A 68,845-nucleotide genomic window follows, 5' to 3' on the forward strand; every position below is an offset into this window, starting at 1 on the left:
CCACACGGTTGCTACGGCGAACTCGCACCTTAGTACCATCGGATTCAAGGCTTGTCTCGAGGTAAGTTCACCAAAGAAGAAGATCTCTTTGGTGTCAAAGAACCCGGCGACTCCGCCGCACCGGGGAAGGTGGAAGTGATTTTGTAAGGGCTTCTCCGCCTAGCTGTGGGTGCTAAAGGAGAGTCACGTTTGTAGTGCAATACTTGGAGGGTGCCTCTAAGGAGTTGATGTAGGTCAAGGTTTGACCGAACCACTATAAATCTGGTGTGTTCTTTTCTTATTATCGCTTCCGCATTTATTTTCTTCCGCACTTTTTTGTGGTGATTATAGTTGGAGTTTTATCTTTGGTTTTAAAGTTTTCCAATTCACCTCTCTCTTTTAATTAGCTTTGGGCCAGTTCTATAGGGCCTAACATCCCTAACGAACTTTCAGCAACTTTCATTTAAATATTTAACACTAGTTAGTTTCATGGGCAACTTTCATTTAAATATAGTGTTATATTTGGAAGCTCATACACTCGTTCTATCCGCTTGTATGCAAGTTGTGAATTCGGTGGAGTGGCATTGTGTTTCAGTGTCCTGTAGTTCTTACTACTAATTCCCTACTTTTGCTTATAAGTGAATCGTAGCATAGTCAGCTTATTGCCACGATATACCTCTTTATTCTGATGTAAACTCCCTTTTCTCATTCACCGGGAGGTCGGATCTACGAATCAACTGACCCTTATTTTGATTGGATAAACATATCTAAACTAGATGAGGTCATTTTGTGATAGATGATGTATCACAAGTTAATTGAAGAAAACTAAGGCTTGGTTAGTGCATTGCCACACTGCTTTGTCTCCAATTCATCACAAGGTGGGGCATTTAATGGACAGACTTAATTCCAAACCTCCACTTAAATGGTGCATCATAGTTTTTGGAGGCCCCAACAATTTTGAAGAAATAGTAGAATAAAACATGTTTTCTTCTTTAAGTGTTCATTCTTTTACTAATTGCCGGAAGCCTTTAGCATCATTCCTACCACTGTCGGAGTATTTCTTTGATGATGTATAAATTGGTTTCCTCCATACAATGGGTCACCTTCATATCTGACTATTAAACTCTTTGAAGTCATTAAATAGGGGCCTTTTAATTATACCCAATTAATAAAGCTCTCAGCCTCGACGAAGTGAATGTACTTCTATGCTTGTAGCTTCTCAATCATCGCTAATATAGATGTCTACATGGGAGACACTATTATACGCATTTATCATTGGTTGTCAACTATTTGCTATTGACTGTGGGAATATTCATATACTCATCTTTGTACTCATATTTGATTGTCAAAGAATCAGTATAGCAACTTGACTTTTGGATGGTTATTGACTGCAAGGAGGATCTAACATCTGTTGCATATTAGTCTTTATCATTCGTAGATGGATTAATGCATGCAACATATCTCCTATGGTTGTTTATAAATGTTGTGTGTATTTGTATCCACAGAGGGTTCGATGTACTTATGGTATACCCGCTGTTGTTATCCACAAATGCATCATATCATCCATCCTTGCTCATAGGGAATGATTGTGTTAACTACAATCTTTTATATGTACTTGTAGAAGAGCCATTATACTTGCATCATATCCACATTCATCATTCACAGATGATTTTTATGTACTTGTTGGTGGTAGCAAGTTGTATATAATATGTTGGTGTTGATTGCATAATAGGTGCCTCCATTTTAATCTACAAGAGGACTATTATTTGCATAATAGGTCGTCTTTTCATCAATTTTTAGTATTGCCATCTCAATCTACTGGTTAACTGTTGTTTGTATTAAGGCTCTCATTAATGCAAGTAGGAAACACATGTATTCTTTAGTCGATTGATGTTTCTTACAAGTACACTATATTTGACTACATAGGAACTATTGTATGAGTTTATTGTATATGCATCATATCCATCTTCACCATTCACAAGTGATTTGATGTATTTTGTTACAGTGATGGACATTCTACTATCAATTTCCAGTGTCTCCTTTTTCAATCAATAGGCACTATTTCTTGTGTCTCAAGTCTTTCATTGTTATATATAGAAGACATTTATACCCTTTATAGTGGAATGATATTATTTGGACTTGATTGGATATTATTATTCATATGCATTGAAAGTTTTATTGCATTCGTATCTTAGCCTTCATTAATGTAGGTGGGAGATACTCGTGCATTCTGTAGTTGACTATTATTGCTTGTAAGTACAGTACACTTGACCTTATAGGAATTGTTATGGGAGTTCGTTGCATTCATCATGTATAAGCCAGCATCATTCATTGTGTGCTTATGTATTCAAGTATTGATGAACGGTCTTTATTTATGATTGTCTAGATGTTGTGAATTGAGTATTGCTTCTTATTTGTATGCATTGAGGTCTTGTTCGTTATGAGTCCCCTACTTGTTTTCTTGTATTTATTTGAATGTATTAAATTGTTATTTGACATTTGTATTTGGATCTTGATTGTGTATTTAAGGACTTGGGGTTCAATTTCATGTAGTTTAGTTCAATTCCTATTTCCTCTTGTTAGTACAAGTCCTCTACATAATTTGTTCAAGTATAGGTCCTCTGTATTGTTGCTCAATTGGAGTCTTTTTGTTATCTAAGTTATGTATATTTTAGTATGAATTTTAGTAGCATCCCGACATATCCCCCATTTGGGAGAAATATAGGGAGTCTGTCATAGTCATCAATCCCACCATGCTAAGAAAAATGTGTATGGGACTCCAGAGGTACCTCCTAAAAAAAGCACTGTGGTTTCCTCACAGACACTAAGATGCATCAGGGTTCTTAAAGTTGTCCATGCCATGCTAAGAAAAGCGTGTATGGGGCCTACCTACCTCATCGCATGTGTCACACCGAGTTTCCTCCACTAAGCTAAGAAAATGTATATATGTAGTCGACCGGCTCATCACACACAACGAAGACGAGATTTTCGGTTCAAGAGCTGCTTACCTATCTCGTTGTATGGGTCGCACTAAGTTCCCTCCTGCCACACTAAAAAATCGTATATGGTTGACCAGCTCGTCATGTACATCAAGGACAATATTTTAGGTTCAAGAGCCGCTTATTTTCCTAATCGCATCGGGTTTCCACCTACAGGCTAAGAAAAGCATGTATAGGTGGTGATTAGAGCATCACGCACACTGATGTAAGATAAGAGTTCTCTTTTAAAGTTAATTATAATTAAAATGATTATTTAAAATTAATTATCACTAATAATAATTAATTATTATTATTATAGTTAAATATAATTAATTATAAATATTTTAAATAGAGAATTTGAGCCGAATTAAGGAGGATTAGAGCAGGATTTAGGCGGAATTTGAATAAGATTTATGCTAAATCCTTCCAGACGGGATTTGATCGCATTGTAAATCTAATGGCGGAATAAATCCTCTGTTTCCCTCTATTTATTGTAAATCCCAGATTTACTATCTCTATAGTTCAGTTGATTTGCAGGATCTGGCCAAGAAGCACGCGATGGAGAGAAAGTTGCCTTCACGCGAGCGAGCTTCCGTTGCTTCCAATCAAAATGTCGTAATTTTCGATCCGACAGGGATGGGAACGTTATTGAGCGAAGCTGAAGAAGCGCATGAAAGGAGGAAAGTTTCCTTGACGGCGAGTGAACTCCGTTTGTTGCTTCCGATCAAAGTGTCATAACTTCCGATCCAATCGAAAGGGAACGTCGTTGAGAGAGCCGGAGAAGCACATGAAAGGAGGAAAGTTACCTTCACTGTGAGCGAACTCCGTTTGTTGCTTTCGATCAAAGTGTCATAACTTTTGATCTGACTGGAAGAGGAAGTCGTCGAAGGAACAAAGTCGATCAGGGATGGAGCGAAGAAGTGTGCGGGAGGGAGAAGGAAAAGAGTGGAAGAATGGCTGAAAGCCTCATTTCTTTTGCCTTTTAACGATGTCAGGCGAGTCATGCTGAGAGGATGACCTAAATGGCGTCGAGACGTGCCATAAGGGGAACGTCCGGTCGGAGTAAATTTCCCGTCCAAAAATTAGGTATTTGTTCCGTACAAATTAGGTATTTGTTCCGTACAACTAGGTATTATTTGATAATAATGAAGAATACCGTTCTCTGAAGACCAATACCGAGTTATACCGAGCTGTACAAAGAAATACCGAGTTGTACCGAGTTTTTCCCAGAAAAACTCGGTACAACTTTGGTATAACTCGGTATTTGCTCGGTAAAGCCCGGTATAATCAAATGATGGTATTCTTCTTTATTGTTTGATATTGCTCGGTATTTGCTCGGTACAACTCGTTTTTTGGCGGAAATTTGCCTCCGACCGTACGTTCCTCTACGTCCTTGCACCGAACGTAATAAAAGTTCGTTAAGGGGTGTACGACGTGCGAAGGTGACATCGTCGTGCATGGGGGTTTGTGGCTAGATGTTCGAATAGGTACAATTTTTTTTTTTTTTTTGGTATTCAGATACAAGTCAACAAAAGGCCTTAAAATATGTTTATTTTCTTATTAGACTTTAGGAAACTCATATTAACAATTATAATAAGAGAAATTTTGGTCTCATACACATTCAATATGGAATATTATAAAAAATAATAAGAGGTAGCCGTATGAAAAAAAAAATATTTAGATCAATTAAGATAAATTCATACACATAATATTTATATAAGACTTGAACATAATACCTTTTAGTTGATAGTCAACAGTCTCAACCAACTGACCAAATTTAGCTATGTGTCATATGAAATATAGAATCACAGCATAAGATAATTATCAAAATGATTCAAAATAATTCTAAAAATATTTTCAAACCTCCCTTTCATTGGGTTAAGCCAATTACTTTACTTCAAGGTAGATATTTCTAATATGTCATGCCATGTCATCTATAGTTATTTTAGACATAACTATTTGAAGTCTTATTATCAGTGGAAGACAAAGCAAAACCTTGGATGGATTATTTGATAAACATCTTCCTTTATTGTTTATTTTTGGGCATAAATATACATAAAAAATACTTTGAAAGATCAATCTTATCCTTATAAAATAAAATAAAATAATTTTAACATGCTAATTATCAAGACCAAAAGCCTTCATCATCTGTTTTTGGCTTGATATATATTTTATGTAATCCCTCTTCTTTGTGTAGAATTATTTTAATTAAAAATAGATATTGATTGTTCTTGCAAGCGATGCATAGGAAGAGATCAATCGCGAATGCAAGTTCCCATGAATAGTTGTAAGAGACAATGATTGTAGATAACGTGTTAAGCATATGATGGGAGTATTTGCAAAATTGCAAATACTCACGAGCTGTTGCAACACCCTTGCACTCGATAATCATTTAGCAATAGTCAAATACACTGGTCCTCTTTAGGCAGAAGTAGATGATGTATAGAAAATGCAAATACCTGTGAGTAATGGTAGAAGACCCGTTGTACACATAACATGTCATCTACAAGAAGGATGCAAGGAGCCTATAACAAGTCCTAAGATACTTATATAGCATGCAATAAGGTAGTAGAAATAGATGTACTTGTTTCCTATAGGCAGGGGGGTTCAACATGCGATAAACTGAAAGACATGACATTTTTGAATAGTTCTAAGAGAATACAGCTCTCATGCAATTAATATTATTCAGTCATAGACAAACACACTAGCTCTCTACCAGTAAAAGCAGAGGATACATAGCAAATACAAATTTTCAAAGACCCATTGTACACCAAATGTGTTGTCCACAAGCAATAATGCAATGTGATTGTATCAAATGCAAATTCCCACAAATTGTTGTAGGAAATTTGTTGTGCATACGACAGGTTATATGTGAGCGAGTACAAAAAAATTGTAGCGAATACAGTTACCTACGAACAATATCAGGAAATTTGTTAGTATTGAAATAAGCTACCTGCAGGAAGTAACAAGTAGTGAACAATATTTTACCTATACAAAACAACAAACAACTCAATCTATAAGTTGCTACATCATACCACCAGATCCAAAATATCCATGCAATCAGACAAAAAGTGTTTACAGATATCCCAAAATGCCTCCACACTTACACTACAATAAGTATGCACAAAAACATGAATAAATGTATATGCAATCAAACACCCGCATGGGCCCCGACGAACAAATTATGGGTACACAAGTGACATCTAGAGATGTTGCATGGGTCAATAAATGAACCCAAGTTCAAGCCGAATCCTTCTATATGGATAGATAAGAACCGATATGGCTCGAATTATTAAACATAAATATGGTCAAGGTATCAACAATAATATCTATTTTATACATTCATATTAGCCCTTCAAGATCTATAACAAAAAAAAAATTCATCAACAAAAATATAAAACCTGTGAACCCGATCCTCTGTCAACAAGTTGATAGAGTTTATAAGGTTTAGTTAATGAAATTCTTAAATACTTGTTCATCCCGATAACAATCGATTTCAACGGGAGAGGTCAACTTTAAATATTTTAAAAATATAACCCAAATTCTCATAAATTTCAAAAATGTCAATCTCAAAATATTTAAAATTGAAATAAATTCATCAAACAGGTAAAGCAAAATCCATCCACACTATACATTAGTTTGTTGAGGTGGACATTGAAATTACTTTAGCTCACAAATGGCTAGTGTTTGGTCGAGAATATCACTAAGATTCATTCTCAATTAATCTCTTAACAGTAAAGACGTGGCACGTGTCCTCTAACCGATGCTTTTATCGCCAAATAGCACCGCAGGTAAATGATTATCATCGGGGCCCTGTAAACCTGGTGGTTTGCTGTCAAATGGCACCACTAAATTACAATTATGGCCAAAGCCCAAAAGCTCCCCAATGCTATCAAACCCAATATGCATTCCCAAAATTCCCTCCAAAACTTAATATGTTAAAACTCAAAAACAACGAGGCCGAGGGGCAAATTTTCAGAGCCCAGATCAAGTATACCACATGTTGAACAGATGAAAATTTAAAGAACATAAGGAAAAGATATCAAATAATTTCAAATCCAAATCAGCAATTTCGTAAATTCTATGCCATCTCTACGAACTACTAACCCATCTGTTAAACTTGCGAGCCAGATCATACATAAAAGGAGTGCAGTAAGATCAGGTTCAAATCACAGAAGAGAAAGCCCCAAACATAAGATCAGCTTTGATAACTACTCTTTGAAGCATTTTTGTTTTAAATCTTTGGTCTCTGAGAACTTCATCATCAGTGCTACCTCAATATTTCCTGAATTTCGAGCACCTGGTTTCTTTGCTCAGGGGGCAGGAGGTTAATTTGTTCGGGTGTGAGCATCAACACTTGCTGAAGTACAGCCTTCTCCATCTCAGGTGATAACTGGACAACACCAAAAAAAAACACAGGTAATCAAATTTGAAGAAGTAGATCAAAATAGAACTAAAATTTGACAATCGCTCAAGATTGAACTGATTTTTAACTCGGATTGAACCAAACGAGTTAAGCGGTGAGCCAAATTTTGGGCTCGATTTGATCATTGAGCTGATTTCAAGACTTGGCAAGAATTCGATCTAGTCGGCTTGAGATAGGCATCAAATATAAAAAATATGTTTTTTTTTAAATTTAATACGTATGTGTTTAAAAGTATATAAGCATTATAAATATAATGGCATGCATATTAAATAATTTTAAAAATTATAAAAATAAATAAATTAATAATTTTTAGCCGACTCAATTGAAATTCAAGGCAACTTGTACTCAGGTTGGTTCAAGCCTAGTAGGCTCAAAATCAAATCAATTTGATGCACAAGCCAGTTTTGAGCCAACTTGTATGGGTTCAAGCTAATTTCCAGCTAACATGGGAATGAGAGAAGGTTACCAGTGGCAAACGAGGTGGCTGACCAACGGGGCCGGTGGCTATCTGGCCAAGGGATGGTGGTGATGGGCCTGCCAATGGGCCAGCATTGGGTTTTTCTGTTAAGCCTGGTATCCAAGGTCCTCTTTCAGCATGCATGAAGGTTCCTGCGGGGTTTCTGTAGTCTGAACTCATTAGTGACCCACCCTGTATGCAATTAAGAGTGCCACAATTTCAACTATAACATTTAAAAAAAAAAACATAGTAGGATCATAGGAATTACTTCCCATTACAAGAATATAGACTTTTAATCTTCAAAAGGAATAATTAAAGAAATTAAAAAAAAAACTAATCAATAGCTCCTTCACATTAGAAAAGCATGGCTTCTGATTCAGATGCATAAGACCGTAGCTTTAGCAGACAATAGCTCAGATATGTCATAAAAACAATTTTAAGGCCCTTTTTTTTTAAACAATTTTAAGACCCTTGAATCTAAGAAAAGGTGAAAATAAAGTGAGAAGAAAATGTTAAAATCTAAACACCCATAAAAAAAATGTTAAAAGCTATTAAAATAAAAGGTTGAAAAGCATTAAAAAGTTGTTTTAAGAAGAAGTAAGAAAGCCATCTCAAAAGAACCCCTAAAATCACTGCATGGATGCGGTGGGTGTCAATCTAGATAATTAAGGCAATCTGATTCTATAGTAATTCTTGTTCTTAGCATGCTTCAGTTTGTTGCCTTATTAATAGTCTACATTAGGGGTGTAAACGAGTCCAGTATTGGTACTATCGAGCTCGGGTCGTCAGTCAGAAAGCCGGCTCGAACTCGAGCTTTGAGCTCAAGTCGAGCTCAAAAGGCGAGCTAGAACTCGAGCTTGTCCCACTATATACGAGCCCGATTCCTGCAGTTTGCACTAGCGTGCCCAAGTTCCACCTTAGGTCCAAATTCAGATCGTCTTCCGCAGGCCCTCCTCGAGCCCATAAACGATATCACGTCTCAGTGTCCGCCAGTCTGCCTCAACCCTCGAGCCAGCATGTCCAGCAGGATTTAAAAAAAAATTATTCATTTCTAATAATTTTCAAATTTTGATAAATAAAATAAAAATTATTAATATTGATTCGAGCCGACTCGCGAGCCGAGCCTCACCAAGCTCGAGCTTGTTTAATAAAGCTCGGCTTGCGAGCCCATAAACGAGTCGAGCTCAAACCGGCTTAGCTCACTTACACCCCTAATCTCCATTATCAAATCTTCAGTTAGTTGCCAGAGATGCAACTCAAAGAGAAACAAAAAAAATATATAGAAAAGGGTCTGCGATGTGACCATACTGCTATTATCATTTTTACCAGCGAAATAAAGGAATGGCAGCCTTACTATTTTTCAAGAAAATAAAGTCACTGGAATTATTCCTATGTTTGTGTCCTGAGAATATATACGAGGGTAGTGAAATTGGCATACAGCAGAATATAAGGAAAATACAATTGGGAGAGATGCTTCTTCTTAAATTTTAAAAACTAAATAAAAGCTTGAAGTGAATTAAAACTTGAAAAAGATAAAGTCGTCATATGCATTTCAAGAACATTGTAAATGACGTTGACAACCAGAAAGACTATACAGTAGTCCGTAATTTGTTGAATGTGTCTTTGAATAAATACCAATCATCACTAGCCTCATTACCCAAACTATTTCGATAAAAAATAGGATTATTTGGATGAGCTATGTGATACGCCTTAGGTTTCACAAATTAGAGTTTGCCCTAATTTTCCTTCAAGATGAAATTTCTCCTCCAAATCCAATAAAAAATTCAACACAAGAGGGATGAGAGGAAGAACAAGAACATTTGCATTCAAAATCCAAGAGAAACAAGATACAATTTGTCCACTTCGAGAAGGACAAGGTCTCCCACTACAAACCCTAGAAAAACAAGAGAAAGAAACTAAGAGGCTAAGAGAAAACTTCAATCTTGCATAACCCTAGAAATCTCCCCCCATTCCTTACTTATAGCAAGCCAAAAGACCAACAAAACCCACTAGTGGGCTGCCCAAAATGAACCGCCCAGCTCAGGGCAAACCCGAGCCAAACCGGTCCAGGATTGGACCGGTTCCGCTCAGCCCAGGCGCTCCGTCGCGTCCCGTGCTCCCCTTCGGCTGGCCGACTCGCGCGACATCCCCCCCCCCTCCGCTGCTTTCGCTGCGCCCGCGGGTCCCGTCCCTTCCTCTGCTGGCGGAAGGCGGATCGCATCACTATGCAAGCAGAAAACTCTTCAACCTCTACTTTTGGAATCCTATAACTTCCCACGCAAGATAAACTTAGAAAGCGCAAGTACCCCCTACCCTACTCATTCAACTTTTCCTTGTTGGAGTTGAGCCTCTTTAGTTAAGTTTTGGTTTACCGCTGCTTTCGCTGCGCCCGCGGGTCCCGTCCCTCCCTCTGCTGGCGGAAGGCGGATCGCATCACTATGCAAGCAGAAAACTCTTCAACCTCTACTTTTGGAATCCTATGACTTCCCACGCAAGATAAACTTAGAAAGCGCAAGTACCCCCTACCCTACTCATTCAACTTTTCCTTGTTGGAGTTGAGCCTCTTTAGTTAAGTTTTGGTTTACAGGACTCTTGCAGATAGTGTGATCCAACGCAAGATTTGCAACTGTTGTGCGGGATTCTTGTAGCTTTCGATCTAAAGTGAGACTTGTGTGACTGTTGTGTGAGATTCTTGCCACCTTTTCACGGTCAAATATTATGATGCCAACTATGGAGGTCAATCCTTCTTTTACCTTTTTGTTTACTATATGGTAAACTTTATTATCATCATGAAATAAATGACTTCCTTAAATCAAGCACTACACATTCTCTCTCCTCTTTTTCGCTTGTGCTTTGGCGAAACATCTTTCCCCTTTTTCCGCTACAGTGCTTCCTCGAGTTTTTAGGGTTTCCATTCCAATCTTCTTGTTTGGCCCAACTTTTCTGCCATCCTAGGGCCTTTTGGCCTTAGGCCCTTCTCATGTGCTGCCATGGCTTCAACATCTAACCCATGGGGTTCTCTTCCGGCGATCTCCAATCGCCAAAATCAGGTTTCTTGGCTTTGTCGGATGGTAAGAAACCTTCTTTCTCTAGATCTTTTAAGGATGTAGTGGCTGGTTTGTCTGATTCTAAGAATGTTGATCTTGCTTTCAAAAAATTATCTATTAAAGGTTTTCTTGCGATTTTGTTTTCCAATGAGGGTGTTGTTCGGCTTGCTGCTCCTTTCCAGTTTACTCTTGTCAGTAAATTTGTTGTGTGTCGTCCGAACTTGGATATTATTCGCAATTTTTTTCATAATCTGAAATTATAGGGTAATTTTTCTATGGGTTTGTTGGATTTAGGCATGTTTCTATACAACTTTCAAACAATCTTGACTATAGTCGTATTTTTTCACAAATATCTTATTATATTAGTAACTGTTAGATGAGGTTGCTGAATTAGACGCCTTATTTCAATATTAAGAAAGAATCTCCTATAGTTCCGACATGGCTCTCTTTTTCTAACCTTTAGCTTCATTTTTTTAACCAGCATGTTCTTCATGCCCTTGGTTCTATTTTTGGTAGACCTTTGCAAACAGAACAAGTATCAACCAACAACCTCTAGATCGAGACCTTCAGTTGCTAGGATCCTCGTTGAAATAGACATAGCCAAAAAGCATCCTAAAGAAGTTTGGCTAAGTTCTGAAAGTCTTGGCTATTTACAAAAGGTGGAGTTTGAGAATATCCCTAACTTTTGTAACCATTGTAGAATTCACGGTCACTCATTCACTGAATGTTGTTGCTCATCCTCAATTGAAAAATAAGCAGAGTGATCCAAAGAATGTTAATCCCAAAGAGATTGGAGTGGAGAAAGTCTGTGAGCCTTCACAGGTTCAGTTCATTACGAAAGAGCATTTAGGTGATGGCAAGGATAATGATTTGGATTTGGAATCAGCTCAGGGGGTCGAGGATTGTTTGGAGCAAATTTGTCACAAACCTATTCAAGTGCAACATCAGATAGATGTGGCCGAAAATTTAGAACCTTAAGACTCTTCTAATGAGACTCCTATTAATAATCTCAATTCGGATCTTTATGATGCTCGGTCGGATAAAGATAAGAAGGAAGATAATAGTAGCCACGAGATATGTAATGATGAATGCAATGATATCAACAATATTAGGGGGGAGGATGTTGAAGAAGGAGAGGTTTTGCCGTTAAATAAGGAGCCTTCTAATAGCAATGATATTAGAGATATTAAATACGAAACCATTTTATCTAAAGCCATCACCGGATTCAAATGAGGGAAAGGATCATTTGAATCAAGGTTTTGTTAAATTTACTACAAAAAATGTAAAAATATCAAGGAAATTCTGGCATCTACTCCTCGGTTTGCCAGATCTTCAAATTTTTCAAAGACTTCTAATGTTTAATTCCCTTATTTGGAATATAAGTGGGGTTAGTGGTTCTGTCTCAAGAGATGGAGTGAGGAATCTGTGTAGAGTTCGTAAGATTTCTATTTTGATTTTAATTGAAACCTTTAATTTATGTTAACAAACTCGATTCTACTCATAGGTTTCTTGGTTTCAACAAGACTTTTGCTAATTGCACTATTAAATTTAGCTTTTTTGATATAGTACTATTAAGATTGACATCATCTAGGATTTTGCTCAGATTTTCCAAAATAGAATTGAATTTCAACAACTTATTTGTTATGGGTCTTATGTGTATGCTTCTTGTAGTAGACAAGGTAGGATCTCTCTTTGGGACAACCTTCATAATTTTTCTATGGCTATTGATAAACCTTAGCTGATTGGTGGGGATTTTAATATAATTTCCAAAGCTAATGAAAGGATTGAGGGTTGTTTGCCTAATGATTTGGCCCCGGATGATTTTAATAGTTTGATATTATAATGTAATTTGCATGATATTGATTTTTCTGGTAATGCTTTGACTTGGAATAGAGGTATTATACGACAAAGATTGGATAGAATTCTTTTTCAGATGAATGGCTTACTAAGTTTCCGTTATCTCATATTGACCATCTGAGTAAAGCCTTATCGGATCATTCTCCTTTATTGCTGAGCATCAACTTAGCTATCCCTCGAATGAAGTCTTATTTTTGTTTCAAAACATGTGGTTGTTGGATGATGATTTTTTCAATGTTTTAGATACTAATTGTTTTGCTCCTTTAAATCCTGATGATAATATTAGAGGAATGCATAGACTTTTTATGAAACTCAAAAGATTCAAACAAAAGCTTAAATGGTGGAAAAAGGTTTGTTTTTAAAATATTTTCGCTAATATTTTGGATGCTGAGATTAAAGTTAATTCTTTAGAAAGGTTCTATATGCTTGATGATTCTTTTGTGAACCTTGTTCAGCTTAATGAAGCTAAAAAGGATCTTTTTAAATTACAAGAAAATGAAGAAGCTGTTTGAAAACAACAAGCTACTTCTAAATTCTTGATTGAAGGTGACAGAAACACTAAATTTTTCACAGTATTGCTAATCACAAAAAGGTTTCTAGCCATATTCATAAAATTACTCATCCTAATGGCATGGTTTTAAATTCTCCTGATATGATTTATGCTTTTGGTGTTGAATATTTTATTAATATTTTTAACAAGGATTTTATTCCTCAATAAGATATTGATAGTTCTCTCATACCCCAGCTGATTGATGAGAATGATAATACTGTCTTAACTGCCAGCCCTTCGAAGGAGGAGATTTGGGACACTATTAATAAAATGAACTCTGATTCTATTGTGGGTCCTGATGGTTTCACTATCAAAATTTTTCAAAAAGTTTGAACATTATTAAAAATGATTTGGAGGCTGTTTTAGATTTTTTTATGAGTAACCCTTATCCCAAGTATTTTTCTAATATTGCTGCTATTGTTCTGGTACCTAAAAGAGAAGGTATTAATTACTGGGATGACTTCAGGCCTATTAGCATATGCTCTTTTTTTAATAAACTGATTTCTAAAATCATTATGGGGAGATTGACTTTGAGGCTTCCTAAAATTATTTCCCTTGGGCAAACTAATTTTGTTAAAGGTCATTCTATTTTCGATAACATTCTTTTGGCTCAAAAATTGGTGCATGATATTCACAAGTCCGTTTATGGTGGTAATATGGTTATTAAGATTGATATTACCAAAGCATATGACAATCTAAATTGGAACTTTCTTTATACTATTCTTGCCCAGTTCAGTTTTAATGAGTTTATTAATCTGGTGAAGAATAGTATTAATAATTTTAATTTTTCTGTTATCATTAATGGGATTAGTCATGGTTTCTTTACTTCTACTCAGGTTGTTAGACAATGAGACCCCTTGTCTCCTGCCCTTTTTATAAATGTTATGGAATATCTTTCCAGAGGTCTGGAGAAGCTTTATATTTTACATCCTTTTCTTAATTTTTGTATCTATAGGGGTTTTCCATACTCTTATCTTAGTTTTGTTAATGATTTCATTACTTTTACTATTTGTTCCATTAAAATGTTGAGTATTCTCTTCAAGTTCCTCTACCAGTTCCAACAATTTAGTGGTTTACAGATTAACAATAACAAAAGTGGCTTTATTACACGTAAGTCCATTTGTTCTCAATGTATTAATAAAATTCATGAAAAATCTTGGTATATCTCACATGTCTTTGCCGATCACTTATTTGGGTACCCCTCTCTACAAGGGTAAGAGAAAATCTCACCTTTTTTATGGGACCATCATGGTTATGCAAAAAAAAAAAAAACTTAAAACTTGGGCTTTCAATTTCTTATCCTTTGGTGGGAGACTTATTTTAATTAAAAGTGTTCTTTCTGTTTTGCCTATTTTTTTATTACATACTTTAAATCCCATTATTTTTGTTTGTAATAGAATTGAGAAGTTAATCAACAAGTTTTGTTGGGGGGGGATTAAAAATGGCAAATCTGCCATTCTCCGAGCTTCTTAGAAGAAGTGTTGTTGTGATTTTGATGAAGGTGAGCTAGGCTGTAAGAATTTGTCTGATGTGACTAAAGATTTTTCCAATAAGCTTTGGTTCAAATTTAGATCTAGTAAAAGCTTATGGGCTAATTTCTTATATAACAAATATTGTGGCAATAATCATCCTCTTTTATGTGTTCCTAAAAAGGGGATTCTTCCATATGGAAAAGGCTTTGTAGCATTAATTGGGAGATGGAGAAATTCTTTCAGTGGGGGTATTGGTGGTGGTGATGTTTTTTTTTTTTTTTGCAAGATCAGTGGATTGGCAATTATTCCAATGATAATATATTAAATACTAGATCTATTTCCCCTTTGTTAATTAAAAGCTTTATTTATGATGGGAAGTGGAATGTCGAGATGTTGAAGGATGTTGTTCCTGATAATATTCTTAACAATATTGTTAATAATCCTCTGCAGGTTGACACGGATGATTGTATCCTTTTTTGCAAAGGCTCATGATGTAATTTTGCTTTTAAAAAAGCTCAGCATTTAATTAAAGATGATAGATAGGCTAACCCTCTTTTTTCGGCTATTTGACATAATTTGATTTTCATTTCTAGCTTATTCTATTCTAACTTGGAGAGTGATTCACAACTTTATTTCTGTTGACAGCATTCTTATTAAAAGAGGTTTTAATGTTGTTTCAAAATGTCAATGTTGTTATCATGTGGAAACTCTTAAACATGTTTTGGTTAATGGGCCTATTGCTATTAAAGTTTGGCTTCATTTTGAAGAGCTTTTTAACTTGAACATTTCTCATGATTACAAATAAATTATTGATATTATTAAAGTTTGGTTTGTTAAGTCTAAAGGTCATATTAGAAATATTCTCCCCAATATTATCATTTGGTACCTTTGGAAAAGTAGAAATGATGTCAAACATGATGGGATAACTATGAATGCGAAGCATATCATCTTTAATATTAAAGAGAAAATCATGTATCTCCATGTTGCTAAGCTCATTAAACATGAGAATTTTAAAGGTTGATTTTTTGTTGTTGTTCATTTTGGTATTCAGAATATTAATTTTGCCAATAGGAGAAGGGAAAGGGTTATCTATTGGTATAAACCTTCTCTTGGTTGGTTCAAGCTTAATATGGATGGGTCCTTTCATGGGAATGTGGCTGGTTGTAGGGGTATTGTGAGAGATCATCTTGGTACAGTGATTAAGGGTTTTACTGGTCTTGTTTATGTTTCCACTGCCTTTATGGCTGAGCTTTATGCACTTAATTATGGCATCAATATGTGTATTAAATTAGGTCTTAATAATATTTGTATTGAGGTTGATGTTATGCTTATTATACACTACATCAATAGCTCTCATTTATTTAATGCTGATAAATTCTATCTGATCAGAAATATTAAACAAGGCTTATCTTATCTAAATTACAATATTTCACTCATCTTGCGTGAAGGTAATATGTGTGCTGATGCTCGTGCTAAAATTGGTTTCACTTCTCTCCAATTCAGCGAATTTCAAGAGGCTCATATCCCTAAAACTATTAAAGGATTGGTGGTCTTGGATAGTACTGGTTTACCTTATCTCAGGACTCATTAATGTGGGGTAGCTCTTTGCAACTGCTTTGGTGGTTTTTGAACTTGGTGGCCATTTGTTTAGTGGCTTGCATGGTTTCTTCTTCCTCGTATAGGGGATTTGGTGAGGGGTCATTTTCATGGCGTGTACTCTATGGCTGTTGTTGTTGGTTTCCTCTTTTTCTCATGACCTGCTTGTTTTCTCATAGGTTATGTTTATTTTGATATCATTATCCTATAATTTCTATACTGACAACTCTATTCTGATGCCTATGCTATATGGTATGCCTCTCGGTTTTTATCCCTTGCAGCTATTCTATTTGCATACCACTAAATTAAGTTGTCAGTCCGTCGTGTTTAGTATTCTGGATGGTATAGTTACAAGCCCTGTTAATGGTTGCTCTTCCGTTTTCCGGTGCAACTCTTTTAAGCAAATTATTGTTGAACTTATAATTGGGATGTTGATTCTTCTTTCCGGCGACAATTTTGAGCTAAAAGTTTATTCAGTGCCTCTTATTTTTTGGGTGCTGGCTGCTAACCGTGCTAGTCAAATTTTTTGCTTTTTCATTGTAATTTTGCTTAGAATGGACCACTGGCTCATAGGTTTTTTTTGGACTTTTTTTGTAGCTCTTTTGAGCAGTAGGGGGGCAAGAGGTCTCTTTAAAGACCCTGTATCTATTTTTGAATATTAACAAGTAGGCCAGTGAGTGGGTTTTAACCCCAAAAAAAAAAAGTGACTTCCTTCATATATGACCAGTTTTTATCAGAGAGATTCATGCCCTCGCAAATCCCACTGAATGGCTCTAAACCCTCAATGATACCATTTGATCACCTATCATCTTCTTTTTAGATATTTGCCTGGCATTTATCCTTCATATCTATTCTCAGGACAAAAAAAAAGAAACACTAAAAAATCCTCTTCATAAAGAGGCTATGAATGCCAAGACGAGTGCTATACTAAGACACCATACGTGGGATTACTTGTTGGCGGGTCTTCGCATTCAAATTTAATCATGATGGATCCATCCATCAATACAAAGCTTGGCTGGTTGCCAAGTATTTACCTAGGTCAATGAGGTAGCCTATATTGCCAACTTCACTCCAGTTTTAAGACTTTACTCCATCAGAACTCTCCTCAATGTGGCCATCAATCAAGATTAGTTAGACTTTGCTACAAATAGATATGATTTCCTATACAGAAGAATGGGGTATGGTTAGGTATATAACTTCTACAAGGATTGTTAGTTGAAATGGAGAATTGTCTATCACATGATAAGAAGAAATCGCAAAGACTTGTGTGTAAATTTAAAAAAATCATAACTAGATCAGCAATAATGCATGTATTTGTGTGTTAAAAAGTAATTAGCATCGTAATTGAGCATGGCATGAATGATAATATTAAAATGAATATGTAACAAAACTATGAAGAATAAATTAAGGAATGATTATATTAGAGGGGCAATTAGAGTGAAAACAATTAGCAAAAATAAATTAAGAATAGACTTGCGTGATTTGATCATGTACAACCAAGGAATATAAAATACATCTTTAGATGAGTAAATAAAATTAGTGTCAAGAAATTAGGAAGTAAACAAAATTAGTGTCAAGAAATTAGGAAGGAGAAGAGGCGAACATAAAATTTGGATAAAAGTTGATCAAAATAATTTCTGAAGAATGGATTTAGCACCTTAGATGGTACTTAGCATGAATAAATGAAAATTGAGAATTTAGAAGGCCAACAATAAATAGTAAGGATACGATGAATTATGATGACAAAAACATTAAATTTCAATAGGAATACTGGTACATTCAAATTTCAGGAAAATGAGTGCTAGTACATGATGTAAATCTTGCTTTTTTTGTTTTCAAAATCCTCACAAACTACATCCCACTTCACAAGAGTCAAGACCATCCAAAATTCCAGATCCATTTCACATGTCATACCCTTATGGTGTTTATGATTCCTAGCACTTGCTATGGAAGGTATACCTCAATATATGAAATAAGAAACTCCAGTGGCCTGTTGATGATAAAGCAAAGATACCTTAAGATAATCATAAAACCCAAAGTATAATAAACAACCTAATTAAGTTATGCTGGCTAAAAAAAAAAAAGAAAGGATTTAAAAAAAGCATGAATCAGTTCTTATAATTTCATGTCAGAAGCTGTAGACCAATATAGAAGATGAGAAAGAATTTTAGTACTATGGCGCATGCCCAATTAAGCATTGAGAAAAGTTACAGTACCTGATAAAACTGCTGAGGTGGTGGCAGATTTGGTAGTGGCGGTTGCCCTTGTGGGAAAGAAGTCGGAGGTAAGCTACCGGACTGAATTTCAGAAGAAAATTATTAATCCGCCTGAATTCATAAATTCTTCAGCATAGAGCTAATTAAACACTTGAAAGACACCAACAAGTCACTGTTGGCTAACTTACATGAAACAAAGGTGGAGACAAAAGATGCTGAGGTGCGCTTGATGGTGGAAAACCAAGGCCGTGTGGCATCTGTGAGGGTAACTGATGTGAGAAAGGTTGCATAGGAGGCCTAGGCTGCTGTGGAAGGGGTGGTTGAAGTGGCTGGTGAAACATTCCAGGAGTCTGTAAAGATGGCTGTGGTTGGCTAGATACCATGGGCACGTGGGATTGAAGCATTGGGAAATGAGAATGAGGATGAGGGGGGTGGGAAAGGTTACGAATCTGAGAAGAATGGGGAGGCAGGCCATGAGGACCACTGAAAAACCCCTTAGCTTGCTGTGCTAAATGTGCAGGACTTGAAATCATTTGCTGAGACTGATAATTCCCTGGTGGTGGAACAGAAGCAGGAGGGATGGAAATGGATGGGTATTGGGGTTGTTGCTGCTTGGCTGGGACTGAAGGTTGTGAATTTTTTTGAACCTGTAATCCAGGTTGAGCTGACAATGGTTGACCAGTCTGAATAATTGTCTTGTGTCCTGCCTGTACTGATTGGGGCAAGATTTGCTGCTGAACATTAGGCATCTACAAAAAAATTCAGAATTAATCTTTTTCTATAAGAAAAACTAAAATAATAGCCAGGCGAAATAAAGTAACGGAATTACCACTTGTGGAGGTTGCACCATTCCAAGCATAATTTGCGCCTAAAAGATGAAGAAGCAATAGATTAGTTAATTTTTCATTTGCAATTAATTACTAGAATTGATCTAGAATCTTTGAAGTATTAAATTACAAATTCCATTTGAAGAAAAGGCTACAAATGAACTTTTAGAAGAGAAAAAAGTTGCCGCAAATATATTGACAAAAATTGTTGAACATGAAGAATTTAAAATTTATAAAAAAAAAAAAAAACACGAGTGGAAAACAATCAAGGGACATTAATTTTTGACATGAGACTAAATCTATGGTTGCCATAATAGCAATAGATTTGTTGGAAAAATAAAAGCTTTGGAATAAAGTAATTAAGGTATTTGTGGTCATGTGTGAACCCAAATCTATATTAAGTTCATGTGAGAACTCCAATCTATATTACAATATTCTGACAGTATACCATGTAAGTTTTATGATAAATCCACACTAACGACAGTGTTGATTCCAAATAGTTATTTTTATCATATCTAAGCTATCACCTATGCTGACTATTTAGAGAAGGAATTTGTACTTTTTTTTTATTATCATAATTCCTAATTATTGAGGATATTTTATTTTCAATATTGTTTGCTTATCTTACTTGTATCTAGGCCCAAATATCCTTATAATAAGATGACAATTATGTTGAGCCGTAGTCTTTCATAATTCTCTCCCTCAAACATGATATTAAAGAGATAAGATCGTCCAAATTTTCTCTTATCACAGTGCTCAGTTTAGCTTGCATTGCTGCCTACCACACACACCAACCTTCATAACACCTATTGCAATATTGTGAGTGTCCTCTCTGTAACACCCAAGGTTGTGAAAATTGGACCGGACAACGAACCGGAAGGAGAGGTTCACGGTTCAACTGATCGAACTGGGGTCGAACCAGATGACGTAATAAATAATAATATTATTAAAAATTAAAAATTTTAATATAATATAATATAAGTATATGAGCATTTAATAATATGTATAAAATTTTAAAATATATAATAAAATTTTATACATATGAATATCATTTAAGAATAATATATTTATTTTAAGAATAATATTTAATACAATATATAAATCTATAATATTAAATTTATTATCATAATATAATATAAATAATTAAATATATGAGCATATTAAGTAATATTTAAATTTAAATATATATATATATATATATAAAAAATTATAAATATAAATATCATTTAAGAATAATATAATTATATATATTATAAGAATAATATTTAATATTAATATAGTAATTTATAATAATAACATTTTATATTATAATTCTATAGTATATATATATATATATATATATAGTAAATTATTAATGCATATTGCCCAAATTTGTAGCCCAACTAAGCCCAAATTTGAAGTCCAACTAGCTCAAATAAGCCCAAATTCACATTCTAAATTATTCATGCAACTTTTTTAATCTCACGCCATAGGAGGAGTTTGAGAATGTTGCTTTGAACCCTTTATAAAGTGTGAAGTACACTCTTTTTGCTAAACAAATTATGTTAGGTATTTAAAATAACTTGCATATAATATGGTGAAATTAATCATCATATTTAATAAAAGTATTTTAAAAAGTTAAAAGAATTTAATAAACTAAATATAATTATTTAAAATTTAATATAAAACAAAATTAATTTTTTTTAAAAACTGGCCTGTTCTTTCCAACCCGGATCGGTTCAGCGGTTCACCGGTTGAACCGTCAATTCAATCCGATTTGATCATGTCTGATGCAGAGCCGGTTCTGTACGCTAGATCGGATCGGCCATCAGACCGGTTCACGGTTGAACCGGTTGAACCAACCGGTCCGGTTGGGTTTTCAAACAGTGGTAACACCACTGTCTGAAATTCAAATAATTGATGTAATTTAAAATGAAAATTGGGTTTAATCTTGATTGAGTTGGTAATTATAAATTTTATAATGCTTCATGTACCCAAAATAAGCTAAGAATTGAAAGGGGGAAGAAAAACCATAATTAGCCATAATCTATGAGGCAAGGACAAGGACACGGGACAACGGCTTTTTTGAAAATATAGGACATGGGTACAACACGGACTGTATCATATTTTTTATATAGGTGTATAGAACTAATGTAATATCATATTAGAAATGACAAATAATAATAACTGAATTGCATGATAACTTGTCTAGCTTATAATATAAAATGTTTAGTACAAAATGTCTAGTTACAACCACGAAACTATAAGCAAATAACCATTTATTACAAATCAAGCATTCAAGCTTCAACACTAGGATTAAGCTTCAGAGGTTTGTTTTGGCCTTCAATATCATCATCATTGAATATCATTGGCTTCCAACTCTGATTCATCAAAAGAAAGATTTGTAATAGTTCATTGGAATATATAATAAAAGTTTATTCTTCTTTGTATCTATTTACTTCTCTAGTTCGCTAGTTCTCTCCAATAACCTTTAATCTAAATCAAAAAGAATGTATCTATTTACTTCTATACTTCTCTAGTTCTCTAGTTTTTCTCCCATAATAAGTTCATTGGATATCATATTAATTAATCTTTATTCTATTAATTTTAAATCTTTTATATTCTAAATATTTCTATATCATTCTAGCTTTTCAACCTATTTAACAAATCCCATCAACTAGAATTACAATAAGGCATGCACATAAAAGTCTTCCAGACATACTCAAAATTCCTCTTTATTCCATATCACTAAAAATTGCAAACGCAGGTCAGGCATAAAGGTTTTTAATAATCATTACTACCTCTAAAAAAAAATAATGATTCATTCTCTAATAATCATGCCTTTTAAAAATCGAAGTGCAAATGTGATGTTTTATTTGATTTAATAAATATAAAAAAATTCAAAAAAAAAAATTTAAATTTTATAATTTAATATAATTTTATCATAAAAAATAGGATACGCGTGTCCAATACATGTCACAGTCGTGTCGAGTTAAATTTAAACATTATTTTAATCGGACACGTGTCTGTGACACGTGTCTGTCGTGTCCGACACATGTCTCTGCCATGTCCGACACGTGTTCAAGCCGTGTCGAGCACGTGTCCATGTCCGACACTGCATTCTCTCTTCAAGAGGTGTGTCGGTGCATCATAGGCCAAAATAGCCTTGGGGCACTACGAAATTGGGAAGGGTGGCGACGCAATATTGAGCTATTTGTTTGAGAGTGAGATTTGAGGTAGCATTGCCGCAATGGGTAGTGGAATAGTGGCACTAGGTAGCGTCACCGAAGTGCTCAACTTCATTTAAGAAGGTCTGGGAGGATCTGAAATATATGATTGCGTGCAACGGCACTCGGAAAGTGAGCACCACGATGCCAAGTAAATATATATATATATATATATATATAATTTGTAAATCTATTTCTCCACCCCTTACCCAGCCAATTGTCGAAGAAGAGAGGAAGGGAGAAAATGGGACAAAGAGTGAATTTGGAGGCCAAAGCTCAGGTAATGTCCGTTGGGCCAATTAAGAATTTTTTAGAGCACGAGGCAGACTTTTGAGCTCATATATATAATTTCAATTCCAACAATTCTATAAAAATATCTAAATTAAAATGTATTCTATTTCTCCACCCCTTACCCAGCCAATTGTCGAAGAAGAGAGGAAGGGAGAAAATGGGACAAAGAGTGAATTTGGAGGCCAAAGCTCAGGTAATGTCCGTTGGGCCAATTAAGAATTTTTTAGAGCACGAGGCAGACTTTTGAGCTCATATATATAATTTCAATTCCAACAATTCTATAAAAATATCTAAATTAAAATATATTTTTTCTCAGGTTTTATGACGTTTTCACCGTATAACTTTAGTATATTATTGAATGCTTTATTATGAATATTTTTGCTATAAAAAGTCCAATTTGTACTAGTTGGATTTTTTATCTGAATTCTGTGTGTATTGAAACAATAAGGCAATTTTAGCTTTCATAATAGTTTCATAAATAACTTAAAATGTTGTTCAAAATATTCCTTTGATATTTTAATTGGAATAGAAAAAATCTAGTGGGTATGCTTTTATATAAACAATATGAATTTCTATAGGCAATTTCCAGTATTCCACGCATCATTATAATTACCTATTGAAGTTATAATTACTTACTATTGCATTCAAATTACATGACACATGACATGACATTGGAGGAGCTCTAAATTCTAAAATATGATAAGTGCACTTTATAAAAAGATAGAAAGACCCTATATGTTATAATCGGTTCAGTTTGGTTTAGTACAAAAATGATTTTTAAGATGGATAAAACTAACCATATGACTGGTTCAAGGTTGAATGGGGCAAACTGACACAACCTAGCTGATTTCCAAAACTATGTTCTTTAGTTATAATGATAAGAAATCTCATCCTATTGACCTTAGTTTTCCATGATAAACTCCATTGATCTAGGACCCATTTAAACTTCAACAAAAAATTTATTATCTTAATTATAGGATTAATAGATAATAAACAACTTATTCAAACCTATTACTCTTTTGAAGTTTAGTATACCTACCCTTTTGGCCTTAATGGCTTCAACTCCTTGCATTAGTGAACTCAAATCCTCATACAAGTCTCTAAATATCCTTAACATGGACCGCAAAGTTTTAAGCTATTTCCTAGGGCTAATTCGCTACCATCAGGGAAAATTAAATAATTCCTAAAACCTCCTTTCCTTGGGTTAGAACTAAGCTAGCTATAGGATAGGACAATTCCATTTGGATTTGTATTAATGATCAACTGAACTCTTCTTATCTTACCCTAGCTCAATCAAACTAAAATTGGTTAAGTAATAGGCTTTCCAAACCTATTGAGCTCAACTAAATTACTTCGAACAAATGTTTAACCACTCTTTAGTCCAATTAGGGTGGTCAATTGAAACTATAACTTCATGAACCTCCAATTAGCCAACTAAATTGATTGATCGGGATCTAATCTTTAAGAATCTTAGCTAACCTTCAAATATGTTTTTCCTTGCTTAAACTAAATGGTTGGTCCATTTGAAACCAAGCTCAAAAGACTAAACTTAAACTAGGCATGGAATAACTTACCTTGTTTGCTGACTTCTAATGATACAATTGACATACCCTGTGCTATCGATAAATCACTCTTAGGAGTATACTAGCCTAGGCCATTTTCCCTATTTGGTCACTTGAACACAAGTTCAAGTAAAGACCAAATCTTTGGAATTAAACTCCATGCTCACTTTAAATTCAAAATAAGTGAATTAGACATATGCTCCAAATTGACTCGCCAACCCCTTGGACCCAAACCCTAACTAGATGAGATCAACCTAGTCTATTTGACCATTGAATTAAATAGGCTACACGAGAGTTAACATTGAAATAATTGGCCTTTCATGTCACATCAAATCTCATGCCTTGACCAATCTCATTAAGGCATTCCCTAGACTAGACCATAACTAACCCGACCTATTTCAGTTGACCAAGTCAACCAATGTGGCCAAATTGGGTCAACTTGAGCTTCATTGAGCTCATTTAGCTCAACCAATCATCCTTATAGTCATGTTGCATGGAAAATTTTCTTTATCTATGTCAAAAATAAAGGCTACACTTAATAAAAAAGAAATTTGAAGAAATGTAGAATCTAATCATAATAGTGCAACTAAATGGCTAATTGTGCAACATAGATCAATAAAGAGGGAGCCACATTCAAAAAACCAAAGTCCAAGTCAAAGGCAAAAAAAAAAATTTAGCATAAGGAAGACCATTTTAAGAAGTAATGCCAGTGAGAAAGAACAACAACCAAGAAATGGTATGCGAATGAGGAGATAATGCAAATGTGAAGGATGACAATTATAAGTTTGATGCCCTAAGAATTACATATTTTAATCCAAACAATGATTGGACCTTGATTATGGATACTTCTACCATATGTGCCCAAATAGGAGTTGGGTCGAGTCACTTAGTGAGAAAAAAGGTAGTATAGTATATCTTGGAAACAATAAGGCTTGTAAGTTTTAAGGTGGAGTCATTCGACTCAAACTCTATGATGGCATGGAGAGATTGCTAAAGAATTATTGAACTTAGAGGAAATATGATTTCTCTTGGTGAATTAGATTGTGGTGGATATAATTTCAAATATGATGGTAGAGCCCAAAAGGTTTGCAACGGCTCTTTGACCATCATGAAGAGCAAGTGTATGAATGGAGGTCTGCAGTGCAAGGTAAAATGGTGATTAGATGATATATTAACATGTCATTTAATCTTGTTAATGAAACAAAGTTGTGGCATCAATGATTAGGAAGTGTAAGCCAAATGGGGCTTGAAGAATTGTACAAGCAATGTTTCTTTGACAATATGAAGCCTTTAGAATTAGATTTTTGTGAATATTATGTGGTGAGAAAATCCAATAAGTTGAAGTTTTTCACTTCAGAACATAAATGTAAAGAAATAGATTATGAGACTTAAGATATTTGGATCCCACAATAAGTGAGTTGCATGGTGGAATAAAGTACTTTCTATCTTTTATTGATGATAATTCAAGAAAATTGTGGGTAGATTTCTTGAAAAAAATTGACTCCTTTAAAAAATTCAAAGAATGGATGACTCTAGTTGCAACTCAAATGAAAATAAAAGTTAAGAAGTTGAGAATTAACAACGGCCTTGAATTTTGCTCAAATCAATTCAAGAAGTATGGAAAAGAACAAAGAGTGGCATGGCATCTCATAGTGTGGTAGACTTCGTAGCAAAATGGTTTAGAAGAATATTACATCAGGACTTTTCTTGAAAGGATGGCATGCATATTCAATAATGCAAGTCTACTGAAGACATTATGTGTAATAGTAGTCAGCACAACCACCTATTTAATTAATAGGTGTCCTTCATCAACTATAGAGTTCAAGATCCCAAAAGAATGCTGGAGTGGCCAACCAGGGGACTACAACAGGCTTAAGATTTTTGGTTGTACTGCTTATGCTCATATGAGGCTGAACAAATTAGAATGAGGGGGCCTTCCAATGTATTTTTATTGGATATCCTAACCATATAATTAATTTGTGGCGTTTGAAAGTAGGTCAAACTAAATGTTTGATAAGTTGGGATATTTTTAATAAATAATAAACTGCATATTTAGTTTCAAGAACTTTGGCTCAAAGCAAGAACGATGATGCAAATTATAAGTTGGAAATTGAGATGCAGTAGTAAAAAAATCATGACATTCTTAAAGGAAATTATTAATAACTAATAGAGTCTGGATCTAAAGAGCCTAGGCAAGAAACTACAAAACAACTGCAAAAAATGGCATTTGGCTTGGCAGTGGATAAATCTAAGCATAAGGTTCAACTACCACAAAGGTATGGGCAAGTAGATAACATTTCTTATGCATTTGTAACTAATGTTCTATCAAATGATGAACCTAATTTCTATTAAAAAACCATATAAGGTGCAGAAGGAACTAAATGCTAGCAAGCTATGAATGAAGAGATTATATCTCTTAAGAAGATCAATACTTAGAGTTAGTAGAAAAGCCAAGAAATAAGAAGATTGCCAACTACAAATTATTGTTCAAAGAGAATGATGGAATCCATGGAGCATAATAGCCAAGATTCAGCTAGGCTTGTAGTAAGGAAGTCTACACAAGAAGAGTGTAAGCTATGCCAACATTTTCTATTTACTGACAAGGCATGCTTCCATGAGTGTTTTTCTTGCTATGGTCATACATCTTGGCATGCGTCCTAAGCAAATAGATCATAAAACCACATTCTTGCATGAGGAAATGAAGGAAACTATTTACATGAATCAGCCTTAAAAATTTGTTACAATTGGAACTACAAATCAAGTATATTTGTCAAATGATCCTTATATATATATATATATTTTTTTTAATTTTTTTTTTTTTTTAAGCACTATATACCTTTTGTTTAATATTGATGATATGCTACTTGCAAATGCTAGCTAAGAAGAAATCACAAACTTCAAGGCTTTGCTTACGATGGAGTTTAAGATGAATCATCTTGGTCTCACCTAGAAGATTCTTATAATGAAGATCATCATAGAGGATGAAAGGCAAGAATTGTTCTAGTTTCCAGGCTCATTCTTAAAAAAAATGTGAACAAGTATAGGATGTTATCTTCTAAACTAGTTTCTATACCCATATTCCCTATCAAAATGTTGTGGTAGTACCAAGTATGCTTTATAATGTTACAATATATATAGCCTTGAACCACAAAAGCAATTCATTAATTAAAGAGAAAATCATCCATCGGGATATAAAATACAGTTTTATCATGTGTCAACACCCCCTTCCTCTCTCTCCACACCATATGAGAATTCTAAGGCCCTCTTTCTTTCTCTTCACGAATATTACCCAATTCTCAAAAAAGAAGAAGATTATCTGCAACAACCATCACTAAATTGACTTTAAAAATAATCTTCTACATCAATTGTTATCACTACCAAATTTCATAAAACTAATTCTAGCTAAATCATAGCCATAGATATCCATTCCATCTCTTAACACATTCTATACCACCTCAAAATTCCCAAAAAGAAAGGGAAAAAAAATAAAAACCATACATTAGTATTAACCCTAACCCTAATCCTAAATTTAAGCCATATGAATTCCTTTATAAACTAGCATGGCATTGTTTAAAAAAAAGTTTATCTTGTGAAAAATACAAAGATAATGCTTAGGAGTTATACGGGGCATATTCAAACTCATTCAAGGAAGTGCAAACTCTCCTAATTTAATTTGGATTTATGTACCTAAAATGATCAAAAGCTTCATCAATCTCATAAATATCAGAAATATCAAAAGTATCATGCATATGATTAAATATCGTCTAACAAAAACACATATAATGATAGCTCTTATTTCATCAATATAATAATATTTCATATGGGCACAAAAATATAATGAGTCATATTACAATCATGATTATAATTCCCCAACATCAGCAATACAAAAGAAATAAAAAATCAACTTTTAGAAATAACAATTTTTGTACATATGATCAGAATCAATCATCCTAATTTACATGATCAGAATCAATCATCCTAATTTAATCAATCACGCTGTAAATCTCATGAGTTGACTTGCAAAGAATTAAGAGGTGAAAATTTATTTGCATAGATGTTATCATCATTTGTACAAATCATTTAAAAACTTTGTATATATTGTCTCATCCATCCAAGGTCATATCAATATGAAGAGTGATAATATCATACACAAATTTCATAAATTCTAAAGGTTCAAAAATACGTATTAATTCCAAAAGCTCAAGCACTATCTGATGCGGACATCGGTACGAAAATTTGGCGCATCTATCACAGGAGGCGTCGTAAATTGCCGGGTATCATTTAAACCTTTAATTATGATTTATTTTTCTGAATTTTAGTTCTAAATTAATGTATTTCTTGTTTTACCCTTAGGATAGTTTATTTGAGTGTTGTGGCTCAAGGGGCAATTTTGTAATTTCGATTTTTCTCATATTGTGGCCTATAAATAAGGGCCTTAAGCTATTGTATGATGATGGTTAATGGATATGAAAATTTTGTATTCCACACTTGTGTTCTTTTCTTGAAAGAGGACGAGAGTGAGATTTCTATGAGAGAAATCGAGAGTTGTCACCAGCCGCAGGATGGGTCCGGGCTCGTGATTTGAAGTCCCTTGGAGAAGGGCAAACGAATCACCCGTCAGTCTTCGGAAGAGTCCAAGGCTCGCGGTTTCTATCATTTTTATTTTCTATCTTTCGTTTCTATCTTTGTTTTTCTTTGGTTCATTCTTGTTGCGTCATCCTCTACCTACGTCCCCCATCGTCGTCTCCTTTTCCATCATAAGGCGCCGGCCACCTCACCTGAAAATCTTCTAACCGCTGGCCTCCCTCCATGGGATTTGAAATTTGAAATTTCAAATCTCCCCATGAGACATAATTGACTTTCCTAAATTAAATCCTTAAATTTAGGCAATCTCCTTAATTGTAATCCAATCTCAATTTGAAATTCAAATTAAAAGTTTAATTGATTGCCTTGCTTTATGAAACTTCCCTCATATTTGAAACCTGAGAATTCCGATCAGATTTTATTAAATCTGCTTTAATTTGTGGGCCCCATTTTATTCATTACCAACCCCCTTTCTCTCTCCTTATGGCCGGCCACCTCACCCCCATTGTCTCTCTCTCTAATTGCCACTCATCACCCCTTAATTACTTCCCAAATACCTCCCCTCTCAACGTCAGTTCAGCTTTTATTCCAAATTTGAAAATCTGAGAGAGGAAATGAAGATTTCCCTCCCATTCTTCACGTAGCGGCTTAGGATTTTAATTTCATTTCTTAATTTACCTCTCAGCTCACCACTTCCCCAGCTGTTTCGAATTTCATTAATTCCTACAGGAATTAATTGGAAAATCTCCACCGTTTATCAATCCCGTGAGCTGTCTCCCGTCACCACCCCTCCCCCCTTGCCTACCTGCTTGAGAAGACCTCTCTAGGCCAGAGCTTGTGAAGGAAATCACACTCAGCCTTCTACTCCTATTCACGGCTAAACTCCTATTATCCCTTCCAACCAATCCTCCCTACCTTGAGAGCTCATTTTCTTCTCAAATTTTGAGAAGAAAACCTGAACTATTTCAGGTTTCCTGAGAGTTATTCTCAGAATTTTGAAAGCATCATCAAGTGAATTCCAGATTTCATTGATTCTCTTTGGGGAGAATTGGGATTTGAACATACTGCTGGCTGAATTTCTCCTAAGATTAAATTCTCCTACCCCGTTCTACATCAGTATCTCACCTTGATTTAGAGTTGATCTATTAGAATGACTATTGGGATGAACAAGATTCCGCAAATGAACTTGATGATAATGATAAAAGCCTAAATCTTTCATCAGGCCCAAGCCTAATATTAATGTACAGGTTTCAAATTTCTTGCAAGATTTTCTCCAAATTTATAATTGTTTCACAAGTTCCAAATTTATTGTATTCTTCTCCAAAAGAAATATAGGACGAGTTCAAGTTACCACCATTACAATTAACATGTGAATATGAGATCCTCTTTCATGTCCTGATCATGCACTTGTTTGTTGCAGATCAACTATGAAGCCTCTAAATTATACCTTCTATATTCAATCTACATATGCTAACGGCATGAAAAATGTTCATGAACCAATTCAACCACCTCATAAAAACTAGACTTCTAAGAAAGGTTCTCTACATGAATTATCCATATTTGATATTTAATTTTTAAGATAAAATAAGTTTAAGAAAATTAAGTATGTGGATCTTCTAAAAAGTTCATTGGACCATAATTGATCTGGTTGCTTTCTCTTATACCACATTTTGGATGACAATATGCAGGACTATGCATTAAAAGTTTGTATGGGGTAGACATAGATATCCATCCTTTTAGATCACCAAATACGCCTAAGTGAATGGTTTTGTGCTCGAATATGACATAAGTGATCAAGAGAGAAACATACATAAACTGATGAGTTGATTGTTTCCACCAAGACATGTCAAGCATAAAAAGAAGGCATGTCCTTATTATATGTCATAAGGAGACAATTTAAATAATTGCTCAACAACACAAGTTGTAATCACATCTTAGGCAAGCTGCCCAACAATTAGCTAAAGCTCGACCCTCAATACGAAGTCACTTAATTTTCTCTTTAGGACTCACATATTTGCTCACTTATTGAGACAATTCTCCCAAATAACTTATCAACTCACCAAAGTATCTTTCAAATAGAGGTTCTTGCAAGATGAACTCACTAAGGGTACTTGCTTTTAATACGAAATTAACCTATGATTACCCTTACTCAAAATTCACTTCAGAAAAAAATTGTCTATTACATAACTAGCCAAAGTTCAATCAATTTATTTCTTATGATAATGTACTATGGAGCTAATTTCGTATTGTCAACTTTGATCCTCATATATAAATAAGGGTGGTCACTTTTAGAATTATCATTAGTTTTAGTTAGAAGATTAAATTTTAAGAATTATATAGATTTGTTATTAAATAAGTTTGGTTATAAATATAATCCTATTTCTACAAAAGAAAAGAGGTAATGTAATTTATTTAGTTATTTAATTAATTGTATTTGAATCAAGATTCCATGTCTTTTGTTCTCTCTCGCCTTTTTTTGCTCTTTCTCTTACAACTATTTTCTCTCCTTTCTAAAAACTCCTTATCCCCACTCTCCCATTATGGCCCCCTCTATCACTCTTCCAACAAATCCCTACCTCAATGGAATATATATCCTTGAGGCCATCTTTCACTCTCTACCTTGAGAGCTCATTTTCTTCTCAAATTTTGAGAAGAAAACCTGAACTATTTCAAGTTTCCTGAGAGTTATTCTCAGAATTTTGAAAGCATCATCAAGTGAATTCCAGATTTCATTGATTCTCTTTGAAGAGAATTGGGATTTGAACATACTGCTGGCTGAATTTCTCCTAAGATTAAATTCTCCTACCCCGTTCTACATCACTATCTCACCTTGATTTAGAGTTGATCTATTAGAATGACTATTGGGATGAACAAGATTCCGCAAATGAACTTGATGATAATGATAAAAGCCTAAATCTTTCATCAGGCCCAAGCCTAATATTAATGTACAGGTTTCAAATTTCTTGCAAGATTTTCTCCAAATTTATAATTGTTTCACAAGTTCCAAATTTATTGTATTCTTCTCCAAAAGAAATATAGGACGAGTTCAAGTTACCACCATTACAATTAACATGTGAATATGAGATCCTCTTTCATGTCCTGATCATGCACTTGTTTGTTGCAGATCAACTATGAAGCCTCTAAATTATACCTTCTATATTCAATCTACATATGCTAACGGCATGAAAAATGTTCATGAACCAATTCAACCACCTCATAAAAACTAGACTTCTAAGAAAGGTTCTCTACATGAATTATCCATATTTGATATTTAATTTTTAAGATAAAATAAGTTTAAGAAAATTAAGTATGTGGATCTTCTAAAAAGTTCATTGGACCATAATTGATCTGGTTGCTTTCTCTTATACCACATTTTGGATGACAATATGCAGGACTATGCATTAAAAGTTTGTATGGGGTAGACATAGATATCCATCCTTTTAGATCACCAAATACGCCTAAGTGAATGGTTTTGTGCTCGAATATGACATAAGTGATCAAGAGAGAAACATACATAAACTGATGAGTTGATTGTTTCCACCAAGACATGTCAAGCATAAAAAGAAGGCATGTCCTTATTATATGTCATAAGGAGACAATTTAAATAATTGCTCAACAACACAAGTTGTAATCACATCTTAGGCAAGCTGCCCAACAATTAGCTAAAGCTCGACCCTCAATACGAAGTCACTTAATTTTCTCTTTAGGACTCACATATTTGCTCACTTATTGAGACAATTCTCCCAAATAACTTATCAACTCACCAAAGTATCTTTCAAATAGAGGTTCTTGCAAGATGAACTCACTAAGGGTACTTGCTTTTAATACGAAATTAACCTATGATTACCCTTACTCAAAATTCACTTCAGAAAAAAATTGTCTATTACATAACTAGCCAAAGTTCAATCAATTTATTTCTTATGATAATGTACTATGGAGCTAATTTCGTATTGTCAACTTTGATCCTCATATATAAATAAGGGTGGTCACTTTTAGAATTATCATTAGTTTTAGTTAGAAGATTAAATTTTAAGAATTATATAGATTTGTTATTAAATAAGTTTGGTTATAAATATAATCCTATTTCTACAAAAGAAAAGAGGTAATGTAATTTATTTAGTTATTTAATTAATTGTATTTGAATCAAGATTCCATGTCTTTTGTTCTCTCTCGCCTTTTTTTGCTCTTTCTCTTACAACTATTTTCTCTCCTTTCTAAAAACTCCTTATCCCCACTCTCCCATTATGGCCCCCTCTATCACTCTTCCAACAAATCCCTACCTCAATGGAATATATATCCTTGAGGCCATCTTTCACTCTCCTCACAAAAATTAGCCAAACTCTGAGAAGCTTTTCATGGTTTATTGGAGAAACCAGTGCCCCACCCCCTCCTTCCTTTCTCAATACTCATATTTCCTTCAATCCTGAATATTTCAAGAGTTAAATAATATAAACGGAGAAATCAAACAATTTTAAAGAGAAGATCAAGGACATTATCAACAAAAGTCCCAACAATAAATTAGCATTAAGAGCAATTTTCTTTTACATCAAAATAATGAATTACTAATGTCACCAGTTTGGTAAGTGTGTCGGCCACTGTGGTATCACCTCACATTACATCACAGAAGTATCAAGGAAACACCTATTGAGTGATTCAACACAAGATTCCAATTTCAAGCATGAATAAGATCAAGCTTTTGAACACTATGCATATATGGATTTCTAATCCCTATTTAAATGGATGGCTGCCTCCATCACATGAGATAAGCATAAATCAATCACAATTTGGACATCACAAAATCAATCAAAACACCTATCAATCAAGAATTCAAAAGCACATGATCAAGGTAATTCAAGGAATTCATCCATCATGGCTTGGGTAAGGCATGGATGAACCTCCTCTTTCAAATAAAAGCTTGGGCAGTCCTCGCTCCTTCATTCAAGATCTTTTCCACATTTGTGCATTCAAGTCTCAATCCAAGGATCCTCCCTCAATTCAAGGCGTTAAATTATTTTATTTCATGAGGCCAGCAACTCCTTGCATGCAATTTAAAATTTTGTTCTTGTCTATATTCAAGAACTATTGTTTAAATCATTATCTAGACAAGATGATTTAGATGTTCATCTGCACATGTATTTAACTTGATTAATGCATTTAGGAAGCTTGGTTTTGATTTTACAACTAAAGTTCTCTCTTTTGTTGAAAACCAGGTTGCCTTTCCATGGTTTAATTCCTTATACAAGAAATTATTCTCTCTACCCTTTTGAATACTAATACTAATTATCATCTTATTATCCATCCTAACCTCTATCAAACAGTAGAACCTTTATGTTAAATCTCAGTCATCCCTTGACCCTTGATCCCATAGCTAGCATGGGGATCCATGGGAGGCTCACCTAGATCACGTTGTTAAGTCTCAGCCATCCCATGTACCTTAATCCCACGGCCTGCATGGGGATCCATGCGAGTCCCATCTAGATCACGCCGATCACCTTCTATATTCGGGTGGCTAATTTAGGAAGGATTATACTAAGGCAATTATGCATGATTATGTAGTTATTTGTTTCTTTATTAAGACAACTTGTATAGATCTATAAATAAGAATAGTTTTGTATAAAAAATAAAGTATTTTCTCTCCCCAGTTCTCTGAATTTAACATGGTATCAGAGGTAGATTCTCATCACCGGCCTTCATTGCCGGAATTCTAAGAAATACTGGCACTTCCACCAGCCTTCATTATCAGAATCGATGGGATATAAGATTCAAAGGAAGCCGAGAGGAGCAAGCGGCCTTCATTTTATTCGAGATCCAACAAGAGTCAAGCAGTCCAAACCGCTCATGCCATCTGTTTTGTGCCTGCGGCTAGAATAAGCAGAGACAGGATTCTCTCGTGCATCCAAAATTGAGGAGAAATCGAGCGAGAGGGCTTCTCTTACATGCATCTAGAGCAGAACCTAACAGAGCTGAGGGAAAGCCTCCTCTTGCATAAGTGTGACTGCACGGGATGAGAAATCATACGTCTTGATAGCGGCTAGGACCTCCTGCGAACGGCGACATCGGACTCGTTCTTCGTTCTTGCGTGTGACGACCAGAGTCAGCCATGCAGGAGTGAGAGAAGTCAAGCTTAGGATCTCCTATTACGTGCATCTGGACTGCGGCATGAACCTTTTCTTGGGAACGGTAACATTGGGCTCAGTCTTCGTCCCTGCGCGCGATCGAGAGAGGAGCGACATTCCTCTTGGTCATCTGCTTCGTGTGTCTCTTCCTAGAAGTCGAGCGGAGAGGAGCGAGTAGGAACACTAATACGTGCGAAGGAGACCAAGCCTTTGTGCATGTGTTCATATCTACGTAGAAGCAAAAACAAGCGTTAACAAGCGTTAGGAGGAGTTGTGTAGGAGTTTTTCTGTGGGCATACCTGGGAAGAGCCGAATGCTTGGATCAGTGGTCTTGTGCTCGCTTTCAAGGGACCGAAAATTTGGATCCCTTATTTTCGTATATGCGGCCTCTCTCGTGCACATCTGTGCAAATGTCACCTGATGATTTAATGTTGGAGGATGGGGTCAAAGATAAGGAATAAGCTGGCACCCCTCCATCTAGTTTACAATAGCTTCTGCTACTGCTTGATAAAGATAAAAATTTATTGTCAATAATGGAGCAATCTCCATCTACTTCAATATTGACAACTGTTCAGCTTGCTATGAAGGCATTGATTGTCAAGGATCTCCTAGGGCACCCAGACATGGATGGAAGATTTCCGTTGCATCTTGTCTTAGTAAAATAATAAGAATAATAGCACCAGATGCTCCATATGATGATAATATAATGAACGAGATATTTGGACTGATTGTTGGAGCTTTCAAGAATTTGGATGGGATGTTAAGCCATTCATTTTCGAAGAGAGTTTCAATACTTGAAAAAATTGCAAAGATCCGATCATTTGTTTTGATGTTAGACCTTTATTGTGATGATTTGATATTGAAAATGTTTCAGCATTTCCTGAAGATAATAAGGTCAAAGCATTATGATATTGTCTTCTCCTCAATGGAGGCTATCATGACACTTGTTTTGGAGGAGACAAAGTATTTCTGCATAGTTTCTTTCATATTTGTTGGATGGTGTGAAAATTGTAGAAATAAATATTCTACACGTAGCCAAGAAGCTAACTGAGAAAGTGATTGTTAATTGTTCCTTGAAGCTAAGACCTTTTTGGCTAAATTATTTAATGGCAATGGTTCTCTGTAAAGTGACTATAGCAAAATTGTTTCTACTGTATTTTAGAGGAAACCTCACACTTCGATATAAAATGAAATAAATGCTTCGGGTGAAAATCAAGAAGCTGACCATAAATTATCAAAGCAGATCATTTCTAACGATTTGGTTTAGAGATCTGCACAATAGGAAAGTGAAATTTTTCATTCTACAAAATATGTTGTTACTTCAGAAGGATCTTCCAAACTGGTAATGAGTAATGGATCTTTTCAGAATGGGAATGGTGATTCTATGGATGCAAAGCAAAAGGCTGAATTTCGCCATCATAGTGGTAAATCTAGAGTTAATACTGAACATATCTTGGATTCAGGTAGAGCAAAGCTGGATAGAACGTCAGATCTAAGTTCTCGCAAAAGAGGAAGAAATGCTTCATTGCATTTGTCAATTAGCATTGATCATTATGGAGTTGGTAATAAGAGAAAAGCTTGAAGTAAATCTAAAAAAAGCTTCCAAGTAATGGAGGTAGAAATGGATCTAAAAAAATGTTAGAGTGAGATACTCGAAAAACAACCAAACTGTTGGCACTAAGAAGTAGAAAGGAGTTAAGCATGCTCAGGTTGAAGACAAAGAATTGAAATTAAAGGAGTTCTCTGCCCTCAAAAATCTACAATGAAAGATTTGATTAAAGATCATAACCATGTTAAAGATGGAAGCATGCTTAAGGCATACAAGAGGCTTCTAGACCACGGAAGTATAGAGAAGGCTTGGATTACACAATTGTTGGTTCAAAATAAAAATTTAGTCGCAAGATAATCAGAGATTTTATGATTCAACATAAAAATTTAGTGGCAAGATAATCAGAGATTTTATTATGGCATTATTGATTCTTTTTCAAAGTATGAGATTGCATAAAATTTTGTATGATGGCGATGTAGAGGTGCTACTACTAAAGAAAGAGTAGTAAGAGTTTATTGAAGGTGAAACCAAGATGCATGGGGTGCAGAAAGAGGATGAAACTGATGTTGCAAATATTCTTACAAAGGGACTTGATAACTCTACATTTCTAAGATTGATTACCAAGCTAGGAATCTAGATTCTGCAACTTGATGGGGAGTGTTAAAGCCCAGCCATCCCTTGGCCCTTGATCCCATGGCTAGCATGGAGATCCATGGGAGGCACACCAAGATCATGATGTTAAGTCTCAGCCATCCCTTGGCCCTTGATCCCACGACCAGAATGGGGATCCGTGGGAGGCTCACATAGACCACGCTGATCTCCTTCCATATTCAGATGGCTGATTTAGGAAGGATTATATTAAGGAAATTATACATGATTTTGTACTTATTTGTTTCTTAATTAAGACATCTTTTATACATCTATAAATATGGATAATTTTGAATAATGAAATTAAGCATTTTCCCTCTCCAATTCTATGAATTTAACACTCTACATGCTCCTGGCTAAAATAACTAAACCTAAACCCTAATATTGTAACTCTCAATTTTGGATTTTATCTAAACATTAAATAATCCCACTTCCATCTAACAAAAATAAGCCATTCCTTGCACATCCTAAACCCTAATCCCCCTATCAAAAGCTGTCAGTCAATCTCATACCTAGCCAAACCAGAGCCCATCTTACTTAAACTTCCACAAAATAACTCAACCATCAAATAACTCTCAGCCAACAATAAAAATCCCACATAAGCTAACCTTTTATAAACTAGACAACCACTCCAAAACTATCACACCAACCTTCCAATATTACTTCAAGAAAGAGATACTTCCATTCCACTCAAAAGCTCATCAAAATTTTCTTACAATTTAAAGCTTTAAGATGCTAAAGCATCCCAGGAACAACAACCAAGGTTGACTCAACAATCTCTAAAGAAGGAAGCAATCAAGAAAATTCCACATCTAAATCAAGCATCAAGCTATGGTGACCTCCATTATTATTTCTTGTTAATAATAGTGCATAAGACCTCCAATTTTTCAATGCCTTAATTACTTTTTGTAAAGATCATCATTACACCCCTTGATAAACTTAAATATAACCTCAACGGAGAAAGTCATATCATTGATAATTATGATCATAACTCTGACAAACTACACAAATTGATTTCAAATTTGAGAGATTATTGGATCAATTATTAGACTTCATGCTTCAGACCTTTCCCATATCTGATACCATTAAAAAAATCCTATTAAACCATTTGCAAAGGCTTCTCAACCAAATCTACAATAATTCACTTTGAAGCCTACTCCCATGCTTATTAAACCAGCCCTCATTCCATAACCCAAATGCCATTATGTGTATCACCCATGCTACAAATATTAATTATGGTCTTAAAACTATTATGAACCCTCCAACTATAGTAAACCATTTCCTATATTTTCAAACTAACCCCATTATAAGAACCCGGATTAAATCAATGCTGGATAAGCCTCCTTTAATAAAACCTTGTTTGATCACTATTAATTCAAGCAAGTTAGTAAGACCTATAAAGAATACGTTGATTTTAGCTCTGCAAAGAAGATTTCTAGGACTTGCAATAGATTCAATGAAGCAAAAGAGTCCAATTTCAAGCATAAATATGATCAAGTATGGGGACACTATTGAGATTTAGATTTCTACTCTCTAAATGAATGAATGATTACCAACATGACATGACGAGCTTTCATCAATCAAGGCTTCAAAAACACAAGATAATCAAATCATCCATCAATCAAGAATTCAAGGATGTGATGATCAAGATAATTCAACGCATCGTTCCATCATTGGATTGGATGAGACTTTTTCGAAGCTCAATTTTCAAATAGAAGTTTGAATGATCCTCCCTCCTTCATCAAGGTTTTTTCAGCATTCCAAGGCTCCTTCATCAACCAAGGCAATAAAATTGTATTTACGTCCCTACTACTGATGTAGGATGATTTGGACTTTAATGTGCATGTATATTTGACTTATTAAAGCATTTAGGAAGCTTATTCTTTATTTTCAAATTGCAATTCACCATCTATGCTGTATTGCTGGATGGCTTGGTGGTATTTTCATATTTAGATTCCTTGGGTAGGAAATTGTTATTTATCTACCCTATCAAATCCCAAACCTAATCATCATCTAACCTCTATTCGCAACCTCTAACAACCATAGAACCTCCAAAAGCTCTAGGCCACAACATCTAAGCCTAAAGCCCAATAGTATAGCTCTTGGCTTAGGCCATAGTATAGCTTTTGGCTTAGGCCTTCACTCTGAACCGTAAAGCATCCCACTTCCATATAATAACTCTCATCTTCCCTAACCCATCATAAACCCTAATCTCACTAATACAAGCTCTCCACCTACCACATAATCACTCAAACCTAAGCCCTTATCCTATTAAAATCCCAAAATAACCTAATCTATCGGCCACAAAACTCTCCCAATCTACCTCTCAGCCACTAGTAGGCCCCACTTAACCTAGCCTCCTATACTCCACAGTCCACAACCTCTCCAAAACTATCACACCAACCTATTAATATTATTATAAGAAAGAAAGACTTCTATTCTACTCAGAAACCCATCAAATTTTTCTTCCAAATAGCCCCCGACTCACATATAAAAACATTGTTCTATTCAACTCAAGCCATGAAACCCATGTCGCATTCACGTCTTCCATATATTTAGATTAAATCTTGAGTCTTAATATGGCAAGCTTAATGACCTAAACCAAGTTCACATAACTTGCAGAAACCTGAAACAGGACAAATTAAATGAGTTCAAACCATAATAAAAATCCCTTAAAACAAAGAAATGACAATAACGGATTGCTCTCCTCTACTTAACTGTTTTGATTCCATACCGTAACAATATAAACCCTAATAGTTCACTTAACCTCTTCAGGTTTCTCTTGCAATGTGATATACCAACAAAAACGGTGGAGAGACGCCCCATCTTATACACTAATGAAATTTTCAAGCTAAAAGAAACTTCTTTTTAAAACAAATGAAAGAGCAGCGATGTCGTTTCAGTCAAAATTTCACCAATTTTTATTGATTCTGAAAGCAACAAAAACCTTATGAAACAAAATGCATGCTTTGAAGAAATCAACTAGAGGAAGAGTATAACCTGGAAGAGAGCTCTGGTTAAAAGAGGGTTTTCTATTAGAATCTGCCTTGCTTGTTTCTGGTTCTGATCAATCAAAACCTGAAAAAGGATAATTTAGGCCTCAAATCCGTCAAGCACAGGACATATTTTATGCAAGAAAGCTATGTAGATTAGGGTTACCTTCAACTGGGACATGATGTCATAGAGCTGGCTCTTGGACATTCCGGCAATGTGAGAAGTAAACCGGTCCCCGGAAAACTGTTGCTGCTGCTGCTGCTGCCTCGCTGCCATGACGTCCAATTTCTCTCGCTCCTGCACTGGCGACGGAACTGCCTAGTTGATAGATTGACTTCGTCTGCAAAACGCGGTTCCGATCAGTTCCGCAGGCGATCAATCGCTTCGTAGACCCAATAAGGTGAAGGCTGCGATTAGGGAGTTGATATGTTCGTTCACTTTTCAAATCGTGTGGAAGACCAAACAGGATTTTGAAGTCAGAGCTCTCGTTTCATTTAGGGCATCTCCAATGGAGAATTCTAAAATTTATGATAAAATAATACAGAACTTCAAAATGGCGTGATGCTGCTCCAATCGAACGTCATTTTAGATGTTTTTTAGAAGTTAACGATCTTCTCCCTTTCGCGCGTTTTACCGGTTGAGAGAGTAAAATGGCGTGGGTGAACAGTGCGACGCCAATATCGCACTGTTCACCTGCAAGTAAATGACGGAAATTTTTGCATTCGGTTGGAGAGACGGACGGACGGCATACGTTCGTTTGACGTTCGGTTGGAGATGACCTTACGACGCTCTTTCTCTTCAAGAAGGAACAGTCCGAAATCACTTTCTTCATCTTGTTTAGCTATTTAGGGTTTAGTATGAAGGACAAATTATATTTATTATTTTTGTGGATATTATACAAATTTAAATCATCTGTATCTTATTTATCTCTCTATTATTTACATATCAGCACTTTGAAGATATGAACCACCAAGATACATTTACTATTTTGGATTCCTCTGTAACTTAGGTAAAAAACTAAAGGAAGTTACTCAAAACTTGAATAAATGTGGATTTCAATTCACGTACTTTGACTCATTTCAATCTTGTTGGAGATGGATGGAAGAGTATCCTAGCAAACAAGGATTCATGGTTAATGTTTATTGCAATGCAGTTTATGTAACTTGGAATTCCATAAACAAATTCATTCATGGAGAATATGAAGATAGTTCTATGCTATTAGCTTCACATACTGTAAGTATGGCTTCTATCTCTTTTATTGCTGATGGAAAATTGGGAAACTAGGGTATGAATCGGTCATCTAGACTGTTAAACACTTGGTACCCTCCTCCTCCCAATTGGGTAAAAATTAATGTTGATACTTCATTATTAAAAAATTACAAAGCTGGAATTGGTGGTGTTGTCCAAGACAATAAAGGCAGATCGGTTTTGGCTTATGGCCAATCTTCTATACATTGGGACATTGCTTCTCTAGAGCTTTTTTTGAACCAATTCATAAGAGAAATCAAGAAAGATTGGTTGCAAGACTATCAAGGAATTATCATAGAAGGAGATAACTACAATGTTATCAAATATTTGCAAGGCTTGGAAGGTAAGTGGAAAGATGATCTTTTATTGCTAAAAGATCATAAGTTTATTTTTTTAATTGGGTAAATAGAGAATGTAATAAGTTAGTTAATCTTTGTACTAACTATGTCATTTGCAATAATTTCTGTTGGGAGGATTTTTCCTCTAGTAAAATTCCTTGTTCTCAAAATCGTTAAGGGAGGAATCTTTAGTTTCTTCTTCTTTGTAATTTGTTTGCTTTTGTTAATATGAGTTAGCCTTGTGCTTCTTCCAAACAAAAATGAGGTAAAAAATCCTTTCCGAATGATATTCCAACATCAAAATAATGGGTTATTACACTTCTCTGCAGAAGTTGATTCAAAGCTACTGATGCTCCTTTAGGAAGTTTCTTCTTAGCCGCCTTGTACATAGTGTGTAATATACAGTGTATAATGTGTGAAAATGTACAATGTGTGGACTTGTATATTGTAGAACTTATACAATTTTTGTATATAACTTATACACAGTGTATGTACAAAGGGAGATGTGAAGAAGAATCTTCTTGTAGGAAAAAAGCATTATAGCAAGAAGTGTCTAGCTCAATTATGTTTGAATATCAATTGGTTTGGACGAAATACAAAAATTTTATGGAGATGAAGAAAGCCAACAATAGTTCCAAGATTGAAACCAAGTTTGGGACATAGGTACACCCAGTTAATTGACATAAACCTTATACACACAAATAACAAGATTGTACACACATTGTGTAAACCGTGTACACAGTGTGTGTACAAGGGGAATTCACCATTCACACAGTGTGTGTACAAGTTGAATTCCTGACTTTTTTTTATTTTCCTTGCACACACACTATGCATAATATAAAAGTGTGTGTACAAGTGAAATTCCCAACCCTTTGTGATTCTCCTTGTATGCACACTATGCACAACCTTGTAACACTATGCACAAACTTGTATACACACTTTGTACATTATGTACATAGTGTGTGTATAAGAGAAATTCCTAACCCTTTGTGATTCCCTTTATACACACACTGTGTAAAAGTTATGCACACATCGTGTACAAGTTATACACACACTATGTACATGGTGTACACCGTGTGTGTACAAGTGGAACTCTTGACCCTTTATGATTCCCCTTGTACACACATTGTGTATAAGTTGTTTATAATTCATTTTAATACACATGTTTACCCTTTCTCTCATTGTAGATCTGCATATTAAATTTCATTGCAAAGCCTCAATATTTAGAGCTATATGCGACTTTGTGGTCAGGATATTATATGATGAAGTCGATGAAGCTTTAAATAATTTAAACATATTTCAATTTACTGCATTTCAGTAGAATACACCCTTGATATACATGATATTGTTATGGGATGTAATTAGACAAGCCTTCATGAACAAGGGGCATAAGCTAAAATTTATTGCATATGAAGTTGCTTTAATCACCAGTTTGCCAGAAAGGGGTAAATTGATATGCTGGGAAGCTGAGCCACTTAGGAGATATACTGGAATTGACATTGAAAATGCGATGACGAACATTGACAGATCAAGCCCCCTGTCATTATTGTAAATATATACATAAAGTTCCTATTGTCAAATTTATTTTTTCCCATAAATAACTACAAAATTCCAAAGAGGCTCATTAGTATTTTCCATAATATAGATGAGTTCAATTGGACAACAACCATTAAAGATTTCTTTGTTCATCAATTTAATCTTATGGACATAAAGTTTGCTAGTGATATCATTCTCAGTTATTTTAATGGATTTGTTCCTTTGTTAATGGTGAGTGCACATAACATCTTTGTCTCTCTAATTATTATTGCCTTTAATAATATTATGTCTTCATCATATGCAGATTTAGTTTTTGAATCACACATCCATTGTTCCCCTTATAATGGCTAACTCAAGACCTCGTTTCCTATGTTGGGACAGGAACTTTGTTTTCTACCAAGATCTCTGACTTATTTAGGGATCTCAGGGATATTCAGGTATGCATGATTCCCCACATATAATAGGATATGTACTTTAATTTGTTCAACTAACAATGGACTCACTTATGTGCAAATTTTTTATTCATTCTAATGTGTTATTGAAAAGGAAACAACAATGCAACATAAGGTGTTGCCAACCCCATAGACCCTTCCAACACAATAATCTTCTCAACCCAACATACTGCTTCCCCTTGTGAGACCCATCTCCCAAGCCCCATTTGTCTTCCTTTGTGAGACTCATCTCCCTCACTGTCCTCAATAAGCCCCATCTATCTCCCCTTGTGAGACCCATCTCCCTTGCTCTCCTGACACTAACAACTTTTAGAAAGAACTCATTGAAATATGTGCTTTTGTTGATATTCTTTTAAGTGTGATAGATTTCATTGGCATGCAGTTTAGGCGGATTAAAATGAAATGTGCACGTATTGAAAGTAAATTTGCACATTTTTAGGGAAGTTTTTGGAACATGTTACGAATAAAATTCAACATCCGATAAAATCTTCCACAAAGAGCGATGCAACCCCTGTTGTCCATGAGGAGATGGAAATTATTGAGCAGATATTAGTCGACAACAACAAGGTTAAACTACCAACTGAGGCAGATGCTTAAAGTTGGAGAAGCTAGCAGCTGATGTAGCTCCACTTATTGATGAGGAGATAGGAATTGTTGAATATATATTAGTCGATAGAAGTAAGGTTGAACTACTAGTTGAGGTAGCTACTCCACAGGTATTACTTTTAATGTTCATGAATTTTGCATTTTCTTACATTGCATTGTCTTACACACACACCAAATTATTCTTAAGTTCAACTAGTATTATAACTAGTATTGTGGAGAAAAGGACCAACCGATCCATGAAGACAATTAAAATACCATACACAACAAGTGACTAGAGGAAAAAAAGGAAGGTATATCTGGAAGAGGAATCGGATATTGAAGAGGGAGAGACAACTACACAAGAGGTAGAAAAGCTAGTAGTTAATGAAGCCATCAATGTTGACTTATTACCTGACGTTATTATCCCTGCAAGCACAAGTAAGTTTATTTTGCAAAACACTCTAACAAGTAAGTTTCAAATAGAATTTTCCTTGTATACACATTGTGTACATTGTTAATTCTCCATTAGGGCCAAGATTTCTGCTTTCCCACAAATTTCTAGGAATTCACCCTTGTACATACAGTGTATATGTCTGTATAAGATTGCGCATAATGTGTACAAGGGATCCACAAATGACCAGGAATTCTCCTGATACATGCACTATATATAAGGTGTACACAATGTGTTTATATCTTGTATACGTGTGTATATAACTTATACATAATGTGTGTATTAGCCTGTGTATAATGTGTGTATAAGAGAATACACAAAGGATAAAAAATTCCCTCTGTACATACATTGTGTACATGATGAATTCCCCTTATGTACACACTGTGTACAAGATGTATGTAATGTGTATACAAGCTTGTGCACAGTATGTCAAAGAGATCCACAAATGGTCAAGAATTCCCCTTATACACAAATGACCAGGAATTCGTAGAGTTGTATAAGTTGTACATCAATTGTTTAAACCCTAATAATATTGGTTGCAGACAAAGATTATATATACACTACTAGGAACATCACATTTTTTAGAGGAGAAATTGTTGAACTCATAAAATACCAATATCTAAGTGTCGCACATGTAGATGCTTTTGCCACCATGTTAGCTTAAAGAATAGGCTATTGCCTGGACTGTACCAACCCTTCCTATATATATCCTCTTTATATTATATAAGCTTTCACGTATTAAATGATTTTTATATTATTTTTCTTTTTCTCAATATTCACCCAAGTTATTTGAATTATGTCAGAACTATGCAAAAAGCTTATTACAAGGCCATAAGAAATATGTATATTGAGCATGTTAACTAACTTTCAATTTGGGAATCCAAACTAATATTTATAGCACAGTATCAAGAGCAGCAATAGACTCTTCTTGTAGGAGTCCTTAAGAAAATGGGTTGGCTACCCTTCCTTATGTTGTGAGTGAAACCAAATTTGCCTTATATTTTTTTTAGAAATGCTTCTTTTAAATAGAATTTTCTTAGGCAAAAATTAATATGATTTCAATATTTTGTAAAGGTAAGAAAATTGCATGAGGATGTTGGGGGATCATTTGAATTAGAGATGCAAAATTGTCCTATTCAGAGTAACAGTGGTGTGCCAACCCAGTCAAATTACCTTGATTGTGGCATTTTCATTTGCAAGTATATGGAAGTTGTTGTCAAACATTAAGATGTCGACTGGGTTAATTATCAAGATTGGCATGAAAATATGTCAAAATTTAGAGCAAACTAGCGTATGCCTTATTATGTTCGAGCATAAAAAATAATATTCATTTTTATACACTATTTTTTATTATTAAATTCATTGATATAGGTTTTGTAATAATTCCCATGTTCATTGTATAATAAACTGCAATTTTTATTTACAATGCTTGGTTAAATAGTTGTTGTAGTAATATATCATCAAATATGTAATTGTGGCTGGTTTCCATTAATTGACTTGTACACACATTGTGTACAATTTTTTTGCACTAATTTTTTATTTAACAATGTATCGATAGTGAACCATCAATATTACAATGAATGATGAATTATCCATCATTTATTACAATGAATAATTAAAATACATTTATACTTCAATATGAGATTGCAATGAACAATCAATTTTTACATTGAATCGTCATTTTTACAAGGAACTATCATATTTATAAATTTAAAACCAATGTCGCTCTTATATAATGCTATCCATCATCATCCTCGTGTACTCAGTTGTCAGGTGACTGCTTTTTGACCCATCTATGAATTCCTTGGAGAAGCATGCGGGCAAATTAAAGAACTTGATATGCTTTAAAGGTGAACATTGTCCTGATGCAGTTTCCTTTGGGACATGATTTGAAGGTGAACATTGTTTCCTTTATGATAGCTTTCTTCCATGTTAACATATACAAGCAGTTAAATTCTCCCTCATACACACATTATACACAAACATATAAATATTGATTGCAAGATTCTATACACACCATGTACATAGTATGTGTACAAGGTGAATTCCCATTGTACATAGTGTATGTACAAGAGAAATTCATGGCCCTTTATGGATTCCCTTGTACACATATTATGCACAAACTTATAGACACTGATTACAAGATTGTACACACACTATGTACACCATGTTCATAATGTGCGTATAAAGTGAATTCATCTTGTACATAGTGAGTGTACAAGGGGAATTCACCTTGTATATAGTGTGTGTACAATGGGAATTCCTGACCCTTTGTGGATTCCCTTTTATAGACACTGTGTACAACATATACACAGTGTGGGTACAAAGTGAATTCACCTTAAACGTAGAGTGTTTACAAGGGAATTTACCTTGTACATAGTGTGTGTATAAGGAGAATTCCTAGCTCTTTATGGATTCTCATGTACACACACTGTGCACAAGCTTGTAGACATCGATTGCAAGCTTATGCAAACATTGTGTACACCATGTACATATTGTTTGTACAAGGTGATTTCACCTTTGTATGTAGTGTGTGTATAAGGGAAATTCACCTTGTAGATAGTGTGTATATAAGTGAATTCTTGGCCCTTTGTGGATCCCTTATACACATACTATGCATAAGCTTGTAAACATTGATTACAAGATTGTGCACATATTGTGTGCACCATGTACATAATGTATGTATAAGCTAAATTTACCTTGTATGTAGTGTGTGTACAAGAGGAATTCACTTGCACACACACTGTGCACAAGCTTGTAAATACTGATAAGAAGATTGTACACACTGTGTATACCTTAGCCTTGCATTAGAGATCAACATACTTTTAGGCCTTCTCTTCTTTTTCCAGTGTCCCTTAAGCCGAATATTAGAGATCCCTTTAGGCCTACACTTCAGCAGGTCTTTCAAACTTATGACCCCGCCCTATGTATTGATTAAGAGCTTATGGTTATTTTTCTTACCATTAAAAATCAAGTCGATATTTTCTACCATGAACTTTATTGCAGCCTGCATGTATTATTCTGCTTGCTTATTCCCTTATACTCGTACAATAGTTTTATTTGAGAATATACTAATATGATTTATGAATATTATGCCAATATTGGCGTTGAAAGTGGCTTTTGAAAAGATTAGTCTTGAGAAAGGTGGATGTGGGTTCTAAATCTCGTACGAGCACAAATCCTCGTAGTTAATTACATTATAGAAAATCGGGGTCTCCTATAAATACTCTTGATTAAATTAACAATAAAAATTTTATTTAGAAGTTGTCTAGGAGTGATATCAAAGGATGTGAATTTAGAGTTTCAATAGGGATTAGATCTAATTTAAGCACTTATTTCTGGAGTCAATGGAGGAAGGGGAAGGAGATACTTTGAGATTCTGAAATAATTCAAAAGTGTCCTAACCTAGTTTAAGTATTGGGCTTAAATATTAGACCAAGAGAATCTTTAATTTGATTCAAATAATTTATTGGAAATTTAGAATTATATTCCCGAAGGTTGGAGTCTTATGATTCAGAATCTACCTCGGATCCTAAATCTAAATCGGGCTCTAGACCACAGTAGCCCAAACCTAGCTAATGTAGTACAAAGTCTGGACTTATCCAGGCATAGATTAGGGAGCCAGGTAACCACCTAGTTGATTTAAAATCCATGAGTCAGATATTTTTTTTTTTTTTTTGAAAGAGTAGTAGAGATATTATTATTATAGTTTTAGAGAATTGAGACCAATGTCTAGAGCATATCCTAATGAGTCCCTTGACTTATGTAGAGTAAAAATGCTTGAATCAAATATAATCAAAATTTAATAAAATTTTAAATTTATTTTTATTGTAATGCATGTTGATTGACTCCATTGAATGCATGAAATGGTATGTAGCAGTTCTAAAAAGTCTTAAAAAGCATTTTTTCATAGAGATTGCATAACATCCCCTTGACAGATCTGCACCCTTAAAGGCCAGGTGGTCTGCTAGAACCCACAGGTAGGGAAGTGCCTAACATGGAAGAGATAATCAATAATATTCTTTATATAGACTCCTGACAATATCGGGCTTACTTCTTGGATCGTTAGCATAAAAGTTTTAATTGATTTAAGTAGAAAAAGTTTTTTATCGTACTCTCACGAGCTTTTACTTATCTAGGCTAAAATAAAAAATGACATACAATCACTAAAAAACTAAGAAAGCATGTTACCGTAATCACAATCGAGTTAAATAAAACATACACATAAATTAAATCAATTAAATAAATGTTTATATGCAAATTGTCTATATATTAAAACCTAAAATTTATAAAAATTAAAGGTGGACAGGCACCACAAACCCAAATTCTAATCCTAGGATAGATGCAAGTTTACTTTGAGTGGGAGACTCTTTGTCTTCAACTCCTCATCCTCCTCTTATTCAGGCTCCTTAGATTCATCATATTTGAATACCCAAATGAAAAAAAAAAAAACTCTTCCCCTGAAGGAAAGATTATTCTTTTTCAGTTTGGGTATTAAAATTATCTAAACTTAGTCTTCCAAATAGAAAAGGATTGTCCCCCTTAAGGATATCTTTTCCACTTTGGAGTCCAATTTTGGATACATATATCACGACTCAGATGTCTAACTTTCACAACTCTTAACTTTAAACAAATTATATAAATATTAAAAAAAATATAGGCTCTCTTGCAAGTTTATCCTAAACATTTGAAATCAAATCAATCCCAAACAATTTATATATTTGTATTAAAAAATAAATCATACTTGACCACTCTCTTATTTATTTGGGGGTTAAATAACAAAAGCACCTATAGCATTTATATTTATTATTAATTTATCTGCCTTTTTATTACCCTGCATGAGTGTGACCACCTGCACAAAATCTTTTAAGTAACTAGTTCATTCCTAACTTAAGTGTATTCTATAGCCCATCACATTAATTCACAGATTGCAAATAAAATAAGTAAACACTCATATCAATAAATTTTTAATCACAACATGCAATGAAAACTCAGAAAACTTGATACACAATATAAAAGAAAAATATTGGCTTAGCCTAGACTAGAGTTAATTGTCTTAGCAAACAATCTAAAGTGTGTGTTAAAAGCTGTGTGGCTTGGGTATGTCCTAAACTAAGCAATTTGTTAAAGTTATCTAGTACTAAAATTTCTTAAAGATTGAAGAGAAAATTTATGTTTAAGTTTAAATCTTAACGTATTAAAGATTAACTTAGGTTTATTATAATGGTTAAATGGTTACCACCTTTGTTGTTCATCGAGGCTATGAAGTTTATTTCATCTTCCTTCAGACTAAGCTAATAACCCTCTTGGCCTGAGTTACCGAGTAGTAATCGGTATTAATTAGAGTTATTAGATTGTTTAAGGATTTAAGGTTGATAAAAAAAATAAGTGTGTTGATTACTGGTTCAAATAATTTAATTAAAGTTTCTTTAGAATTTTAAATGAGTTATTGAATTTTTAGGGATTTTGGAGTTATTTTAACACATTATATGGGATCAAAAGTGACTTTTAAAATTAAAGTGATTTCTGGACTTTGAATACTTTTCTCAAATACTATACCTAAGATGACTAATTAGATTCTGAGCTTACTCAATTTGGAATTTTCTATATTAAGTTATGATTTTTTGAAGTTCTAGCCTAGTTTTCAACTAGATTGACTGGAAAGTTGACTTTTTTTACTTTGACATAATTTTGTGGGATTGACATTTTTATAAAATAGTATATTTTAATTCAATTTTAATGGAATTGAGTTTGATTAAGTTATATTTTTCTAGAATTTTTGGAGAATTTTCAAAGTTTGGGTATTTTTGGAATTTTGAAAATTGCTTAATTAATGGGGATTTTTAGATTTTGATCCAAATTAATCCCAAATCTCTTGAAATCACCACCAAAGGTTAAAAATGACCTAAGGGGATGTCTCCAAGTATTTATGTTTTTTTTATAAATATTTTTAATAAATTAATTTAAGTTATTATTAATTTTTCTTAAAGATTAAATTATTATTAAATTAAAGATTTAATTATTGGGCTTTTAATTTTTTATTAAAGGTTGAATCTTTGTCATTTTGAGGTATTATAGGTAATTTTAGAATTAATTTAGTGTTATTAGTATTTTAAAAGTTTTAAAGTTTAATTAATGAATTAACCTTAAGTTAATTAATTAAGTGGCTTGATGATTTTTAAAACTAGCGGGAATTTTCTGAAGGATGGAGATGTCACGTTGTTTAAATAGCTCAAGTTATATGCCTATTAGATTTATATTTTATTTTCTAAATTTAATCTAAATTTTTTAAAACTTGTCCTTAATTTTTGTCCTTAAAATGTCACTAAGTTAAATATGTTTGGAATTGAAGTCTATAACACTTGATACACATGTAAATGCATGCACAATCACAATCAAGTCCTTAAAACTAGGAGATACTAAAGCTAGCTGCAAGTGTGTGCATCATACACATGCAAAAGATAAGGATAATATGAATAATTAGCAACTTGATTAGTGAACAATTAGAATAATTATTCACTAACCAACCCCATCAAATCCATTCATTCAAAGAAACCTATATTTAAAATTTCAAATCCCTTCTCAGTGCACTCAAAATTTAACATGTATTTAAACTTAACTCAAAAAATAATTTTAGAGAAATAATATAAAATAAGAGATAATTTAAAATAAAAATTTTTCAAATTTTGAAAGAATTTGGGTTAATATTAACTTAAATAATATATGAATATTGAAGTCCTAAAGGTATTTATAATTATTTAAAATATATATTAAGTGTTTAATTTTGAAATTAATTTTAAATTTAAATATTTAAACTTTTGAAAATATTAAGGTATTATATGAATTTTTTATTTAATTTGAATTTAATTTCAATTTTTAATGTTTTCTAGTAATTAAATGTATTTAAAATAATATAAAATTAATTAATATTCAAAATAAAATGTTTGAGTTAATACTTAATTAAATATTAATTAAAAATCCAAAAATTAAACATTTTAAGATTATTTAAAATATATTAAATATTTTGAAATAATTTTAATTTAAAATTGAAGGATTTGAAATTCTAAAAATTTTGATATATTATATGCATTTTTGGGATTTGAAACTAATTTTTACTAATTTTTTTAGGGAAATCTAGATTTACACTTGATTTAAAGTTAATTAAAACTTAATATATTTAAAACAATGGTGAGAGGGTCGCGTGGTGCAAAGGGATCAACAGATCAAAATCATTGCCAATCATTGGCAATGGTTGCTCAATGATGCAATCATTGGCAATAATTTCACGATGAAGCAATCATTGCCGAAGGATTGAACGATGGTGGGTCATGTACGCCTCACTTATCCATGTAAGCGTGAGATGGGAGCTGCTTGATTATCCACTTTTTGAATTAAATAAGGCTGCAGAGTGACGTAATCTCAGTCGTTGATCATATGCTTAATGGTTGTGATTTCGTACACCAACTAGAATATGTAAACCAAAATGCTAATTACAAAAAACTGCTCATTATCTCAATCAGATGGATCAAATTTACTAAAATTTTAAACATAACTAGAGTTCATAAACAAAAAATCATGGGGAGCAATTCCCACGGTTTGAAAAGTGCTCTTAAAAAAGTAAAATAACCCTAAGTGTTTTGGCGTAGGTCTAAGGATTTTGAGAGATTTATTGTTGGATCTTTGGGATTTTGATCTGGTTAAGCTTGTAGACTGTCCTTGTACAAGTTCCTAGTTGAGATCGTGGTTTAGAAATGCTTGGATCGATTGTTAGAGGACTGGGTGGAATAGGGGTTAGTTCATCGGAGAAGTTATTGCTTGTGACATGCAACCACCTAGATTTTGTAGTAGGAAGATGGAGAAAGGCGTGGAGTGTTAAAATGAAATGGAATTTTTGCTAGAGAAGATGGATTAATTCCTTTGTAAATGAAATTTTCATTGACTTAACCCCTATGATTTTATTTTGGATGGTCCTGATGCATCAAAGATTTTCATCAAGAGCCTTACACGTGTTCTAGGTCATTGGTTGGCAGGGGTACAAGCTGGGCAAGTTGGTTTGCCACTGGTTGCTCCAAGTGGGATGGGGCCATTTCTTGCCTTTTTAAGTTAAACCTTAAAGTTCATGAGGGTTGTTAAACCCTAAAAAACTAGTCCCAAGGCTAACCAAGAGGGGCGGGGGTGAATTGGTTATTTAAAAAAAAATGACAAAAAAGAAAATCTTTTTGAATATTTTAAAACAAATGAATTATGCCGTGGCAACAATAATTTCATAATAACAAAAATCAAGGATTTTCACCACAAAATAAATCAAAAAATATTACAAAAATTAAATGCAAAAAGGTAACCTGAAAGGACACCATATTTATAATGGTTTGGTCAACTTGACCTACGTCAACTCCCAGGAAACCTCCTTTCTAGGTATTACACTAAAAGTAGTGTCTCCCCTTTTGCCCCTACAGTAAGGCGGAGAATCCCTTACAAAATCTTTCTATCGACCCGGAGAGGCCGAGAACCTTAAATCCTTTTACTCCCTCCTAGAGTAGGCAGAGAACATGGTAATCCTTTTTCACTCACCCAATGAAGGTAGAGAACCTGGAAATTCTTTTACTCCCTCCTGGAGTAGGCAGAGAAGCTTGGAAATCCTTTTTCATCCACCTGGTGAAGGTAGAGAACCTAGATCTAATGCTAATGAAGATCTCCCCCAGAGCCACCATGGAACTAAAGAAGCAACTTAAAGAAGATGATGAACACCTTGCTTGGATCAACCTTTGTGAATCCCTCACAAAGATCTCCCTCTCTTTCTCAAGTTCTCAGTCTTCCTTCTCTAAGCACTCTCTTTCAGATCTCCTCCATAGTAAAAGATTGTCTAAAGTGATAATAAGAAAGATTAAATAATTAGTCTTAAAAGTAACCCTAATTTTCAATCTGGTGGCACTGATCGTCTAATATGATCATATGATCATTTTGTATTATTAGTTCAAAATAGCCCTTTCAGATAGTACAAATTACATTGCTCTGTACTATTAGTTTAAGAGAAATAAAAGGATCATCCTGGACGATTGGAATATCATCCTATATGATTAGTAAAAAACTTGTGAACTTCATCTAGTACGATACTTGACGATGCCTTATCATCCCATGTGCTTCTCTATCATCTATTACGAAAGGGGTCAATCATATTGGATAATTTGTTGAAAAATTATGATATTCATTTGGTATGATAGGTGGAGATCCCTTATCATCCCATGCATGTTCTATGTCATCCAAGATAATTGTATGATCATATCAAAATAAGTTTTTCCATAATTGGTCTCCTAATCACATAACTAATTTAGGCGTGATTGTCATCTATCATCTAGTACGAAAAGTACAAATTTTAAAATTTAAAATAATGCCTAAATTATGATTGGAGGCTATTTTTCATAATCTTAATTGATCGTCATGTATAATAAGGATCGTACAATATGATTAGTTAATCATTCTTAATTAACAAGATGCCCTAATTTAGGTTTTTAGTTTTTAATTAATCGTCCAATACGATAAAAAATCAACATGCATGATTAGGTCAAAAACAAGAAATTTTCTCTAACTCACCAATCCACTCTCTAGAGTGTGTGTGTGTGTAAGTTACTTAGCTTGGAGACCAGATACAAGACCTGACTAGAGAAAAGTAAAAAGTATATTGTATTTGAAATTATAGATAGACTCAACTCTAGTCTATCCGATCTTAAGTTGATTTGTATTATAATTAAACTTGTGGACCTGAATGGTTATTAAGTAGGATAAAAACATAGATATACAATACTTGTAGTAGTAAAGAAATAATAATTTTTGTTATAATCAAAATCACTATACTTAGACCCATATTCGCAACAATCTCCCCCTTTTTGATGATGAGAAACATTATTGTTTTAAAAATTTTGAGAGTGCGAAAAATTCTTTTTCCCTTTTTAAAAATTTTTAAGAAAATATGATAGATAAGAAAATAGAACAGAAATAGAACAAGGTATATTTCACTAAAACATAAGAAGCAATCAACATATTGTTTCCCTTTTGACATCACATAAAAGAGAAAAAAGAAAAAGCACTAAATAGAACAAAGTACATAAAGGAAGAATAGTACAAAACACAAAAACAAAAGCAATGTACAAAATAGAAAAAAGAAGAACCCTGATCAGGTGGACATGGTAGTGGTGGTGGATGAAAGTATTGGTGAAGAGAGGAAAACTACTCACCAAACCAGGCCATACCTAATCATGCTACTGTTGTTGGGCTACGTATGCATCAAAGTGAGCTATGTCTTGGGCATGCTGCTACTCTTGCGTGGCTACGTAGGAGTCAAACCTATCCTCTCACTGGTAAAACTTGTCAACCAGCTGATCTATCTGGGACTATTAACAGATAGGGGCAGGTGCCAGAATAAGTGTTGGACCTTCCTCGTGTTCATCTACTTCTCAATAGCAAGCCAAACAATGAGAGACACTTTGAATGACATGGAAGGAGATCTCATAAAAGAAGACTGGGAAATGATCCAGTGTTGTAGGAAATTAGAATTTATATTTGGATTCTAGGACAAAAGCTATAATGAGTTCTAAGACCAGATTAGGTATTCTCTTATGTTTGGGATGTCTAATGCAGGTAAGATTTAAAAGATAACGAATTAAAAGATCAGCTACATTAAAGACTATTTGAGTCATTATGAAGTATGTTATAAGAGAAAGAACAAGAGTAATATTGAGTCGGTCACCAACTTTAGGAATGATAGAATTTCTAAATATGTGTTGGATCATGCAAGCATCCTGAACTAGAGAGTTAACCTGGGTAATATGGAAGTTAATATTGGACTCCCTAAGGATAGTGTTGACAGGGGTCCAATCAAACTCAAGATCTGCAACTAAAATATGAATTTTTTCATCAATAGTGGACATATGGAGAAAATCATGAAAGTCTTGATAAGTAATTTCTACTGGACGCCTATTAAAAAATGATTGGAGGGCAGTACCCTCATTATTGATACGAAGGCTTGCAGAAAATTCCAAAAGTAGTTCAAAAAAGAAGGGATAAGAAAGAGTAAGAATGAAATTCAGAGTGGTATGAGTGAATAGAGGTAGTACTTAAAAGTGGAGGTCCTCCTTTTTGATAATTTTGGAGGGAGAGATTTTGGCATCCTTATATCTATTATAGACATCATTATTAGCTACCTTAGTAAATCTTGGATGACCTAATGCCAAGAATAATTTCTAATAATTTGTCGAGACCACTTGCCTCTACCCATTGCATATATTTAGATATTGAGTGAGAGGGAAGAAAGATTGGAGTGATTGTAGTGAAAAAGAAGGTTGAATTTGGCCTGTTTATATAGAAGGAGTTGGATCGTATATGATGATTGGAAGAACATCTAGGACTATTGGGTGAAATCAATTCATCCAGGTGATTGGTCAAAAAAGTTGGTCATATCATCCAGGATGAGAAGATATCATATGGGTCATTTAGACACTGGGAAAACATCTTGAGGAGTCAGCCTGTACGATCGTTGACTAACTACATCATACAGGATGAATATGTGGATCATCTAGGATGATGTATCATAATGAATTGTTTCAACTACATTGAAATCATCCAATCGTTTTTGCCATATGGATCATATCGGATGAAATGAGAATCTTCCAGTACGATAACCAATAATTGATTCTAAATTAGCCAATGGAAGTGTTATTATCAGAGAGGTGTATTTTTGTTCCGATCGTACAGGACGATGTGGTTCATCCTGGACGATGGTAGTAAAACAAAAAAAATTAGGGCATGAAATATGGTGATTAGGATGATTTCAAGACAAAATATAAAAATATTAAAAAACATAAAACAACATAAAAACCAAACAAAAACCAATCATAAATCAAAATATAATAACACAATATTTTTTAAAACTGATCAACTTAAATAAATGGTAAATTTATCTTATGAGTAGATTAAAATTCAGTAAGAAATGAATTAACAATACTGTAATCTAGAAAGTATACAAAATTGATCTTGTTAACCCTAGCTCAGCCTCCTTATAGGTTAGAATTCTTTTTAAACAAAAATCTAATTCATAAAAGAAATTAGATAAGAAAACTAATTTTTTCAAACTTCATTTCAGAAAAATATCTGATAGAATAATATTGCAAAGTAATTAACCAAAACTATGATTTTCAAAATTTAAGTGTTTGAAGATATCAAGTGGCACATGAATTCTTCTAATATTTAAAGATTTGATAGAGAATAAAGCTTATTTGTTTGTGGACTCATTTTGTGCTTCATTTTTAGTTATCTAGCATACATTATCCTTTTTTTTTACTTTTGATACACTTTTATGTATCTTGAAATTACTAGGTGGTCATTGCCCATCATTTTAGTTTTCTTTTAGGCTCATTTTGTGTGTATTGTCATTTTTGTGAGATGGCTTCCTTTCAAAATCTTTAAAGACTCTCAGTTATGAGATTATATTCTAGATATAAGAGAAGAAGAACTTACACTCTAGTATAAAGAAGAGTAAACCATAAAACAGAATCATATCCATATGATATATGTAATAATTTGATTATGAAAACTTGAAAAGTGATTCAAGGACTTTGAACATTATTCATATGAGATAAATTACTATAGGAAGATAAAAACAGATCTTAATTTCAAAGTCCAACATTTAATTTAAAGTAGATTTTGCTTCAAAAAGAAAAATACACCACTAAAGGAGTTAGAGGTAGAGTGACAATCATCAAATTTTCTTTCTTCAATTGATTTAGAGAAGTTAAGCACTGCTTACTAATTTCTAAAGCCAAAGGCAAGGAAAAATGTCAGTTGAGAATTCAAAATCAAGAGTGAGCATTGATCTGATTCTTTTAAAAAAAATATTGAAGGAAAAATCTTAGAAAATTAAGAACATAAAATAGAAACACATAAAAATAAATAGACATACAAATAAAATAAAAAATAAACATCTTAAACAGAGAAACAATTTCAAGCATTAATATTTATTACACCTAATATAATTCTTAAGATGCTAAATATTTCAAAGGCCAGTGGTTTGTAAAGATATTAGCAAGTGAGTTTTCAGTGGCTACATGGTGTAGCTCTATGTATCCTTTAGTAATATGATATCTAATGAATTTGTGCCTTATGTCAATGTGCTTAGTCATAGAGTGTTAAATTGGGTTTTTTTGAAATATAGATGGCACTAGTGTTATTAAATAGAATTGTAATTATGCTACATGTAATACTAAATCAAGAATTTGTTATTTTAGCTAGAGTACTTGGGCCAAACAACTTTCTAAGGCTATATATATAGCTTCAGCAGTGAATAGGGAAATTGAGTTCTATTTTCTACTAGACTAGGAGACTAAGAAATGTCTTATGAATTGAAATGTTTTAAAAGTGATTTTTTTATCAACTCAATATCCCTCAAAATATGAATCAGAATATCCTATGACTTCAAAGGAGATGCTATGCCTATGATACCAGATTCTTAAGTCCTCCTAACAGATACCGAAGAGTTCTCTTAACAGCAGTCAAGTGTGACTCTTTTGGATCAGCCTAAAATCTAATGCATAGACAAACACTAAATATAATATCAGGACTTCTAACAGTCAAGTAAAGAAGTGATATAATTATTCTTATTTATTTCTTTTTATCAACATATTTTCCATTTAAATCCTTATCTAACTAAAAAGTGGAACTCATGAGAGTGTTGATCGGCTTGGCTTTATCTATTTTCTTTTTCTTAAAGATGCCCTTAATGTATTTCAATTGACCAAGGAAAGTTTTATCATCATTCTATCTTATACTAAATCCAAGAAAAGTAGGTTAGTTATCCCATCATACTCATCTAAAATTCCTAATTCATTATTTTTAAAAACTCATCACATAATTTTTTATTAAAATATCCAAACAAAATATCATCAACACTATCCAAAGTGGAATGATATTTTATTAAGCATTCATGTTCTTTTTATAGAATTAAAAAATTAGATTTAAGGATGGCATGTGATTTTTTAAGCTTCTTATATGCTAATTTTTTTCAAAAACTTCAAATAATTGATCATAGGTAAGCTCACATACCTCATCTTGATCAGAATGATCAAGATGATCTCCTGCCTTTAAGCATAGGTTAGTTACCTCTTCTTCTGCTTCAATTTCAGAAGAGTCTAATGCTTAATCTGCATGGAAAGCTTTTAGTGCCCTTTGCTTTCCCTTCATGAATTTGATTTTTTCTTCACCCTTCTCCTTATTTGGGTAAGCTTTATGAGTTGGGCAACCAGATTTCACGTGCCCTGGCTTCTTTCATTCAAATTATATAACATCAGAAGAATTTGTAGAACTTCTATCATTCTTACTTTATTCCATTACTGACTCACTCCTTGCTCATAAGCAATGCTTGTAAGCAATGAATGATCCAAGTAAGTTATCTATGGAATAAACATTTAGATTCAATAATGGTAGTTATTTTTGCATCATAGGAAGATGGTAAACAATAAAAAATTTCGTTAACTTTTTCATAATTTGGAAGTTATCTTCTTAAGGCATGCAAGAAAGTAACAATTTATGTAAATATAGTATAAATTTCAGAACTAAATTCACTATATTTCATGAAGAAAAGTTCAATCATGAAGAAGAATATTCAGCCTAGATTATTTTACTTCCTTTGTACCTTCATATGTATTATAGAGTTTGTCCTAAATTTCTTTACCAGTTGAACAACTAGAAACACACATATAATCCTCAAATTTTATTGCACAGAAAAAATAATTCAAACATTTGGTATTAAGTTGGGCTAAATCTCTATCATAAGTAGTCTATTAGAAAAAATAAATTTCAGTTTTAATGCCATTTACTAAATAAAAAGGTGCAGAATAAGCATCTTATACTAGCATTCACATGCAGTAATAAATTGATTACAAAAATGTGGACATGCAAGTTTTCTAAAAATCAAAAGAAATGTTATCAAATAGAGGTAGTCTTGTTATTGAGTATCCTTCCATAGTATTATAATTGCCAAAGTTAGCCATAGATCATTTTTCAAATGTTTTTTAAAACTTAATTTATGAAACCCACTTTGATACCACTTGAAAGTTTATGAGGGCTATTAAACCCTAAAAAACTAGTCCCAAAGCTAACCAAGAGGGATTTTTTGTTATTTAAAAAATTTCTATGATGAAAAAGAAAATATTTTTTATTATTTGAAAACAAATGAATTATGTGGAGGCAATAGTAATTTCACAATAATAAAAATCAGAGATTTTGACTATAGAATAATGCAGAAATTAAATGTAAAAAAGTAACAAAAAAGAATACACCAGATTTATAGTGGCTCGATCAACTTAACCTACATTCACTACCCAAAAATCTCCTTTCCAGGTATTGTACTAAAAGTAGTGTCACTCCTTTTTCCCCCATAGTAGGAAGAGAACATGGTAATCCTTTTTCACCCACCTGATGAAGGCAGAGAACTTGGGAATCCTTTTACTCCCTCTTAGAGTAGGTAGATAACCTAGGAAATTCTTTTTTACCCACCTAGTAAAGGTGGAGAGCCTAAATATAATGCTGATGAAGATCTCCCCAGAGCCACCAAGGAACCAGAGAAGTAACTTGAAGAAGATGATAAACACCTTGCTTGAAACAACCTTTATGAATCCCTCATAACTCCCCATCATAAGGATCTCTCTCTCTTTCAAGCTCTCCCTCTTCATTTTATAAACTCTCTTTTAGATGTCCTCCATAATAAAAGATTATCTCAAGTGATAATAAGAGAGCTTAAATAGAGAGCCTCAAAAGTAGCTGTAATTTTCAATCTGGAGATACTGGTCATCCAGTATGATCATATGATTGTTATATATGATTAGTTAAAAATATCCCTTTAAAAAAGTACGAATTATATTACCTTGTATGATTAGTTCAAGAGAAATAGAAGGATCATCCCGGACAATTGTAATATCATCATGGATGATTAGTATAGAATTAAGAAACTTTGTCTAGTATTATACTCGATAATGCCTTATCATCCCATATTCTTCTCTATTATCTAGTATGAAGGGGGTCAATTATCTTAGAAGATTAGTTGAAAATTATGGTATTCGTCTGATTTGATAGGAGGTGATCCCTTATCGTTCCATGCATGTTCTCTATTATTCAGGATGATCATCATCGATCATCCTATTTGATTGGATTGAATTAAGTTTAACAATAATTATTCTCCTAATCACATGATTAATTTAGGCATGATTGTCATGTATCATCCAAGACAATTTAGATTATCCTATATGATATGTATAAATTTTTAAATTTAAAATAATGCCTAATTTGTGGTTGGCGGCTACTTTTCACAATCTAAATTGATTTTCCTATATAATAAGGATTGTATAATATGATTAGTTAATAATTCTTAATTAATAGGATGCCCTAATTTAGGTTTTTTATTTTTAACTGCCTGTCCAATATGATAAAAAATCATCCTATACAATTAGGTCAAAATCTAGAAAATTTCTCTAACTCACCAACCCACTCCCTTCAGTGTGTGTGTACAATATTACTTAGCTTGGGATCCACCATATACAAAACTTAATTCAAGAAAAGTAAAAAGTACATCATGTTTGAAATTATAGATAGACTTAACCCTAGTCTATCCGATCTTGAGCTGATTTGTATTAAATTTGAACTTATAGACCTGAAAAGTTAGTAAGCAGAACAAATAATACAAATATGCAATACTAGTAAAAGTAGTAAAGAAATAATAATATTTGTTATCATCAAAATTATAGTACTTTGACCCAAATTCATATTTTGAGAAAGCTTAAAGGGTTCGAGGGAGTTTGACCAAATGAGCTTATTTGAGCTTGGATTAACAGTTTAACCAGTCAAACTAGTCAACAAATGATGATCAGGTGGTAGAGAAAGGGAATGGGCAACTGGTTAAGCAAGCCCCCAAAGCCTTTGAGTGAAACACTTGGAGTTTGAAGGAGGGGTTGACCATGAAAAACCTCTCTTAAGCTTTTGTTAACTAGTTAACTAGTAAAGGATCTTATTGGCTGGTAAGATGGATTAGAGGGAGTATAGGTGTTGTTTGAAACAAATTTGGATGGAATCAAAGGGGAGTTAATGCAAAGATGAATGAAGTGGAAAGGAAGGAAATTTGACTAAGGGTTTTGAGTTGACTTGGTCAAACTCATTGAAATTGATTCACTTATAATTAAGACATGGAATGGAATGAGTATAAAGGTTTGATGGAAATTGGATGGGTCTTATTTGAGTGAAAGGGAGATTTTGACCTAAACAAGATAATTTTGACTAGAGTTTGGCACAGTTAACCAAGTCAATTATTGACTGGGCAACATATCTAATAATGCCCAAACCACTAAGGGAGGTGTTCAAAGAAGTTTGAGTGGATTTAAAGTTGATCTAGTATTTGACCGAGTGAGCATGAGGTTTATGGTTGATTTGGTCAACTGAAGTTAACATGGTCAACCATGTTGACCGAGGGGCAAGGGTTGGGCTCAATAGATTTTGATTGATATTTAGAGTCTGGTGGAGGTCATCCCAAGGGTTAGATTGGTCATTTTGGTCAATTTGACCATTCAGACCCTTACAGAGCTATTAGGTCAACCTAAGTTGACCCAAGGACTGGATTTGAGCTCAACAAATTTGAAAAGATCAAAGGGAACTATTAGGGGTTGTTTCATGGGCCAGTAGGATAATTTGGTTTAAAATGGGTATTTGGACCCTTAAGGGGTATTTTGGTCAACCATTATTAACTTGGTCAACTAGCTTAAGCTGAGGCTTAATTTTAGGTCCAATGGATCACAAATGGTATTTTGGATTCATTAGAAGAGGTTCAAAAGTTGAAGAGATTGAACCCTGTTAAGTTTTGGCAAAAAGTCTTAAGAACCCCTTAAAGGGCATTTTGGTCGTTTTAACCTCTAGTCAACCTTGGGTAAACAAATATAGTTTACTAGTTAACATAACTTAACAAAGGTTAGGGATATGGTCAAAGGCCTTGGGAGGGGTTTGAAGGTTAAGATCAACAATATGATAAGTCTAGTGGCATAGACTATAAATATTTAAAGGTTTTATAGCCTTTAGAAATCAATTCAATTATTAGGTGACTCCAGGGATATGCTTGATCAATATGCAACTGATAGATCATGAATCAAAGGTCATCTAACTAGGTTTCCAAGTGATTGAAAATTCACACATAAAGGGTTTCAGGACTTCGGCTTTTAGCCTTGGATTTGGACATAGGAATTTTTATTTTGGATTGGATTTTGGTCTTGGTTGACTGTGTTTTAGTTATTGATACCAATCACAATCAAGTAAATGATTAGGATTGATCTCAGTATGATATATGTTGGAATGGAGGTTTCCTTTGGATTTAGGATTAAGAATTGAGATGGGATTTGATCAGAAACCTAGGCTGAAATTTGGATGAGATCTATATGCCTTATAGTTGGACAACTATATTTTAAATCCATAAGTCTAGTCATTTTTATGAAAGAGTGACATGGATATTATTAATAAATTTTTGGAGAACTGGGACTGATGTCTAGAGCAAATTCTAATTGGTCCCTTGACTTATATAGGGTAAAAATGCTTGAATCAAATGCAATTAAAATTGTATACATTTTTAAATTTGGTTCTAATTTAATACATGCTATTCAACTTGATTAAATGGATGAAATGATAGGTAACAATTTTAAAAAGGATTAAAAGAATTTTCTCTAGAGATTGTATAACATTTTCTTGACAAATCTGCACCCTCAAAAGCCATATTGTATGCTAAAAATCAGAAGCAACGATGCACCTAACAAGGAAGAGAAAGTCAATAATATGCTTCATAAAAACTCCAAGTTATCTTTGTTTCCCTCTTAGATCATTAGCAATTCTATGTTAGCTTAAAAATATTAATTGATTTAAGTTGAAAAAGTTTTTAGCATACCCTCACAAGTCTCAGTATATCCAGGCTAAAATAAAAATAACATGCAATGGCTAAAAAACTATGAAAAGTATGCAACCCTAATTGAAATTAATTTAATTCAAACACATTAATAAATCAAATCAATTAAATAAATATCCATTGACAAATCGCATGTTTATTATATCCCAAAATTTACACAAATTAAAGGTGGCCAGTCTCCACTAAGCACAAACCCAGATTCTAATCCTAGGATCGATACAAGTTGATTTTGAGTGGGATACTTTTTATATTCAACTCCTCATCCTTCTCATCTTTAGGCTCCTTTGATTCATCATATATGGAAACCCAAATGAAAAAGAAAACTCTTCCCATGAAGGGAAGATTATTCTTTTCACTTTGGGTATTTAAATTATCCAAACTTGGGCTTCCAAATAGAAAAGGACTGTCCCCCTAAGGGGTATCCTTTCATCTTTCGAATCCAATTTTGGATACATGTATCCCGACTCAAATGTCTAACTTTCATAGCTTTTAACTTTAAATAAATTACATTAATATTAAAAAGAAAATATAGACTCTCTTGTAGGGTTATATTAAATATTTGAAATCAAATCAATCCTAAGTAGTTTATATATTTGCATTAAAAAGTAAATCACATTTGGCTATGCTCTTATTTATTTGGGGCCTATGCAGCTGAAGCGCGTATAGTATTTATATTTATTATTAATCTAGCCCACTTTTATTGCCCTACACAAGCTTGGCCACATGTAGATCTAGTGAGTAACCAGATTGTTCCTAACCTAAAATTAATCTATTTCTTATCACAAAATTTCATAGATTATAGTTAAAGAAAACACTCACATCAATCAATTTTCAATCACAGCATGTATAGAAAACTTAAAAAACCCTTTAAATAGTGATAAAAGTAAACACTGGCCAAGATTAAACTAGAGATGGTTGTCCTAGCAAACCATCTAAAGTGTGTTAAACGCTATGTGGCTTGGGTATGTCCTAAACTAGGCAATTTGTTGAAGTTATCTAGTGTTCAAATTTGTTAAAGGTTGAAGAAAAAATTTATGTTTGAGTTTAAATCTTAACGTATAAAAGCTTAACTTAGGTGTATTTTAATGGTTAAATATTTACCACCTTTTTTGCTCACTAGGGTTGTGAAGTTTATTTCACTTTCTTTGGAGCTAAGCTAATAGCCTCGTAGGTCTGGGTTATCCAATAATAACTGACATTGATAAGAGATATTTAGTTGGTTGATGATTAAAGATTGATAAAAATAAATGAGTGTATTGATTACTGGTTTGAATAATTAAATTAAAGTTTTTAGAATTTTAAATGAGTTATTGAATTTTTAGTGATTTTGTAATTATTTTAATACATTAAATGAGGGGTCAAAAGTTGACTTTTAAAATTAAAAGATACTTGCTTTGAATATTTTTCCTAAATACTAAATCTTAACATAAGTAATTAGATTCTGAGTTTACTCAATTTGAATTTTATACATTAAGTTATGATTATTAGAAGTTCTCACCTAATTTTGAACTATGATTGACTAGAAATTTAACTTTTTGACTCTGACTTAATTTTGGGGGTTTCACATTTTGAAAAAGAGTATATTTTAATCGAAGATAAATGGCTTTAAGTTTGATTAAATTGGTTTTTTTTTAGAATTATTTGTGAGTTTTCAAAATTTGGGTATTTTTTGAATTTTTAAAATTGCTTAATTAAAGGGGATTTAAGATTTTTAACCAAATTAATCCCAAACCTCTTATAATCACCCCAAAAGGTTAGAAATGACTTAAGAGGATGTCTCTAAGTATTTAGTGATTTTTTTTTTGAATTTTTAATTGTTTTTAATTAATTATCAATTTTCTTAAAAATCAAATTAATATTAAATTAAAAATTTGATCATATGGCTTTTAATTTTCCTAGATTAAGGGTTGAATCTTGATCAGTTTGACGTATTATTGGTAATTTTTGAAATTAATTTGGATTAATTAGAATTTTTAGAAGTTTCAAGGTTTACTAAATGAATTAATCTTAAGTTAATTAATTAAGTAACTTAATGATTTTTAAAACTAGTGAGAATTTTCTCCAAGGTTGAAGATGTCACTATGTTTAAATGACTCAAATTTGTATCGTATTTGACTTCTATTTTATTTCGTAAAATTAATCTAAATTTTCTAAATTTTCTTCCTTAAAGTGTCACTAAGTTAAATTGGTTTGGAATTGAAGTCTCTAACCCTTGATACACATGTAAATGCATGCATAATCACAATCAAGTCCTTAAAATTGGGAGAGCCTAAAGCTAGGTGTAAGTGTGTACATCCTACACATGCAAAAGACAAGGATAATATGAATAATTAGCAACTAAATTTGTAAACAATTAGAAAAATTATTTACTAATCATCCCCATCAAATCCATTCATTCAAAGTATCAAATATTAAAAATATCAATTAAATGTTATTTAAAATTTTGAAATATTGAAATTATTTAAAATATTTAGAGAAAATACTTTAAATTTTATTTAATTTTATAAAACATTTTAAATAACTTTAGTGAATATTTAAAGTGTTTCAAAATAAAATTTGGGTTGTTGAAGATATTTAAGTTAATATTTATTTAATTATTTATTAAATATCTCAAAATTAAATGTTTTAAAATTAGTTAAAATATATTAAATATTTTTAAATAAATTTTATTGAAAATTAAAGGATTTGAAATCCTAAAAATTTTGATATATAATTTGTATTTTTTTTTTATTTGAAACTCATTTTTAGTAATTTTTAAAATAAATTTGGATTTAAAAATGATTTAATGTTAATTTAAACTTAATTTAATTAAAATGATGGCAGGAGGGACATATGGTGCAATGGAATAGGCTGATGGAAATGCTAGTCAATCATTAGCAATGATTGCGTAGGGGCATTCTCATTGCCACATGATTAAACGGCAGTGGGTCTCATATGCCTCACTTATCCATGTAAATGTGAGACGGGAGATGCTCCATGCAATTGTTTGGATTAAAAAGCTATGATCGAGCTGGATATAGATCTGACCACTGGATCAGATTCATGGTTTAAATGAGGTCGCAAAGCGATAGAATCTCAATTGCTGATCAGAAGATTAACGATCATGATCTTGTACACCTACCAGAACACATAAACTAAAATGTTAATTATAAAAAATGGCTCATTCTCTCAATCAGATGGATTAAATTGTCTGAAATATTAAACACAGATAGAGTGCATGAACCAAAATCATGGGGAAGTGTTCCCACAATTTGAAATGCACTTTTAAAAAAGTTAAGTAACCCTAAGTGTTGTGACTTAGGTCTAAGGATTTTGAGATATTTTATCATTGGATCTTCAAGATTTTGATTTGGTTGAGCTAGTAGATTGTCCTCATACAAGTTCTTAGTTGAGATCATGTTCTGAAAATGCTTGGATTGACAGTTAGAGGATTGGGCGAAATGGGGGTTGGTTCACTAGAGAAGTCACCGCCGGTGATGTGCAACCTCTTGGATTTTGTAGTGGGAAGATGGATGAAGGCCTGGAGAGTTAAAACGAAATGGGATTTTGGCTTGAGAGGCTTTGGGAGATATGATAGATTTATTCCTTTACAAATTAACTTTTCATTGACTGAACCCCTAGGATTTTTTATTTTTTTTTATGGTCTAGAAGCATATGAGCTTTTCATCAAATGCCCTGCGCATGTTCTAGGTCGTTGGTTGGCAGGGGTAAGGGTTGGGCAAGCTAGTTTTCCATTGGTTGCTCCATGTGGGAGGGGGACCACTTCTTTCCTCTTTAAGTTAACCTAGGACTGGGCTTGGTTTTGAGAGCTATTAGAGAGCTTTAGCTCTCATTTAGATGGACCAACTCAAAAGGTTTAAGAAGGACTCAAGCGTTTGAGGGAGTTTAACCAAATGAGCTTATTTGAGCTTAGGTTCACATGTTAACTAGCCAAACTATTTAACAAATGATGAGGTGGCAGGGAAAGGGTATGGGCTACTGGTTAAGCAAACCCCAAAGCCTTAGAGTGAAACAATTGGAGTTTGAAGGAGGGGTTGACCATGAAAAACCTCTCTTAAGCTTAGGTTGACCAGTTGAGTAGTTAAAGGGTCTTACTAACTGGTAAGATGGATTAGAGGGAGTGTAGGTTTTGTTTGAAACAAACTTGGATGGAATTAAAGTGTTGGAGTTAATGCAAAGATGAATGAAGTGGAAAGGAAGGAAATTTGACTAAAGGTTTTGGGTTGACTTGGTCAAACTTAATGGAATTGATTCACTTATGATTAAGACATGCTTAAGCTATGGAATAAAATGAGTCTAAAGGTTTGATGAAGTTTGTATGGGTTTTATTTAAGTGAAAGGGAGAATTTAACCCAAACAAGATAAGTTTGACCATAGTTTAACTCAGTTAACCAAGTCAAATATTGACTTGGTCAACATGTCATATCATGTCCAAACCACTGAGGGAGTTATTCAAAGAAGTTTGGGTTGATTTAAAGTTAATCTAGCATTTTAATTGAGTGAGCATGAGGTTTATGATTGGTCTGGTCAACCAGGTTGACCCCTGGTAGGGGTTGGGCTCAACATATTTGGACTGATATTTAGAGTTTGGTAGAGGTGATCCTAAGAGCTGGATTGGTCATTTTAGCCAATTTAAGCATTCTGACCCTTAAGGAGCTATTAGGTCAACCTAGGTTGACTTGGTCAACCAGGTTGGCCCAAGGGTTGAATTTGAGCTCAGCAAATCTGAAATGATCAAAGGGATCTATTGTGGGTGGTTTCATGGACTGGTGGGATAATTTGGTCCATAATGGGTATTTGGACACTTAAGGGGTACTTTGGTAAACCATAGTTTACTTGATCAACCAGGTCAAACCAAAGCTTGAATTTGGGTCCAATCAATCTCAAATGATATTTGGGATTCA

General features: G+C 33.6%; 1 protein-coding gene across 1 annotated transcript; it reads right to left on the bottom strand.

The window, feature by feature from the left end:
* Positions 1–6,960: 6,960 nt before the first annotated feature.
* LOC110105515 (cleavage stimulating factor 64) lies at positions 6,961–40,836 on the bottom strand. Its single transcript, XM_020835048.2, has 7 exons — positions 40,521–40,836; positions 40,362–40,439; positions 19,408–19,446; positions 18,767–19,327; positions 18,579–18,659; positions 7,850–8,032; positions 6,961–7,350 (listed from the first exon to the last, which is right to left on the bottom strand). The coding sequence occupies exons 1-7, from the start codon at positions 40,629–40,631 to the stop codon at positions 7,228–7,230; spliced, it is 1,176 nt and encodes a 391-aa protein (XP_020690707.1). The 5' UTR covers positions 40,632–40,836; the 3' UTR covers positions 6,961–7,227.
* Positions 40,837–68,845: the final 28,009 nt, after the last annotated feature.

Source organism: Dendrobium catenatum, unplaced genomic scaffold (assembly GCF_001605985.2).
Source record: "Dendrobium catenatum unplaced genomic scaffold, ASM160598v2 original_scaffold_101791, whole genome shotgun sequence".
In the NCBI taxonomy this organism is placed as follows: domain Eukaryota; kingdom Viridiplantae; phylum Streptophyta; class Magnoliopsida; order Asparagales; family Orchidaceae; genus Dendrobium; species Dendrobium catenatum.

Excerpts from the sequence above, each read along its gene's own strand:
- LOC110105515 (XM_020835048.2), bottom strand. The coding sequence starts at position 40,631 with ATGGCAGCGAGGCAGCAGCAGCAGCAGCAACAGTTTTCCGGGGACCGG. Across the intron at positions 19,447-40,361 it reads TAACCAGAGCTCTCTTCCAG|GCGCAAATTATGCTTGGAAT; the intron begins GTTATACTCTTC and ends TTCATCTTTTAG. Across the intron at positions 18,660-18,766 it reads TGTCTCCACCTTTGTTTCAT|TCCGGTAGCTTACCTCCGAC; the intron begins GTAAGTTAGCCA and ends TCTGAAATTCAG.